The sequence below is a fragment of the Oreochromis niloticus genome, linkage group LG23 (assembly GCF_001858045.2).
Source record: "Oreochromis niloticus isolate F11D_XX linkage group LG23, O_niloticus_UMD_NMBU, whole genome shotgun sequence".
Classification (NCBI taxonomy): Eukaryota; Metazoa; Chordata; class Actinopteri; order Cichliformes; family Cichlidae; genus Oreochromis; species Oreochromis niloticus.
Window position 1 is genome coordinate 17866260 of NC_031986.2, and position 70436 is coordinate 17936695.

A 70436-nucleotide genomic window follows, 5' to 3' on the forward strand; every position below is an offset into this window, starting at 1 on the left:
TGACAGTCAGACCACATCTGCTCTCTAGCCACAACTGGTAGCCATAATGGGTAGCTTCCATGTGTTTGATTTGGGAGATTTCCACCAGATGTCCAGCCTAATGCAACACCAAAGGGGGGTATTGGACCAGTTCACTTTCACTCATGAAGCAAAGTGAAGTGCTGTGTTATTATCTGACCCGTTTCTCTCCCTAGATTACCATCTTTATGTTCCACCTGAAAAAGGACATGCTTGATCTGCAGTACGGATTTTAAGAAAACTGGAAGTACAAACAATTCCCCATCACATATCCAGTTCCAATCAGTGTAAATTGCTGCTTTTATATAGTCTAAAGGGTGCAATAACAGATATCAGACCAAATATTGAAAATGTATGTTAGTCTGTATTTGAATAGCACCAGTAATGAAGCTGGAACTCTCTAAATCTAGAATCAGGGTTTTTAATGTTATTTTTAGCTAGTCACAGTGTAAGTTTTTCTATTCCTTCTATGCCTTTCTTCGGGCTCTGTGTTGCATGTCTTTTCAGTTACTTCCTGTTGTTGTTTGCTTCCTTGGTTTTCCCCTTAATTGTTTGTCTCATGTCCACAGTGGCCTTACTCATGTCTTTCCCACTTTCTTTTGTTGAATCATCCATATGTTTTCGAGATTTCTAGCATTCATCCCCAATGCCTATATGTCTCCAGAGCCCAGTACTATGAAGCAAGGTCAACACACCCTGGGGATCTCCAAAAGTTGAATCTGTTCATCTGGACGTAGCGTTTTGTGGGAGAAATGTTTCGTCACTCATCCAAGTGACTTCTTCAGTCTCAGCTGACTGCAGGTTTCCCCAATCTTATAAACAGTACATTTGCATAATGACTGAAACCAGCCCACTGAAGGAACAATGGGCTGGGAGGTCAGTTCCTTAATCATAATTATGCAAATTCTCATGACCATTGATCATTGATCATGATGTCCACTGGCCTGTAGGTGTAAATAGACTGCAGAGTCCTGGCCTGACGAGGTGGCTGTTCTGTGTTGTGCCATCCGCTTTGCTAGAGGTTGTTTGGTTTCCCCGTTGTATAAATCCTGTCAATCCTCCTGGCACTTAACAGCGTACACTATGTTACTCTGTATGTGTCGGGGCGACCCGATCCTTGGGGTGGACCAGTTTTTGGTGCAGTGTATTTTGGGGTTTAAAAGCCACAGAGACCCGGTGTTTAGAAAAAATGCATCTCAGGCCCGCTTGGGCGGGGATTGGCCTTCTCTCCTGGATCGGCTGGAGCTTTGTTTAGATGCCTTTCCAGCTTTGACAAAGGTCCAGCTGGGATAACCACATTTACTCAGGGCCTTCTTGATGTGATGTTCTTCTGCCTCCCTGGACGCTGTGTCTGTGGGGACGGTGTTCGCTCTGTGTTGTAGCGTCCTGATGACACCCAGTTTGTGCTCCAGTGGATGATGAGAGTCAAACCTTAGATACTGATCCGTATGTCTAGGTTTACGGTACACGTCAGCTTTTAGATTTCCCCCATTACTGATAGAAATTTCACAGTCTAAGAAGGCTAACCTGCCACTTTTCATATCCTCCCTGGTCAAATCACAACATAGAACATGGAGATTTACTTTCCTGGATGATTGAGAATGCATCAAGACACCCTGGGGATCTTTCCATTAGCTGGATTCACTTAATGTGAAAATGGGCAATCGGGAAAAGTGGTCACCAAAGCTGGTTGTCAACCTAATAAGTTAACACAGGGTTTTACCTGCACATTCACATTGAAAGGGGGGTGTTGACAAAAGGGACATTGATTGAACCTAAAAAATTAGGGGCTTAGTCCATCCTTGAATTCTTTTGGATTTTCATTTGAAAATCAAAAATATTTTTTCACTATATTTTATTAAGTACTTTGTATAAAATTTGTAAATAATAACTAATGTCATTTAGTAAATCAATAATTAAAACAAATATAAAATAAAACACTGATCAAAAAAAAAAAGCAGTCATACACAAGATTGCATACCGACATAATGAAATTGGTTTTATAGCTTCTGCTTCTGTTGTTCCACAATGGCGCCTTTTAAAATTGTGTCATCTCTGTCTGGTCTTTTAAATGCTCAGTTCTTCTTCACCATTCCTGTTCTTTTGGTGTCTCATCTGCTACATTTTAATTAGCTCCACTCTTCACTACTCTGATTGTAAAATTAATCCAACTAGATTCTGTGCATTTTCCATCAAATGGTATCTGTCTTCACAGCCACATCACTTCTTCATTTTTTAACTTCATTTTTCATTTCAATGTTGCACTAAGTGCTTTAATAATAACTTTTTTTACACATCTGGACATACAGTATTTTTGTCATTGCACAGAATTTGACTGTCTCTAGTTTATTTCACATAAACTGCTATGTGTACTGTATTCAAATGTCTATTAGATTTTGTTAATTAAAAATGAACTACAAATATAACACAGTAGATTAAGACCTAAAATTGTCTTCTTTAAAGCTTAATCTGAATGCACAAACACCCCACCTCTGTGGGGAGAGCAGGGTGGTCTAAAGCAGGGATACTCAACTTGATTTGCCTAATGGCCACATTAGGAAAATGAGGAGAGGCTGGAGGCCAGTTAATAAACTACATTTGTAAAGTTTGAAAAAGTTGGAATATTGTCCTCGTACAGACTCCGTGCCGCTGTTGAATCCAAAAACTAAACTTGCACACTTTCACGAGCTGAGCATCCATAAATGGTTCAGGAGTTTTAGCAACATCCCAGGTTACACGCAAGCGAAGCAGTGGTGGATTTTTCTGCAGCAGATTTGTCACCACATCAAGGTTGTAGTTGTGGTAGAATAAGACGACTTTGAACCCGCAATCTTGTCTTTTTGCGCAGTGCTACCAACTGGGAAACCTGCACTGAAGCTTGAACCTTTTGTCTCAAAATGGCGCTGAATATGAACAATTTTGCATATAGCAACTGTCATTTGGTAAATGAAACACACCGGCTTTGTGTTGACATCAGGTGGCAAAATGACCCCTGACATAAAGGCAGGGACTTTTGCAGTGCAGATTCTCAACCTGAACAAACGACCTAAAAGGAATTACTGAGTATTTACCACATCACCAAAGGAAAAACCTGTGTGAATATTTTAATTTTGAGCAATTTTTGGAATGACCGCGGGCAGTCAGCAGCCAAACACCGGGCGCATTTGGCCCACGGGCCGTTACACGAATATGACTGGTCTATAGTCTTCGTGTTTCCTCGTCATGAGGATCAGTAATAAATATAGATTATTTGAAACAACTGTATGCCTTGATTTTTTCTTCCCATCGGCAGCAAGATATTTTATTGTTCTATAATCATTAATATGTGATCCTAGAATAGGACCTACACTGTATCTGCTGACCTCATGTCTGTGCATACGCTGAGCCTTTCTTTGAATTCTTCCTTTCTTTTATATCTTAACTTTTTTAAAACTTCAATCGTTACTGTCAAACCATAAACAGCAGAGAGTCTGCAGCTGAGAGAATAAAAATTAAAACTGTCAGAAGCAGTTTCACATTCAGATCAGCTGGAAAGCCAGAGTTTACACTGTTAGATTGATCCAGTTTAAGGTTTCAGAGCATAGAGCTAAAATAAGCTGGAATTAAAATGTTTGTTGTTGTTGTTGTTGTTGTTGTTCCCGCAAGTTACTCTGATAGAAAAAAAACAACAGCAACGATGACAGTCTGGTTGCAGCCAAAAGACACAATTTAAAACATTTCTTTTGCAAATGTGTCTGTTACGTGCAGACACAACACTGATTCGTCAGTTGAGTTAGGAGCCTTTTTTATGCTTGATTCATAGGTCAGATTTAAGTGGCTTAACAAGCAAAGCAAAACAAACTATCACTGTGAAAATGGTCAGCTATAAGGACTGGATGGGAAATTAGTGGAAAAATCAGGCAATATATAAAGAAAAATGTTGTAAAACTAAAAATATAAAGAAATGAGCGGTGACTGAAGACTTTTGCACAGTACTGTACACATCAATTTTACATATCAACAAGAATTACTAAAACTAAACCTATAAAAAAATATTATTACCATTATTACCATTCCTCCCACGGACATTATGAAAACCTTTAAGAATAACTGTAATATCATCAAAAACAATTATGTGCGTGTGTGTGTGTGTGTGTGTGTGTGTTAATTTGATTATATCTGTCACATCTTCGTTCTTTCATTTAAACCATTACTTTCAGTTTTGACATCTCTAATTAATAAGCTGGAAAATTCAAATTAAAGACAAAACAGTCAAAATTTTAAAAACTTTATTAATCTTTATTTTCCAAAAACACCTGAATCAGAGAGAATGAGACATCATTTTAGAGTCTTGTGTAGTAATCTGCTTGCGGAAATTGCTGAAACATTCACAGGGGGTAGCAGGAAGTGACAAATTGTTCTCAAACATTTTTTGTAATACTTTGAAATCTAATAAAAAAATGTGACCGACTTCTGTGATCAAGGTTCAAAGGAGGGATTTTGGCTGTAAAGAGTTCCAATGTTTTACATTTCTTTACTTTACTGACATTTTTTTTTTTTTTTACCAATGTTTAATCATTTGTTCTTTCTTAGTTGTTTTACATTTTGTATTTTTTGTATTAACGACACAGTCTGATTGTTTTAAAGGTTTCACATTTTTTTTTAACAAATGAATATTGAGCTGAGGTCCAGAGTCTTGTGCAGTAAAAAACAAAAGCCAGCTAAATGTCTGGATTTTGTTTTTTAATGTTAAAATATAACTATTAAGACTTTAACAACCTGAAACTGATCACAGTAATGAGAGCTCTGCTGTCGCTGCTGAGGGTGTGGTATTTCTGGTTTATTGCTGAAAGATAAAATGGCTATGATTGACACAATAAAATAAAATATGCCTTAGGGTTATAAGTTTAAGATGTTTTAGGACCAAGATTAAAGTTTCACGTTAAACACGTTAAATAGTTTCACGTTGAAGCAAAACACTGAGCTGAGAGATTAAAATATTAATTACAACACAAAGTTTTACATAATATTTTTACTTCAGAGGTTTTTTGCTGAGCACGATTCACAGCCTGTTTTTCTTCATCATCATGTGCGACAGAGCAAAAAGGACTCGGATTACAGATTTTGTCACCAATAGTAACCGTAAACTTCTTACATCTACTTCACTAATTTGGAAATCACTTACCAGCTGAAACGTCGCAGCTTCCTTCAATATGGCAAAGTGAAAGTAACGGTTCATAACAAAGAAGCAGGAAGAAGAAAGGGTGTGGCAGATTATTATTAAAATAACGTCTTTGTTAAAAAAGAAAACCTAAAACTTGTTTAAAATAATTATAACTAAGTTTTTTTTATTTTTAACAAAATAAATAAACTTAAATAACTCGCAAAATTTTGATAAGACATCTTTTCATTGTCGCCTTTGCAAATAGCTCTTTACATTTATAAATAGACACGGTAATTGTCAGGTCTTCCGCCTCCTTATGCAGCAAAGTGCAGTTCCAATACGTTCTCACTCCTAACTCTTCAAACGTGCGACGCATGGTCCGGTGTTCCAGATTAACTGGCGTCGCAGATTAACTGGCGTTGGTCGAACGGATGTGTGGTAGACTTGCTTTTCAGGAGCTGCTACCGACAAACCAGCAAAAAAAAAACAAAAACAAAAAAACGCCAAATGTGTCATCTGTGACACTTGTGAGGTTACCTCAAACACACTCCGTCAGTCCGTCAGATGCTGTTGAACAACTAAATGTTTAAAAATGTCGTGAGTTTACCTGGTGATATTCTCATGCAGGAGGCGATCGTGAAAACGGCAAACAACTAACACCACGCCGGTGCGGTTCACAGGACAGCAAGAGTAAACGATTGGGAGAACCTTCATCGTTATCGTCCCCCTCGTACGTGTTATTACTCCGATTTCATTTTTTTTGCTTCACAATTAAAGCGTGCAGTTTACTTTGATCTGTTTGATCTGATTTTGAGTGCGGGGGAGAGCAAGAAATGTTTACTTTTAATGCTAAGTAAAGAATATTCAGGATTTATTTCCAAAACTTGCATATGATCTGCAATTCGTAGCAGATCTACTATCACATAGCAGCTGGAGCAGTCTCAAATGAAGGTCAGTCCACTACTGCCACCTGTGGCCAAATGCCATAGCTTACTACTAGACTAACTTGTGACACATCTGCAGTAGAGGCTGAGTGGCTGCACTTACATCTGAATCATTCAAATCGACCCACAAACATGTTAAAAGATGCAATGCCAGCAATGTGGATTGTCAGAACTAAAACCAATCATTAAGCAAAGACAACGGACATCATTCTTTTCTGTTTGTTACACAGACAGATTAACTTGAGACACACACATCTGCAGCTGACTCTATCCCCTATTTTGGATTTGTTTCATGAACAATACAATTGTAACTTTCAGTGCTTTCCGTTTGTGTTGATAGGAGTTATGTGGGTTAGTTCAGCTTCACCACTAGGGGGCTGTCTAAACCAAATTGTGATTTATACTGTGTCGTAGAAGCAGCGGCAGGTTATGTTTACTTGCATGGATGTGAGCTACGTTGAAATAAAGAAGCTTGCTCACTACTACTGATGTTTTATTAAAAACACGACATGGTACCAGGAGTGAACCAGTAAAGCAGGTCATCATGGACAGTGTTAAGCAGCCAGATGCCGTCAACTGGAACGGAAATGTGGACTGTGAGTGGCGAACTTTTAAACAGCGGTTTATGCTATACCTGCAAGCTGTCGGCCTAGATAGTAAGCCTGATACACGGAAGATTGCATTGCTTCTTACCGTAGCAGGTCCACAAGCGGTGGAAGTATGTAACACGTTTGTGTTCGCAACTGCAGAAGACAAAGAAAAGTTTGACGAAGTAGTGAGAAAGTTTGATGAACACTGTTCGCCCAAAAAGAATGAAACGTTTGAGAGGTACGTCTTTCGGTCACATATACAACAACCTTCAGAGAGTTTTGATACGTTTCTGACCGACCTCAAGTTAAAGGCAAGAACATGCAATTTTGGACAGCTGCAAGAATCTATGATAAGAGATCAGATCGTATTTGGAATAAAAGATACAAAGATAAGAGAGAGGCTTCTGAGAGAGGCGGCTCTGACTCTAGCAAGTGCTGTGAAAGTATGTCATGCCAGCGAGCTCGCAATACAACATGCAAAAACCTTCAGCGGGTCGCCGAGGGAAACAGACACGGAAAGCACGGCTGTAGCTGCAGTTAATACATGGCAGGCAGGGCGCACGTACAAAAAAGAACAGAAAGAATCAAAAGACACGTTCTTGTGCATAAGATGTTGCACAAAACATGGAAGGAAACAATGCCCAGCTTTTGGTAAAATATGCAAAAAATGCAATGGACAAAACCATTTTGCCAAGCAAAGTTTTTCAAAGAATAAGCAAAAAGAAAGAGTACACACAGTAGAAGAAACTGCTCTCAGTGACACGTTTTTTGTGGGAATGGTAATGCAGCACGATACACCCATCGACCAACCTGCAGTACAGTGAAGCAGGACAAATGGACAGAGACGTTACCAGTGAATGGAGCCCTGGTAACTTTCAAAATGGACACAGGAGCCAAGGCTAATCTAGTGAATGAGCTGGATGTGAAAGCAATGAAAACGAAACCACACATATTCCAAAATAACAGTTTACTCCAAGCATATAATGGAGAACCAATCAAAACCAAAGGTAAATGCAGGCTCAGGGTACAAGTAAAAGGAAAATATCACAGTCTGATGTTTATCATTGTGCCGGAGGGACATGAATCTCTGTCGGGAGATAAAGCATGTGAGAGACTCGGCCTAGTCAGACGGGTATACAGCATAAACAGCTCTGATCCCAAAAGTGTGAAAGAAATAGTGGATCTGTACCCAGACATATTCAAGGGGTTTGGAGTCTTACCCTTCACCTACAAGATAAAGCTGAAAGAAGGAGCTCAGCCTGTGGTTCATGCACCTCGACGTGTTCCAGCTTCTCTTAAAGACAAGCTTAAAGAGGAACTAGAGCGGATGGAGGCTCTGGAAGTTATAAGAAAAGTTGAAGAACCTACTGAATGGGTTAATTCCATGGTGTGCATTAAAAAACCAACCGGCGCTCTTAGAGTTTGCATGGATCCGAAAGACTTAAATGCCAACATACAAAGAGAGCATTACCAGATACCTACAAGAGAAGAAATAACAAGTGAAATGGCTGGTGCAAATTTTTTTTAGCAAACTAGATGCGTCTCAAGGATTTTGGCAACTCAAGCTTCATGAGGACAGTACAAAATAATGCACGTTCAACACGCCATTTGGGCGTTACTGCTTCCTGAGAATGCCTTTTGGAATTTCTTCAGCTCCTGAGATATTCCACAGGACCATGGAGCATATGATCGAAGGAATCGAGGGAGTCAGAGTTTATATGGACGACATCATTTTGTGGGGATCCGCACTACAGCAGCACAATGAGAGACTAGCAAAGGTTTTGGAAAGAGTGAAACGTTATGGACTTAAACTGAAAAGAGCAAAATGTCAGTTTGGTGTGGGTGACATTACCTTTCTTGGTGACAAGCTGACAGCTGAAGGCATCGAGCCGGACAAGGAAAAACTACGAGCTATACTGCAAATGCCACGTCCTGAGGATAAAAAAAGGTGTGTTGAGAATCCTAGGAATGGTTAACTTTATTGGAAAATTCATCCCAAGCCTGGCGGCCAAAACAGTGCACCTGAGACAGCTTCTACACAATAGCTGCGAGTTCAGATGGAATAGAGAACTGGAAAACGAGTGGCAACAACTGAAAAAGACACTTACAACAGAGCCAGTTTTGGCGTATTTTGATCCAAAAAGAAAAACAAAAGTGTCAACAGATGCATCGAAGGCCGGGATCGGCGCGGTGTTGTTGCAGGCTTATGGAGACCACTGGAGGCCAGTGGCATATGCCTCAAGAGCAATGACAGAGACAGAATCTCGCTACGCCCAGATAGAAAAAGAGACATTGGGGCTTGTTTTTGGATTCGAAAAGTTCCACACCTATGTCTATGGTTTGCCAACATTTGTGGCAGAGATTGACCACAAGCCGTTGATAGCCATAATCAAGAAAAACGTAAGTGAAATGTCTCCACGCATTCAAAGATTGATGATGAAGCTACAGCGCTATGATTTCAACTTGATCTACACACCAGGTAAACACATTGTGTTAGCAGATGCGCTCTCTAGGGCCACAACCCCAAACAAAAAGCAAAGCTCCACAGAGATGGATGTAAATATACATGTAAACCTGGTAGCAGAGTCACTTCCTATGTCAGACAGAAAATCACATCAGATCAAGGCTGAAACACAAAAGGACTCTAGTCTGCAAAGAGTTATAACACTGTTGAATGGGAAATGGCCAAGAGGTCAATGCAAAACATACTACAACATAAGAGCAGAACTAAGTGTTGTGAATGGACTTCTGCTAACAGAGTAGTAATTCCACACTCACTTAGAGGAGACATCCTGAAAAGACTGCATGAGGGACATCTGGGCATAGAGAAATGCAAACGGAGAGCCAGAACAGCAGTCTATTGGCCAGGTATAAATGCAGACATTGAGAAAATGGTTTCAACTTGTGATACGTATATCAAACACCAGGCCAAACAACCAAAAGAGCCTCTGACCATAACAGACATATCGGGGGAACCATGGCAGAAAGTCGGAACAGACATTTTCCAGCTTGGAGGAAAAAACTACCTGCTGGTTATTGATTACTTGTCAAACTATCCAGAGATGGCATTATTGTCCAGCATGTCAGCTACTTGTGTCATAACGCACATGAAATCAATATTTGCTAGACATGGGATACCACAGATTGTTCATAGTGACAATGGACCTTGCTATAGTTGTAGAGAATTCCAACTATTTGCTCAGGAATATGACTTTAAACATGTGACCTCAAGCCCCCTGCATCCACAGTCCAATGGGAAAGCAGAGAAAGGTGTGCACATTGTGAAACAATTACTAAAGAAAGCACAAGATAGTAATGCAGATCCTTATTTGGCACTACTGAGCTACAGAGCATCACCACTGGAGCATGGCAAGTCACCAGCAGAAATATTAATGGGAAGAAAACTACAGACCACTCTTCCTTACACAACAACCAGGAAACACAAACAAGTGAGAGACAAAATGAAACAGTTGCAGAAGAGACAAAAGGTCAACTTTGACAAGTCCTCAAAAAGTCTAAAACCACTCGCACCCAATGAAGCAGTCAGAGTGGAAGATGCAACCACCTGGACAAAGAGAGCAACTGTACTGGAGGAGGTAAACCCAAGATCATACAATGTGAAAACTGAAGATGGACTGATATTAAGGAGAAATCGGAGGAGTTTACTGTACACTCAAAAGACAATGGGACCATCGGAAGGACAGTGTGATGACAACAACACACCATCGGAAGGACAGTGTGATGACAACAACACACCACCTGAACCAACAACACCTGTGAAGGACAGTGTGGAGCAAAGAGACCAGTCAACCATTGTCAGAAGATCAGCACGCTCTATCAAGCCACCTGATAGACTAAACCTTTAGGTATATATATAAACATATATAAAAAAAAGGAACTTTATTGTGTGTTCAGTAGTTTACACTGTCACAAATGTTTGTGATGTAATTCAAGCTATGCAATGTTAGGTATGCTTCCACAGTGTTGTTCAGTAGTTAACATCTAAAGAAAAGGGGATGTGTTGATAGGAGTTATGTGGGTTAGTTCAGCTTCACCACTAGGGGGCTGTCTAAACCAAATTGTGATTTATACTGTGTCGTAGAAGCAGCGGCAGGTTATGTTTACTTGCATGGATGTGAGCTACGTGGAAATAAAGAAGCTTGCTCACTACTACTGATGTGTTATTAAAAACACGACACCGTTCTTTCAACAAAGCAAACCCATTCAACTACATGAAATGCAGTTGTGTATTTTTTTTACTTTATCATACACTTGAAGTTTTAGAAATCACCACTCCTTTTGTTTATATCATTTGACAGCAAAAAAATATCTATTTCATAAATATATGACACATTTATATTTGGTCAGTGTTGTCACAACACATTCTGTCAGCATAGTCAGCATTTATATGTATATCCTCATTGTGGCATATGTTGTCAAAGACCTTTCCCAGCTATGCCATGCCTGTGGTGAGAGAAGTTCAGGTGCAGAAACTGATGAGTGTGTAACATAACCAAATCAGTACCAGAGTCTGAAGCACTCTGAATGGGTTACTTCAATATCACTGGGTGACATATCAGTGTGATGCACCAATAGAACAATTATAGTTTAGGTTTTGCACAGAAATCTGCAGTATCTGCACATTTAAACATGTTTAGTCGCTTCACTCAACAGCCTGACTTTAGATGAATGACTGGGACAATCTAATTTTTCTTGCAGATTGAATGCACCTTCTGCAGAAGGTGGTACCACACAGTGTGTGTGTGGACTTCCCCTGTACAGAAGGCGACTACAAATGTTGTTCATGCTAAATAAACAGAAACAAATGATGTCCGTTGTCTTTGCTTAATGATTGGTTTTAGTTCTGACAATCCACATTGCTGGCATTGCATCTTTCAACATGTTTGTGGGTCGATTTGAATGATTCAGATGTAAGTGCAGCCACTCAGCCTCTACTGCAGATGTGTCACAAGTTAGTCTAGTAGTAAGCTATGGCATTTGGCCACAGGTGGCAGTAGTGGACTGACCTTCATTTGAGAATGCTCCAGCTGCTATGTGATAGTAGATCTGCTACAAATTGCAGATCATATGCAAGTTTTGGAAATAAATCCTGAATATTCTTTACTTAGCAATAAAAGTAAACATTTCTTGCTCTCCCCCGCACTCAAAATCAGATCAAACAGATCAAAGTAAACTGCACGCTTTAATTGTGAAGCAAAAGAATGAAATCGGAGTAATAACACGTACGAGGGGGACGATAACGATGAAGGTTCTCCCAATCGTTTACTCTTGCTGTCCTGTGAACCGCACCGGCGTGGTGTTAGTTGTTTGCCGTTTTCACGATCGCCTCCTGCATGAGAATATCACCAGGTAAACTCACGACATTTTTAAACATTTAGTTGTTCAACAGCATCTGACGGACTGACGGAGTGTGTTTGAGGTAACCTCACAAGTGTCACAGATGACACATTTGGCGTTTTTTTGTTTTGTTTTTTTTTGCTGGTTTGTCGGTAGCAGCTCCTGAAAAGCAAGTCTACCACACATCCGTTCGACCAACGCCAGTTAATCTGCGACGCCAGTTAATCTGGAACACCGGACCATGCGTCGCACGTTTGAAGAGTTAGGAGTGAGAACGTATTGGAACTGCACTTTGCTGCATAAGGAGGCGGAAGACCTGACAATTACCGTGTCTATTTATAAATGTAAAGAGCTATTTGCAAAGGCGACAATGAAAAGATGTCTTATCAAAATTTTGCGAGTTATTTAAGTTTATTTATTTTGTTAAAAATAAAAAAAACTTAGTTATAATTATTTTAAACAAGTTTTAGGTTTTCTTTTTTAACAAAGACGTTATTTTAATAATAATCTGCCACACCCTTTCTTCTTCCTGCTTCTTTGTTACTTTCACTTTGCCATATTGAAGGAAGCTGCGACGTTTCAGCTGGTAAGTGATTTCCAAATTAGTGAAGTAGATGTAAGAAGTTTACGGTTACTATTGGTGACAAAATCTGTAATCCGAGTCCTTTTTGCTCTGTCGCACATGATGATGAAGAAAAACAGGCTGTGAATCGTGCTCAGCAAAAAACCTCTGAAGTAAAAATATTATGTAAAACTTTGTGTTGAAATTAATATTTTAATCTCTCAGCTCAGTGTTTTGCTTCAACGTGAAACTATTTAACGTGTTTAACGTGAAACTTTAATCTTGGTCCTAAAACATCTTAAACTTATAACCCTAAGGCATATTTTATTTTATTGTGTCAATCATAGCCATTTTATCTTTCAGCAATAAACCAGAAATACCACACCCTCAGCAGCGACAGCAGAGCTCTCATTACTGTGATCAGTTTCAGGTTGTTAAAGTCTTAATAGTTATATTTTAACATTAAAAAACAAAATCCGGACGTTTAGCTGGCTTTTGTTTTTTACTGCACAAGACTCTGGACCTCAGCTCAATATTCATTTGTTAAAAAAAAAAGTGAAACCTTTAAAACAATCAGCCTGTGTTTCCAGTCGTTAATACAAAAAATACAAAATGTTAAACAACTAAGAAAGAACAAATGATTAAACATTGGTAAAAAAAAAAAAAAAAAATGTCAGTAAAGTAAAGAAATGTAAAACATTGGAACTCTTTACAGCCAAAATCCCTCCTTTGAACCTTGATCACAGAAGTCGGTCACATTTTTTTATTAGATTTCAAAGTATTACAAAAAATGTTTGAGAACAATTTGTCACTTCCTGCTACCCCCTGTGAATGTTTCAGCATTTTCCGCAAGCAGATTACTACACAAGACTCTAAAATGATGTCTCATTCTCTCTGATTCAGGTGTTTTTGGAAAATAAAGATTAATAAAGTTTTTAAAAATTTTGACTGTTTTGTCTTTAATTTGAATTTTCCAGCTTATTAATTAGAGATGTCAAAACTGAAAGTAATGGTTTAAATGAAAGAACGAAGATGTGACAGATATAATCAAATTAACACACACACACACACACACACACATAATTGTTTTTGATGATATTACAGTTATTCTTAAAGGTTTTCATAATGTCCGTGGGAGGAATGGTAATAATGGTAATAATATTTTTTTGATAGGTTTAGTTTTAGTAATTCTTGTTGATATGTAAAATTGATGTGTACAGTACTGTGCAAAAGTCTTCAGTCACCGCTCATTTCTTTATATTTTTAGTTTTACAACATTTTTCTTTATATATTGCCTGATTTTTCCACTAATTTCCCATCCAGTCCTTATAGCTGACCATTTTCACAGTGATAGTTTGTTTTGGTTTGCTTGTTAAGCCACTTAAATCTGACCTATGAATCAAGCATAAAAAAGGCTCCTAACTCAACTGACGAATCAGTGTTGTGTCTGCACGTAACAGACACATTTGCAAAAGAAATGTTTTAAATTGTGTCTTTTGGCTGCAACCAGACTGTCATCATTGCTGTTGTTTTTTTTCTATCAGAGTAACTTGCGGGAACAACAACAACAACAACAACAAAAAACATTTTAATTCCAGCTTATTTTAGCTCTATGCTCTGAAACCTTAAACTGGATCAATCTAACAGTGTAAACTCTGGCTTTCCAGCTGATCTGAATGTGAAACTGCTTCTGACAGTTTTAATTTTTATTCTCTCAGCTGCAGACTCTCTGCTGTTTATGGTTTGACAGTAACGATTGAAGTTTTAAAAAAGTTAAGATATAAAAGAAAGGAAGAATTCAAAGAAAGGCTCAGCGTATGCACAGACATGAGGTCAGCAGATACAGTGTAGGTCCTATTCTAGGATCACATATTAATGATTATAGAACAATAAAATATCTTGCTGCCGATGGGAAGAAAAAATCAAGGCATACAGTTGTTTCAAATAATCTATATTTATTACTGATCCTCATGACGAGGAAACACGAAGACTATAGACCAGTCATACTCGTGTAACGGCCCGTGGGCCAAATGCGCCCGGTGTTTGGCTGCTGACTGCCCGCGGTCATTCCAAAAATTGCTCAAAATTAAAATATTCACACAGGTTTTTCCCTTGGTGATGTGGTAAATACTCAGTAATTCCTTTTAGGTCGTTTGTTCAGGTTGAGAATCTGCACTGCAAAAGTCCCTGCCTTTATGTCAGGGGTCATTTTGCCACCTGATGTCAACACAAAGCCGGTGTGTTTCATTTACCAAATGACAGTTGCTATATGCAAAATTGTTCATATTCAGCGCCATTTTTGAGACAAAAGGTTCAAGCTTCAGTGCAGGTTTCCCAGTTGGTAGCACTGCGCAAAAAGACAAGATTGCGGGTTCAAAGTCGTCTTATTCTACCACAACTACAACCTTGATGTGGTGACAAATCTGCTGCAGAAAAATCCACCACTGCTTCGCTTGCGTGTAACCTGGGATGTTGCTAAAACTCCTGAACCATTTATGGATGCTCAGCTCGTGAAAGTGTGCAAGTCTAGTTTTTGGATTCAACAGCGGCACGGAGTCTGTACGAGGACAATATTCCAACTTTTTCAAACTTTACAAATGTAGTTTATTAACTGGCCTCCAGCCTCTCCTCATTTTCCTAATGTGGCCATTAGGCAAATCAAGTTGAGTATCCCTGCTTTAGACCACCCTGCTCTCCCCACAGAGGTGGGGTGTTTGTGCATTCAGATTAAGCTTTAAAGAAGACAATTTTAGGTCTTAATCTACTGTGTTATATTTGTAGTTCATTTTTAATTAACAAAATCTAATAGACATTTGAATACAGTACACATAGCAGTTTATGTGAAATAAACTAGAGACAGTCAAATTCTGTGCAATGACAAAAATACTGTATGTCCAGATGTGTAAAAAAAGTTATTATTAAAGCACTTAGTGCAACATTGAAATGAAAAATGAAGTTAAAAAATGAAGAAGTGATGTGGCTGTGAAGACAGATACTATTTGATGGAAAATGCACAGAATCTAGTTGGATTAATTTTACAATCAGAGTAGTGAAGAGTGGAGCTAATTAAAATGTAGCAGATGAGACACCAAAAGAACAGGAATGGTGAAGAAGAACTGAGCATTTAAAAGACCAGACAGAGATGACACAATTTTAAAAGGCGCCATTGTGGAACAACAGAAGCAGAAGCTATAAAACCAATTTCATTATGTCGGTATGCAATCTTGTGTATGACTGCTTTTTTTTTTGATCAGTGTTTTATTTTATATTTGTTTTAATTATTGATTTACTAAATGACATTAGTTATTATTTACAAATTTTATACAAAGTACTTAATAAAATATAGTGAAAAATATTTTTGATTTTCAAATGAAAATCCAAAAGAATTCAAGGATGGACTAAGCCCCTAATTTTTTAGGTTCAATCAATGTCCCTTTTGTCAACACCCCCTTTCAATGTGAATGTGCAGGTAAAACCCTGTGTTAACTTATTAGGTTGACAACCAGCTTTGGTGACCACTTTTCCCGATTGCCCATTTTCACATTAAGTGAATCCAGCTAATGGAAAGATCCCCAGGGTGTCTTGATGCATTCTCAATCATCCAGGAAAGTAAATCTCCATGTTCTATGTTGTGATTTGACCAGGGAGGATATGAAAAGTGGCAGGTTAGCCTTCTTAGACTGTGAAATTTCTATCAGTAATGGGGAAAATCTAAAAGCTGACGTGTACCGTAAACCTAGACATACGGATCAGTATCTAAGGTTTGACTCTCATCATCCACTGGAGCACAAACTGGGTGTCATCAGGACGCTACAACACAGAGCGAACACCATCCCCACAGACACAGCGTCCAGGGAGGCAGAAGAACAGCACATGAAGAAGGCCCTGAGTAAATGTGGTTATCCCAGCTGGATCTTTGTCAAAGCTGGAAAGGCATCTAAACAAAGCTCCAGCCGATCCAGGAGAGAAGGCCAATCCCCGCCCAAGCGAAAACCTGTAGTGATCCCATATGTGTCAGGACTATCGGAACAGTTGAGATGCATATTTTTCTAAACACCGGGTCTCTGTTGCTTTTAAACCCCAAAATACACTGCGCCAAAAACTGGTCCACCCCAAGGATCGGGTCCCCCCGACACAAACAGAGTAACATAGTGTACGCTGTTAAGTGCCAGGAGGATTGACAGGATTTATACATCGGGGAAACCAAACAACCTCTAGCAAAGCGGATGGCACAACACAGAACAGCCACCTCGTCAGGCCAGGACTCTGCAGTCTATTTACACCTACAGGCCAGTGGACATCATGATCAATGATCAATGGTCATGAGAATTTGCATAATTATGATTAAGGAACTGACCTCACAGCCCATTGTTCCTTCAGTGGGCTGGTTTCAGTCATTATGCAAATGTACTGTTTATAAGATTGGGGAAACCTGCAGTCAGCTGAGACTGAAGAAGTCACTTGGATGAGTGACGAAACATTTCTCCCACAAAACGCTACGTCCAGATGAACAGATTCAACTTTTGGAGATCCCCAGGGTGTGTTGACCTTGCTTCATAGTACTGGGCTCTGGAGACATATAGGCATTGGGGATGAATGCTAGAAATCTCGAAAACATATGGATGATTCAACAAAAGAAAGTGGGAAAGACATGAGTAAGGCCACTGTGGACATGAGACAAACAATTAAGGGGAAAACCAAGGAAGCAAACAACAACAGGAAGTAACTGAAAAGACATGCAACACAGAGCCCGAAGAAAGGCATAGAAGGAATAGAAAAACTTACACTGTGACTAGCTAAAAATAACATTAAAAACCCTGATTCTAGATTTAGAGAGTTCCAGCTTCATTACTGGTGCTATTCAAATACAGACTAACATACATTTTCAATATTTGGTCTGATATCTGTTATTGCACCCTTTAGACTATATAAAAGCAGCAATTTACACTGATTGGAACTGGATATGTGATGGGGAATTGTTTGTACTTCCAGTTTTCTTAAAATCCGTACTGCAGATCAAGCATGTCCTTTTTCAGGTGGAACATAAAGATGGTAATCTAGGGAGAGAAACGGGTCAGATAATAACACAGCACTTCACTTTGCTTCATGAGTGAAAGTGAACTGGTCCAATACCCCCCTTTGGTGTTGCATTAGGCTGGACATCTGGTGGAAATCTCCCAAATCAAACACATGGAAGCTACCCATTATGGCTACCAGTTGTGGCTAGAGAGCAGATGTGGTCTGACTGTCATGCTATCTCTGATTTGATAGTTTTTGCAGGAGCCAGACTCACTTTAACTCAGCAACATCAGTAAGTCACATTTGTGTCAAACATTTATTTAAAAAAAAAAACCAAAACCTCTGCTTTAAAAGTCTGGTTTTCTTGATGCAATAATAATGCTCACTTGAGACAATTATCTGTATTTATCACCTATAAAGAATGCTGTCAGGTGTTAAAGAGTGGAGTAAACAGCATCTAATAATTATCTCCTTCATATTCTTGTACCTGCAGAACAGTTGATGTTCCAGCAGAGAGACATCATGGCAACTGCAGCATCTGGTGAGTTCACTTATATTTTCTTAGTAATATAAATAACAGTCTCCTTTCTCACCATTGCAAATACTATTTACTGTTGATACCACTTTATGTTAATTCTATGTTGTAATATACACAATGGGCAGCAACAGCCATCTATTCAAAACTTACCACTGCTGATGCCATAACTAATAAGCAGGTCATACTCAAAGACATGACTCAATATGCAGATTCAGTGACTTTATTTACAGTGCATGTCAGAATGGCAACTATTTACACAAATTGATATAGAGAGATAGAGATACAGAGACAGAAAGAAATGGCAGAGATGCACAGGAGTACTGGAGGACTATGACAGCCTCAAAGCCGACAACATCGTTGAAGGCGGGGCTGGATGGAGGGAACAGATCCTTCACCTTCGACAGATGGAAACAGAGGTGGCTGATAAGGACAAATTGAAGAAAGAGAGGGTGGTGGCAGAGGAGGTCAGAGAATTGTGTTTACTCAGCCCAGCCCAGTGAGTGCTCCAGGTGGATGGGTTGGAGGTAACAGCACACTGGAGAGCACACCGGATTAGTCCTCTCAGCTTGACCATTTTTCTGAAGGTTGAAACCAGATGAGAGACTAACCTGAGCTCCAAGAGAAGTACAGAATTCTTACTTGTGAGGTGAACTGGGCTCTGTGATTGGAAACATAGTCCATGGAAATTCAGTGAAGTGGAAACACATAAGCCATGATGAGCTGGGCAGTCTCCAAGCAGGAAGGAAGTTTAGGCAGGGCAGGTGCTTCCAGGTTGTTCATTCGGGCCAAACTAATACCACTTGGATCTTTACTGGCATCTGCCCTGATCTGTTCCTTTGGTAGGGGGAACAGATCCTGAGAAAGAGAACTTGAATTTTTCACCTTTGATGAAGAGTGTGTTTTAAAGCAGGCCCTGCATAACCAGGGGATGCAGGATTCATGCTCTGAGAGAGATTTATAAAGATCAAAATGTCATCCAGGAATTCAGAAGCCATCTAATGCTGACATTTGAAGAAGCTCGGGTAACTGTTTGAGAGTCATGCTGAGATCAAAAGCCAGTGTTTTATCCACAAAGTTCTGTTTTGCATTCAGACTCAACAAGAGCCTGCAGGGAGTGTGAGAGAGTCCAAATACACAATTAAGCAGAACTAGCAGTTTGGTAGGGAGGAACTGTTTTCAGTCTTGCTCACCAGTATCCCCACCAGTATTGCCAGGCTCTTTTGGGCTGACAGGGGGGAAGGAATCAGTAAAGTATCCTTTTTTGCCACAGTAGAGGTACTGACTTTCCTGGAGTAATTTTCCAGTTAACCCTCTCGGGTCAACGGACCCGCCACCATGTCAAAATCACATAACCCATTTAAGACGACACATCAACAAGATACAACAACACAGTCTCCATTTCAACTTGTGTCGAAAGCCCGGACTTCAAACTATATACCAATTTTTAAATCATGTTGGTGGTCACGTAAAACCAGAGTAATAATCAAAAATACACGCAATGTTTTATTCTGAATAAAACAGTGGAGTTTACTGAGGGAAGAAACAATAAAAACTGCGTTTTCTAAGGACTGCGCTAGCAAACATTCTCTGCTTGTGAGCAAAAAAGAAAAATACAACACTTCCCTTTTGTTTTGTGTGTCAGTTATACTGATGAATGTCACAGTTGCTCCAAAAACCATCAAAGACAGACTGAAATGTAAACGCACCTTCTGTTCAGACCTGCAGAGTTTAGGCCTGTGGTGTTCTCCTCTGTCTTATAGTGGAAAGAAACTTTTTTTGGAGTTGCATAAATGTTTGGCATCTTATTTCATGCAGAACACCTAATTGTTCTGTAAATAGTTTTAAATGGTTATATTAAAAAAAGCCTGAGGCCTTGGCGGCATTTTTAAGTAAATAGTACCATTTTACTGTTTTTTGCACAACTTGTGCATAATCTTAAAAATAATTGTTAAAAATGTACAATTTCTATTTGTATTTGAAGTTTTAAAAGTGATTTGTTAAACATGTTTGTGGTTTTTACAGTAGAAAATATTTTATAATATAAAACTTTTTTCTACTCTTATTTTATGTTTTTTGCCTGAATTTAGATCAATTGTGCTAATACAGTATGTCAAAATGAAAATCTAACTCCAAATTCAGATATGTGAGGTTATGCTGAAAAGAATGATACCAAACAAGGCAAGATAAACCGTTTTTAAAGGTAAAATGTGGAGGGAAAATCAAAAGTAGTTAAAAATGGCCAATTATACCCTGGACCCCAGAGAGTTAAACATTTTTTTTAAAGTAACGCAATAGTTACTTTTCAAGTAATTAATTACTTTTAGAATATTGTAACTCAGTTACTAACTCAGTTACTTTTTTGAAGAGGTAACTAGTAACTATATTTGAATTACTTTTTCAAAGTAACTTGCCGAACACTGAAAGTGGGTGTCATTAGGACGCTACAACATAGAGCGACCACCATCCCCACAGACACAGCGGTCAGGGAAGCAGAACAACATCACATCAAGAAGGCCCTGAGTAAATGTGGTTATCCCAGCTGGACATTTGTCAAAGCTGGGAAGGCGACAAAAGAAAGCTCCAGCCGATCCAGGAGAGAAGGACAACCGCTGCCTAAGTGAAAACCTGTAGTAATCCCGTATGTGTCAGGAGTATCCGAACAGTTCAGACGCATTTTTTTCTAAATACCGCGTCTCGGGGGCTTTTAAACCCCAAAACAAAAAATTGGTCCACCCCAAGGATCAGGTCACACAAACAGAGTGACATAGTGTACGCTGTTAACTCCCTGGAAAGGGAGGAACGGTGGTTTGCGCGCAGAGTCAAGGAGGCCATTTACGTAAAAAAGGCAAAGACCATCTCTGAATCGAGGAGGGGCCCTAAGGGTACATCTTTCACCATCTTACAATGCTGTGATTGCAGCCATTCCCCAACTCTCTGTGAATGGTACTCATGGCCATTGATCAGTGGGCTTTGATCAGTGGGTTTTGATCAATGGTAATGAGAATCTGCATAATTATGATGAAGGAACTGACCTCCCAGCCCTTTGTTCCTTCAGTGGGCTAGTTTCAGTCATCATGCACATGGTAAATTGCCTGTATTTGTATAGCGCTATTGGATAACAAGAAGACACCCTTAAATCTGCTTATTTATTTTATTAAGAATAATCAAGACAGGATCGAAGTGGCAAATGAATTTAAATCCTTTTTTGTAAATGTTGGACCTACTTTAGCGAACTTAATTGGAAAAAACTATGATGCAGAATATAAGGAAGTCTGGAAAAGAGAAAGTATGGTTAGAAAGAAAAAGAATGGAAAGAAGGAAAGGAAAGAATGGTTAATTCTATATTCTTGGCTGATATTACTATAAAAGAAATAGTAGCAATTGTAGAAAACTTCAAAAATAAGACATCTATTGACTGTGATGGTGTAGACACGGTCATAATTAAAAAGACATTTGATTGTATAATTATTCCTATTCGCTATATTTTTAATCTCTCGTTACATTCAGGAGTATTTCCCGATCAAATGAAAGTGGCAAAAGTGATACCCTTATATAAATTAGGAGATAAGCATAGTTTTAACAACTATAGGCCAGTGTTTCTTCTGTCACAGTTCTCAAAAGTGCTTTAAAACTTTTTTGCGCAAAGACTCGATAGTTTAATTGAAATAAATTTAACGTGGAAATCTCATATTGAGTATATTAGAAAGAAGATGGTCAAAAACTTTTTGACATTTTAGAGATTTATTAGACTACATATCAATGCGTATCTTATACTTTTCATTGTTTTTCTCATATCTTAGTTATTGTGTGGAAGTTTGGGGGGATACATATGTGAATACTATAAACCCTCTAAACTTATTACAGAAGAAAGTGATACGAATGATTCATAATGTTAAATATATAGAACATACAAATAAATTGTTTATAAAATCGAAACTATTGAAATTAGAAGATTTAGTGAAACTACGGACACTATTATGTTTAAGGCTAAAATAATATATTGCCTTTCATGTTACAAAGTTTATTTTCAATGTATTCGGGGGGTGAGGACAGCAGAAGGAAATATCATTTTAAGCATCAGCTAGCTAGGACTACACAAAGATTAATGAGTCCAACGGTTAGGGGTATACGACTGTAGAACTCTCTTCATTATAATCTAAAGAGTTGTACAAATTTACATTATTTTAAAAAGTGTTACATGTTTAAAACAATAAATCAATATGAAAGAAATTGGAGTTAATTGAAGAAGGGAATTTTTTTCTCCCTCTTTCACTCTCCTTATTTTATTCTATTTACTTATTTTTTTCTCCTTGTTATTACGTATATTATGGTATATTGCTGACTGTAATTTTGTTGTTTGGTTTGCATTAGGATCAGGAGATAGATGCTAGTGTGTTCCTTGGTTTATGGTGCCCATTTGTAATATTAGTTGGATCACAGATAGGGGGCAGGGTTTAATAAGAATATTTTCTTCTTCCTGCTCCTTTTCACGCACGGTTGCAGTGTTATATCAATGAAAAGCAGGGTTTGTGTTTATGAAAGGATGAAACTGTTGGAACTGTTGAACCAAGTGTGAAATAAATAAATAAATGAAAATGAATAAAATAAATGTACATGAACAAATTAGAGTCTATTAGATAGATGTGATTCAAACCACTGCAGCACAGTACCTGTTAAATCTACAGCGTGCTCTAATCGCTCCAGCAGAATATTATGGTCGACAGTATTGAACGTTGCACTGAAGTCTAGCAGGACAAGCACAGAGAGGAGTCCACTGTCAGAGGCCATAAGAAGATCATTTGTAACCTTCACTAAAGCTGTTTCTGTGCTGTGATGAGCTCTGAAACCTGACTGAAACTCTTCAAATAAGCCATTCCTCTGCAGATGATCTGTTAGCTGTTTGACAACTACTCTTTCAAGGATTTTTGATATGAAAGGAAGGTTGGAGATTGGCCTGTAATTAGCTAAGACAGCTGGGTCTAGAGATGGCTTTTTAAGTAAAGGTTTAACTACAGCCAGCTTGAAGGCCTGTGGTACATACAGTGTTGGGGAGTAATGGAATACATGTACCGGCGTTACTCTTATTTTGTATTTTAAATATGTAACTGTATTCCATTACAGTTACCGTTTTAAAAGGTGGTATTCCAAATACAGTTGCTTTGTTGAAATGAAGGGATTACACGGCGGTCTTTTCCCGTTTCATATGTTAGGCTATGCCCTCTCTATTTTTGGTAATTCCACAGAATTCCCATGCCACCACTACTTACCACCACTACTCTCTTTTTTTAATTATTGTTCAAAAAATTATGTAATATGAAGGCTATAGGCAGAGTGTTAGAGGCATAGCCCTAAAGAATGTAGCCTCATGGCAGTGTAGTCCAGTTGTTAGTAAGCTGCTAAGACTCGACAATAAGTTTTTGGTTACGAGCCCAACACGGTACCCGACGTATTACCAAGATGTCCCTTTACTACGGTTTGGAGCCACGGACCTGTTTTATATATGCACGGAATCGTTTTCTATACGAGATCGCTGCAAAAAGTGACCTAATGTCCACCCTACTGTTACTCATGTTATATTAAGATTTAAATATCTAGTTGGTATTGGCCTTCAGTAATAGTATTAATTCACATAGCAATAGTACATTCATGTAGTTGTAAAAAGCTTGATAATATATTAAGTAATCCAAAGTATTCAGAATACATTACATTCATTGAGTAACGTAATGGAATACGTTACAAAATACATTTTGTGGCATGTATTTTGTAATCTGTAGTGGAATACATTTTAAAAGTCACCTTCCAAACACTGGGTACATAGCAGATTATTAGAGATAGGTTGAACATATTTAAGATTGAAGCATTAATTAATGGCAGGACTTCTTTGAGCAGTTTTGTAGGAATGGGGTCTAAAAGACACGTTGATGGTTTGCAGGAAGTAATTACTGAAGTTAACTCAGAAAGATCAATTGGAGAAAAAGAGTCTAACTTAACATCAATGGTACTAAAGGTAGCTGTAGATAATATTACATCTGTGAGATGATTATGAGTAATTTTTTCTCTAATGGTTAAAATTTTATTTGTAAAGAAGTTCAAGAAGTCATTACTAGTTAACGTTAAAGGAATGGTTGGCTCAACAGTGCTATGACTTTTTGTCAGCCTGGCTACAGTGCTGAAGAGAAATCTAGGGTTGTTCTTATTTTCTTCAGTCAGTGACGAATAATAAGATGTTCTGGCTTTGCAGAGGGCTTTCTTATAAAACAGCAAACTATTTCTCCAGGCTAAATGATGATCCTCTAAATTTGTGACACGCCATTTCCTCTCCAGCTTACAAGTAATCTGCTTTAGGCTACGTGTTTGAGAATTGTACCACGGAGTCAAATACTTCTGATTTTAGGCCTTATTTTTCACAGGAGCTACAGTATCCAGAGTCGTATGTAGTGAGGAGATAAAATTATTAACAAGATGATCGACCTCTGTTGGAGTAGCGTTCAGGTAGCTGCTCTGCTCTGTGTTGGTACAGGGCATTGAAGATGATAACAGTGGGTGGATTATATTCTTAAACTTAATTGCAGCACTTTCAGAAAAACATCTACTGTGATAAAGTCTACTCCCCACTGCTGTGTAATCAATTATTGTAAATGTAAATGTTAAATAATCAGACAGGAGAGGGTTTTCTTTTTTGCCTGTCCCGTTTGGTTCTTTTGCCATCAGAATTATTGTCTAAAGGCCAAGAAAGATGCCCAACAAATGTACTTCACCAAATAGACCATCCGTATTGGTCCATTTGATTGACCTTTGTTTTTATTGTTTATTTTATTTTATTTTCACTTGCTACACACGGGACAGACATGACTGGGGAAAAGAAAAGGGAGAAAGAAAGAGAGGTAGGGAAAGTAAAACAGCGGGGAAGAGGAACGGTGCTGAGTGACCCCTCATCTGGGACTCTCCTCAGCTCTTTCTGGGATAGTGGCGCGGCTGCCCCTCTGTTGGTCTTCCTTGGTCTCTTGTGTTCTGGGGGCCTCTGGATGCCTGGAGTTTTGATCTCCTCCATACCTGCTTCATGCCCTGGAGGACGGGGCAGTGGCCCCCCACACCCTCTAGCAGATCATTACATGAAGGAACCTTTTAAAAAACAAGCGCGTCCATGCTCACAGGTGTACACATGGGTGATCACACACACAAACTACACCCTTTTTGGCTCCTACCTCAAAGCACACTGTGCGCTGTCGATCTTACGTGCTGCACAATAATGTTTAATATTTAGTATTTACTGTCATATTCCCATAGATCATTGTGATGTTGTTTATTCTATTACTCTCATTTTCTTCTGCTTGTTTTCTTTTTTCTTTCTCAACAGGTGATCCAGGTGATCAATATACTGTATGTATTTTTTGTCTGCTTATTCTGTTCTGTTTTTGTTTCTTGCCCTTTTTCCCCGTCCCTCTTCTCAGCTGTTTTTCTTTCCCTCTTTCTTTCTCCCCTTTCTTTCCCCCAGTCAAGTCTGTCCCGTAACCTGAAGGTTGCCGGTTCGATCCCCGGTCGTTGTGTCCTTGGGCAAGACACTTCACCTACCACCTACTGGTGTTGGCCAGAGGGGCCGATGGCGCGATATGGCAGCCTCGCTTCTGTCAGTCTGCCCCAGGGCAGCTGTGGCTACAACTGTAGCTGCCTCCACCAGTGTGTAAATGTGAGAATGAATAGTGGAATTGTAAAGTGCTTTGGGTGCCTTGAAAAGCGCTATATAAAATTGAATCCATTATTATTAAAAAAATTACCAAAATTACCAAAGATTACCAAAATAATCCAAATATCAATGTAAAATTTGTCACACATACAAATGCATTTTTAATGTCTCTTAATCTTTTCCTGAATTATAAGACTCTTCCAGGGTAATGTGGATGGCATGTGGGACTTGAAAATAAGAATTTTGTTCTGTTTGGATTAGACTGTCTGCTGATCCGAATGTATCATATGTCCTCAGTCCAGCATTAAAGATAAAAGATGAATGAAAATGTGTTAAAAGTAAGTAATTTTAAATCACTGATTACACTCATAATTGTGTTTTTGCTTCCTGCCAAAAATGATCATGTTTCGTTTTCCTAAAACCAATAAAAATGTTAATATTGGAAAAAAAAAAAGAAAAAAAAGGGAAGAGGAACGGTGATAAGGGGCCAAAAACAAAAACAAACAAAAAAACAGACAAAAATTACTTATATCAATCACCTGGATCACCTGTTGAGAAAGAAAAAGGAGAAAACAAGTGTCCCGATTCGAAATACTGAGATCCAAAACAAAATACCAAAGGCCCAGAAGGATGCAATCAAACGGAAGAGTTTATTGAATACACATGCGGGGAGGTACGAACTGCCAAACATCAGTTGTAGAACTCCGCCCAAAAAGACACTTCAGATTGCTTTTGATTCATCAGGGTTGACGCCCCCTCATGCGTTTACAAAGATTGTGATATATCAGATACAGTAAATATTCATTTTCATAAGCTAAAATAGACATAGAAGTTCCTGTCTCTATCACATTTTCCATATAAGGCCACTCGCTGCATCCTCCAGATGGTCCTTGGGGATGGCAGTCATCTGGCCACCTCTTCTGTCACCTGTATCTGGGCAAACTCAACTGCAACAAGAAGCTGAATACATTCAGGCCTTCACTCCAGCCTGTTTCTTGATTAAATGTATTATATGTGTTTTGTAGGTGTGTATGCATTGAACCTTCCATAGCTCCAAGCCACTTACTCCATGTTTCGCCGGGACATTCACACCCAACGGAGCTTTCAACCTTCTGATTAAGTGACTGAGCCACAACTCTTTAATAAGCACCAAATTGCAATGTGTATAGCATGATTACAGTTGCGCCTGCAATGAGAGATTATTATGTGATTATGATAACACCTGTAATACAGACTTTAATGTAATGTCAGCAGCTTCAATAACTGCTTCAATGAAGTGATTATTATATGGTTTAATGCAATGATCATGACTTTAATGCAAAGTTAATTAATGCAATGATAATGATAAGAAGCATAACTAGCAGTAAGATATTTCCCTTATTCCACACTCCCCCTTTTGACCCTGTTCACAAACAGGGTCACCCCACTGCGTTGAGTCACTCCTCCTCCCAGTCGGTCACCCCCACATCCATCAGTGGCATCATGGCCACCCAAGTCACCGATTCAGCGTTTACAGCCCTCGTTATTACCTTCTCCAGCAGTCCTCTGGCACAGGGAATGAAACAACAACCTCAGGTGTTCGAGGTGGTCGACCAGAACACACTTCGTAATAAGCACTCTGTGTACACAATTATTATAGTTGTCCCGTTCAGTGCTTTCCTCAGTATGCAGAATGCTTCGTAAGGTCCAGCGTGTTTAACATGTATGGTTAGATGTACTGATGTGCTTATGTCATGTGCGTTAGATGTGAGTTGTCATGTGTCCATCTCTCTGCTCGGCTCGTGTAGTGTGTTCTGCCGTCTTCCATTGCGGATAGCATGATGAGCAGAGCCGTTGCCAGTAGTAAGTTGCCAGCTTCCACCTGAGAACACTCCATGCTTGGGGTTGGTCACACCCAAATGTATCAGTACATTACAATATACTACTATACTACTAATATACAATAGTCCATTATAATATTTTATTCATATTTCATTTTGTATCCATCAAGGGCTTCGGGTGATCTGCAGTTTCACCCTTTCCCAAGCTGGAGACATTTTCCTTTACACATACATCACTCCCTTGTCATCGAACTTCCCTGAGCTATCCCTCAACTTCAAGCTTTAAATGTATTTTATTAAACATTCACACCATTCTATCACTCATACAAGTAGCAAGCTGATCTTCATTGCATATGCTTGTGTTCTTAGCCAGGTTTAATCAATGTCTATGCATTACTCCTCATGAGCTTGTCTTTGTAAGGTTAATGCATTCTCTATTTGTATGTGTGGTTTTGCATATGTTTCTTTGCAGTATTTCAGACTCCTTGACAATTCTCCACTTAAGCAGTCAGTTTTTCTCTTTCCCCGAATTACTAACCCAAACTTTGATTTCCCACTTTAAATGACCACCCTCCTGGTCTTCAGCCAGGTGTTAGGGCTTGCTTTTCAGGTTCATGGACACATCATGCTGTGAACAATTCAACCAGAAACTTGCCTTAACTTATCCATTGATGTTAACCTACAATTTCCTTCCGACTGCGGCATCTGGAGAACTGGTCCGGGTCTGCTTTACTCCTGAAAATAACAAACTAAGACATTTTCATTATTATCACGAGTGTTTAAACGACCCACTTTTCTCTCTTTCCTGCCACAAATACCAGTTATGTCATGTTTATGTCATGCACCCGTGTTTTCACCTGTGAGCATGAGCACACTTGTATTTCAAAAATTCCTTTATGTAATGATCTGCTAGAGGGTGTGGAGAGAGGGTTTTCAAGAAACACTGTTAAATGTTCAGTTTCTATGCCATATGTTAAAACAAGATCTAGAGTGTGATTAAAGTGGTGGGTGGGTTCTTTTACATTTTGAGAGAAGCCAATTGAGTCTAATAACAGATTAAATGCAATGTTGAGGCTGTCATTTTTAGCATCTACATGAATGTTAAAATCACCCACAATAATTATTTTATCTGAGCTGAGCACTAAATCAGATAAAAAGTCTGAGAAATCAGACAGAAACTCTGTGTAAGGCCCAGGTGGACAATAGATGATAACAAGTAAGACTGGTTTCTGAGTTTTACAGCTGGGGTGGACGAAGTTAAGCATCAGGCTTATAAATGAAGTAAAAGTCTGTCTTGGTCTTTCGTTGATTAATAGACTGGTGTGAAAAATTGCTGCCACACCGCCCCCTCGGCCTGTGCTTCGAGATTTCTGGTAGTTAGAATGACTCGGGGGTGTTGATTCATTTAAACTAACATAATCATCCTGCTGCAACCAGGTTTCTGTAAGGCAGAGTAAATCGATTTGTTGATCAATTATTAAGTCATGTACTAACAGAGACTTGGAAGAGAGAGACCTAATATTTAATAATCCACATTTCACTGTTTTACTCTTTGGTTCAGATGTGGATACTGTGTTGTTCTTTCTTTGTGATTTTTATGTATAAGTTGTTTTTTGCTGGTTTTTAGTTTGTTTTTTGTCTGTTTGGGAGCTGACACAGTCTCAATGGAGATGGGGTTTTGGGGGATAACAGGAGGTCTCTCCTAGCACAACCAGGTTTCCTCCAGAAAGTTTCCCAATTATCTATGAAGCCGACATCGTGTTTTGGACACCACTCAGACAGCCAGCAATTTAAGGAGAACATGCGGCTAAACATGTCACTCCTGATCTGATTGGGGAGGGCACCAGAGAAAACTATGTACATTTACCACTGTCCTGGTTCTGTTATTTTTCAATACCTGGTTGGTTTACATTTATATAAATAAATCAGTATCAGAAATTGTTTGTAGTGTATTTATTGCAACAAAAAAATGAAATAAAACAACAGCAACAAACAAAACAAGATACTGTGTTCCGATGATCCAGACTCTTGAGTCTCTAAGTTGAGTAACAGTTTACCAGCAACCAGAGTACTATACTCTAAATAAATATGCTGTTATTCAGTCCCTTGGTAATAATTCTATTAGATGTAGTGTATAGATCACTCCAAACATTACCAAGAAGTTCATCAGCAGTTCTTGGGTGACCTCCAAGAAGTCACACTGGATGACTTTCACAGGCTGGCAATGAACTCGTTCGTTCACATGGATTACTTTAACCAGGGCTGCTGTGTCATCTCAGATCTGGCTCACCAGACTGTATGATTGAGAAAGTGATCACAAACTAATCCACTAATTCACAGGATGATTTTATAACAAATAATTTCTCCAGTTCATCATCACAATAATCTTCATCAGAAAGATGGTTTACATTAGTTGTGATCCAGAGGATTCTGCAAATCATCATAATATTTTTGTCTTTAAGTGGCACCCAGCAATTTTTAATGTGTAGGACTTATGTTTGAAAGCTATGCATTATTTTAGTTTCGACTGTGGGGTTTGGGTTTTTTTTTTTTTTTGGTTGTTGTGAGTACAAACTACATACAGTTTGGTAAAAACAGATGATTTTTGTTCTAGACAGTAATCATTTCTGAGGCTACCGAACCAAGTGACAAACAGAGAGGCAATGCTGAGATGGTTTAGATATGTGCACAGGAGGAATAGTCGATTTAGTGGACAAAGGCTGTTGAAGATTGAGCTCTAAGGCACAAGAAAAGAAAGAAAGAAGAAAAAAATGAAAACAAAATGGCCTAATGCTAGAATTCAAAATTTTAGTTTGAGGTTCATGTTAAATGTCATTCCCTTGTTAAAGTTGTAAATGTCAACCAAAACTTTTGCAATCTTACCTGTATTGGGACCCTTCTTTTTTAATAATGCTATTGGCTAAATAAGGCGACTGTCAGGTTTGTCGTGAAACAGGCATGCTCTATTTTAAAGTTGGAACTCTGAGTACACCTGCACTGGGGGTGGGAAGAAAACAAAGGGTGGAATACAGCTAAACTACTTAATCATTTCATCAATAGTGATAGTTATGACTGTTCTCCATACAGTGATATTTGTTCTTCCATACAAATGTACGCCAAGTTATGACCTGCCAGCATCTTTGCTATTGTGAGAACAAAGTGAGTGAAGTGACTCAGTCAGCTAATGTAATCAAATGGCTGTGTTAGCTTATTAGCTGTTAGCTAATGGTAACACTGAATTAGTCTTGCTTTACTCGCACTTCACTAAAATGGCTTGGAAAAAAGAGACAGATAAAAAAAAATTAGAATACTTACTGTGATGCAAGGAATGCTGTTAACAGTCAACAGTGTTTCGATGCATGCTCAATCGTCCAGGTAAGTAAATCCCAAAAAGTTGATTCTGTTCATTTGGATGTAGCATTTTCAGTGGGAGTCAGCAGTGGATGTCAACAGCGATTAATGCAGAGCCACCTTATAGCCGGTGTCTCTGGCCTTTCAACAATTCTCAACCCCACCTGCTCAAACAGGCGGGATTTCACAATCAAACAACTGCAGAGAAATGGGCAGAACTCCATATATAATAAAAAAAATTACTTTGCTAGTCTTTGTAAGAAGATAATATTTTTTTAATTTTTAAAAATTAACAACCCAGATAAAAAAGTCAGTTGACTGTTTTTAAAGCTTGTAGTTAATGCAGTTTTTTTTCAAATGCCCCAATAAACTCATTGCAGTAAATTAATTATTTTAAGCCAAACTGTCTTTAAAATGCTTATGTAATGTTTAAAAATAGGAAAAAAATACAACAAAAAAGGAAAAAAATGGGAACAAACAAAAACAACAACAACAACAACAACAACAATTTCTTAAATGTTGTGCATAATGTTAATGCAAGAACCGGTAAGCAACTGATAACAACAGGGACATTTTACTTTTACTCTATTGTCTTTTCTCAGAATCTGAATCAATACAGCTATTATTGTTAGGATGCCTGGGTCGTTGACCCAGGGTTTTGAGTTTATTATATTATTTATCATTTCTAGTCTTTGGTTTCTTTGTTAGAGTTCTGTCTTATGGTTTATGTCTCTGTGTTCTCTAGTTGCTCTGTCTCCCCTGTCAGCTGTATCCCCTTGTCAAGTTCACGTCTCTGTGTTATGTTTCCTGTTTTACTTTAAAAGTCTGTGTCTCATGTAAATGCGTCTGGTTTTGCTTCCTTTGTCTCATTAGGCCTGATTTGCCCCAGCTGTGTTTCCCTTCTGTTACCCATTCCCTGATTGCTCCCTCTGTGTTTCCGTGTCGAGTCTACCCTCATCTTGCTGTGTGTTCTGTCTGTTTGCTAGTTGAGGTTATTGTGTGGATGCTTTAAGCATCCACACTATTGAGTTCCTCTTGGGACTTCCGTACACTTTTCGCCGTGGATCTACTTCCACAATTTTCAGCCGATTTTCACCGTTCAAATTTTAAACTATTCTGCTATTTCTGCTAATGATGGCTATGTCTTTTGGTATTTTATACTATTATACTTTTTAAAATATTAAGCTTAAATTGTCCCATTGAAATGAATGGGAAACTTCTACAATTCTGCTAAAATTTGCTTGTTTTTGAAACTTAACTACTTTTTCCTACTTTCACGTAGAACAACCATTCAAATTTTAAAATGTTCACAAATTATTGGGCTATTCAGGAATAAATCAGCTTTTTCAAATCTTTTACCATTTTACTTTTATGCCTCTTAAAGTTTTCAGTTGCAAAATTGTGATTTTTCACAAAATACATGCGTTGTTATGGTTGCTATGCACTTGGCTTCCAGTGTGCCACTGAAGGTTTTGCAGTCTTCTCTTCATGTCCGAACAACTTCTTGCTACTTGCTCAATTGTCACTCAACTTCCACAAATTATACATCAAAACGTAGGTATTTTTGCTGGCTTTCCGAAAATGTCACTATCATTGTTGTGGGATTTATAGAATTTTGGCAAATCTCCTCAGACCAACACAAAGTCTGAAAACTCTCCATAGAAAGTCAATGGAGAGTTTGTTCAAAATCACCGCTGGATTTCTGTAATGAGAGGCATTTTCGAATCGCCATATCTCCTTAACGAAGCAAAGTTAAGACATATGGCTTGTCCCAGTATATCTTCAGACACTCCTGACGCTCACAATTCAAGAATTTCTTTCTCACCTATTACCGTTCTGAAATGAGTTAGACTTGTTTGAGGGTAGGAAATTCGTCCTTCGCTCAGATTTCTTCAGATTTCAAACTCTGGAAATGAACCACTTCTTTCTCTCGTCATATCTTTTTGATAGATTTCCACAAAGACCTGAAAATTTCCATGACTGTTCCCCAAAGCCTGCTGTCTCTTACGGTGAAAGAATTATATCGATACTCCAAATAGATTTAGAGTTAGAAAGCGTTGTTTGAGGGCAGGTCAAGGCAGTTTTTGCTTCGCCTCTACTCAGTTATGGTGCATTACAAGTCAAATATCTTTAATAATTCATATTTTAATGATAAATTGTTAACTCCTGAAGATTCCCCCATCGCTTCTGAACAAAACGGTGTAAGAATGACCGTTCTAGCCCCTACGGTTAGGAAATTATGGCCATTTGTTTGAGAGGAATCCTCACTATGAGAAATACACTGCAGAAATCCTGTGTCTCTCTGTGCTGCGTGCACCTGTTTTGGCGGGAAAAAGTGCACAGGCTCTCTGATTGGTGGATTCAAATTCAGCAGCTCCCAGGCTGCTTGACTGAGCTAGAAACTTACTTCTCTCTCCCTGTGTGTGTGTGTGTGTGTGTGTGTGTGTGTGTGTGTGTGTGTGTGACAGAGAGAGGGAGAGAGAGAGAGAGAGAGAGAGAGAGAGAGAGAAAGCCTTTTTATGGGATGATCTCATTGTAAGATTCAAAATCAATATATTTAGACTGGTTGACTGAATTAGATCTTGTGTGTGTGTGTGTGTGTGTGTGTGTGTGTTTTAAATTCAATATATTTAGACTGGTTGACTGAATTGGATCTTGTGTGTGTGTGTGTGTGTGTGTGTGTGTGTGTGTTTTAAATTCAATATATTTAGACTGGTTGACTGAATTGGATCTTGTGTGTGTGTGTGTGTGTGTGTGTGTGTGTTTTAAATTCAATATATTTAGACTGGTTGACTGAATTTGATCCTGTGTGTGTCTGTCTGTGCATGTGTGTTACCATATGTGTACATATTTGTGGTTGTGTGACTGTTATACTTTTTTTTGCTGTTTTTTTTTTTTCATTTAACAATTACATTTGAGGGACCCTTAGCATGTTCGGGATTTTTTCAGCTGTCCATTTTTCTTTTCCAATTTTTCTATTTAGGTTATTACTATTGTGCTAAGTCATAGCATTTCTGCTGCTTTCCAGTATTTCTGCTAAATACAGCATTTCTGCTAAATCATACTATTTCTTCTATTTCATCAGATTTGTGCTAAATATAGTGTTTCTGCTACAAAATAGTATTTCTGCCAAATATAGTATTTTTGATTAATTATAGTTTTTCTACCAAATCATAGTACAGTTTTACTGCTTTTTATATGGCTTCTAAGACAACCAATCATATCCGAGGGCTTGCACATTCAAATTTGCATATTGTTGCCTTCATGGCTTCCCAGCCAGCCAATCATATCTTAGGCCTTGCACATTCAAATTTGCATATTGGGGCAATCATGGCTTCTAAGACAACCAATCATCTATGTCATATATCTATGATATTTCATATTTTTATTTTAAATGGTCAACATTTCAAGATTCTCCCATGTCTTCTGAACACAACGGTCTAAGAATGACTGTTTTAGCCCCTACGGTTAGGAATTTATGGCTGTTTGTTTGAGGGGAGTCCTCACTATGAGAAATAGACTGCAAAAATCCTGTCTCTCTCTGTGCTGTAAAAGCCTGCACTTGGTGCACCAGTTTTGGCAGGAAAAAGCACACAGCCCCTCTGATTGGTGGATTCAAATTGAGAATCTCACAGCTGTTTGACTGACCTAGAAACATGCTGTTAACAGCCCCTGTTCACTTGCTGATGCTATGTGTGTGTGTGCGGGCGCGTGTGTGTGTGAGCCTGAGTGTGGGTGTGAGTGTTTGAGTGTGTGTGTGTGTGTGTGTGTGTGTGTGTGAGAGAGAGAGAGAGAGAGAGAGAGAGAGAGAAAGAAAGACACACAAAGCCCTTTTTAGGGCAGCATCTCATTGTTGGATAAAAATATAATATATTCAGACTGGTTGACTGGCATAGACCCTGTGTGTGTGTCTCTCTCTGTACATTTGTGTATCCATATTTGATTTTGTGTGTATTTGTTGATTTGTGTATCCATATTTAATTTTGTGTGTATCTGTTGGCTGTTCTTATTTGTATTTCTAAATGTATTTTTATTTTATTTTTTCACAGGTGAACAAAAATTAGTTTTGAGCAAACTTAACCATGTTCCTTTTTATTCAGCTTGTCATTTTACCTTTCCAATATTTTCACTTAAGTTATTACTATTCTGCTCAATCATAGTATCTGTTCTAAATCATTGTTATTGAGCTATATTGTAGGATTTCTGCTAAATCATAGTATTTCTACTATATTATATTTTTCTTTCTAAATATATCATTTCTGCTATAGAGTAGTATTTCTGTAATGTTTAAGAATGTTTGGCTAAATATATTCTTTCTGTTATCTTATACTATTTCTCCGAAATTCTTGTATTTTTGGGAAGTTATCGTGTTTCTGGTAAGTTACAATATTTCTGCTAAGTTCTGCTATGCTATTGTATTTCTGCCAAGTATTATGTTTCCTCTAAGATATTGCAGTTCTGCTAAGTTACTACATTTTAGCAACGTTCCTTTGCTTCTGCAAAGTTTTTACAATTTCTGCAACTTTTCAGCTTTTTCAGCTAGTTTCAGCTGACAGCTTCAGCGTTCCAGCATCCACACTGCATTTTCGCAGGAAATGCAAATTTTTCTAGTTGTTGTTTTAAGTTTAGTATTTGTATTCCCGGTTATGTTTGGGGTTAAATTGATCGAAGGAATCAAAACCTTCTAAATAAATAAATTAGTAAAATTAAATTGTGTTTTTTAATTAGCAGGTACTTAATGTGCAAAAAAGCTCAATAAATTTTAATCATCAGCTAAGTAAAATGGGAAAAAAATTTTTAGATGAACTATTTGACCTAGGAATGTATAAAATAAATTAAGTTTACATTATCCATCCATCCATTCGCTTCCGCTTATCCTTTTCAGGGTCGCGGGGAGCGCTGGAGCCTATCCCAGCTGTCATAGGGCGAGAGGCGGGGTACACCCTGGACAGGTCGCCAGTCTGTCGCAGGGCCAACACACAGGGACAGACAAGGACAGGACCTTCTTGCTGTGCGGCAACAGTGGTAACCACCGTGCCACCGTGCTGCCCTAAGTTTACATTACTTAAACGTATTTAAGTACTCTGAGCGTTTGGGTGTACAGTGTAGGAAAGGTTGGCGTACAGGTTTAACACCACGCGGGCCCAATTTAATGTGCAGTAGATAGGGTTGCCAACCGTCCCTTAAAAACGGAATCGTCGCGTATTTAGAAACAAAAGTACACGTCCCGTATTGAGCTAATAAGGGACGCACTTTGTCCCGTAATACAGTGAGAATCAAAAGTAGTCTATAAATGTTAATGGAATTATCGCTTTGTTTGAAAACATAATTCCCAGCCCCTCTCCTGCTTTGTGATCAATGAGCTGACAGCACACTTATGACAATTCAAGTATGACCGTTCAGATTACCGCTCATTTCACTGGTCAAGGAAAGGTCGCTTGCGGAGAAAATACCGGAAGACAACAGATGACCACAACAAGAAGCATGGCCAACAGGGAAAAAAATGCCGACACTGCGGTCCAGTACACCTAAAGCTGGGCATACACTGTGCGATTTTTTTTCAGTCACGTTATTCAGCTCTTGCTCGATTAATAATGGATTGGATTTATATAGCGCTTTTCAAGGCACCCAAAGCGCTTTACAATTCCATTATATCCGTGTTCATGTGTTGGGCCAGATACAGACTGGACCAGATTAAGAGAGTCAAAAAGGCTTAAAGAATCCTTTACCAGAGGTTTGTCAGCAGACAGCAGATACAAATCTCCCACAATAAGAACATGCTCATAGTTGGGCACAATCCTAGCTAGAAATTCTGAAAAGTAATTTATGAAGTTCTAATTGTATTTAGGGGGAGAATAAATAACAGCAAAGAGCATGGAGTTACAGACACTGATTTCAAAAAGCTGGAAGATGAAGGCTGTACACATTTAAAATCCTTTTTAAAGACAACTGCTGTAACTCCTCCTCTCCCTGATGTCCTTGGTGTGTTAAAATAGGAACAACCCGCTGGTAAAAGTTGGGATAAAATACTGGACTCACCAGTGTTAAGCCAAGTCTCAGTGACACCCATGAAGTCCAGGTTCCAGGAGGTGAATAACTCCTTCAGAATAAAAGATTTGTTTAGCAGCCATCTGGTGTTCACCAGGCCAATCCTGACAGGAGCTGGGGCAGGGCAATGAGCCTCATCAGCAGTCAGGTTTCAGAGGTCATCACAGCACAGAAACAGCTTTAGTGAAGGTACCAAATGATCTTCTTCTGGCCTCTGACAGTGGACTCGTCTCTGTGCTTGTTCTGGTAGACCTCAGTGCAGCATTCGATATTGTTGACCATAATATTACAGGTACTGCGCTGCAGTGGTTTGTATCATATCTGTCTAATAGACTCCAATTTGTTCATGTAAATGGAGAGTCCTCCTCACATGCTAAGGTTAATTATGGTGTTCCACAGGGTTCAGTGCTAGGACCAATTCTGTTTACACTATACATGCTTCCCTTAGGCAGTATCATTAGGAAACATAGTATACATTTTCACTGCTATGCAGATGACACCCAACTCTATCTGTCCACGAAGCCAGATAACACACACCAATTAGTTAAACTGCAGGAATTTATTAAAGACATAAAGACCTGGATGACCTTTTAATTATCTGCTTCTAAATTGAGGCAATACTGAGGTTATTGTACTCTGCCCTGAAGGTGTTTTCGGAATGTGTTGAGGGCTTTCTCCTGAAGCCCACTGTCATCTCTACAATCTTAACTCCTCCTCTACAGGAGATAAGACTGTAGAGACTGTCATCTCTACAGTCTTAACTCCTGTAGAGACTGTGTTCAACTCCAGATTGTGCTGACTGCATCAGAGTACCAGCCGCTCAACTTCCTGTTGATATGCAGACTCATCACCGTCCTGAATGAGGCTAATTACGGTGTCATCTGCAAACTTCAGGAGTTTAACAGCCGTGTTCTTGGAGATGCAGTTATTGGTGTAGAGGGAGAACAATAGTAGTGAGAGGACACATCTTTGAGGGGCACATATACTGAAGGACCGAGTTTCAGAGGTGATCTACCCCAGCCTCACTTGATGCTTCCTGTCTGTCAGGAAGCTGGTGATCCACTGACAGGCAGCCTGTGATACGCTGAGCTGTGAGAGTTTGGAGGAGAATGGTATTAAAAGCCGAACTAAAGTCCACAAACCAGACCCTGGCATAAGTTCCCGAGATGTTGCAGGATCTAATGCAGTCCCATGTTCACTGCATCATCCACCGACATGTTTGTCCGGTAGTCATAGTACCATATCACCCCATTTGAGCACTTGGCTCTCACAGGCTTACTTGTTGTTCGTAGAGTATTTAAAAGTATAATGGGAGGGAGAGACTTCAGGTTTCAGGCCACTCTTCTATGGAACCAGCTTCCAGTTTGGATTTGGAAGACATAATCCAATTCCTTCCCACTGTCGCCAAAGTACTTGCTCATAGGGCGGTCATATGATTGTTGGGTTTTTCTCTGTATGTATTATTGTAGGGTCTACCTTACAATATAAATCACCTTGAGGTGACTGTTGTTGTGATTTGGCGCTATATAAATAAAACTGAACTTAATAGAGTTAAGCGTAAGAGCATAGTAACTTTCCATTTTCCAAAAATTCAACACAGGAACAGAATCTTCTCCACAGCTGTCTCTCACACACACAAATCACTCTTGCAGGGAAATGCTGGGGCTTCTGTACAAAGGAGATGACAAGTTAGTAATTTTTGAGGTGACAACGGGAAAGCAGACTTACAGATTGGCAATGGTTTCAATAACACAGCCTGCACATCACTCAGGCAAAGACTCAAGTTTTATTCCCAACTCAAGTAGTAGCTAGCTGATCAGCAGATGACAAATAGGTGATTGTTTCAGGTGTGCCCATGAAAAGGGCGGAGGTCCTGAAAGGATCCCACCCCTGCAAGGTAAGGTGTGGTTAACAGAAACACACACAGAAACACTACACTTTCATACAGAGAGAGGGAATGAGAGAGAGTAACCAAAGTAAAGAGAGGCAGAGAGAAATGGCAGAGATGCACAGGTAGACCGGAGGACCATGATTGCTGCGCCACTGGTCCTCAGTTTGAATCCAGACTGGCACTTTTCTGTGTGGTGTTTGGATGTGCTGTCTGTGCTTCCTTTTATCTTTGGTTATCGTTGGGGTACTCCAGTCTACTTTCGTGATTCATTGACATGGATGCAGTTATAAAATTGGCCATAGGTATGAATGTGAGAATTTATGGTTGTCTGTTTCTCTGTGCTGATGGACTGATGAATTGTAAATTCGTCCTCTTAACCTGGTGGAAGAGGGTGGATATTCTCTGTTGTACCAAAAGGTCTTTTTGTTACTTAGTCAAAATTTTCTGATATAAATAGGCAGGAAAATATCAGTACGCTCAAAACCAAAACTTACCATGAACAAGAACAAAGCATAACAGTTACAACCTTTGCAGGAGGATTCATTGGAAGGCTTTTGATTTATGATTTAACTAGGTAAATCTGATACATTAGAAAATTGCAGATTTCATGTGAGTTAATGAATGTTAAATTTCACCAATATTATATTCAACTAGAAAATGCATTTTCTGAAGAAACTGCAGTGTGAATGCTGATAGCTGAATGTTCTGAGCTGAAATGAAATAATTGTTGAATGTTAAGTTAAAAATGTTGAATGAGCTGAAATAGGCCAATCATTCACCTGAAGGCTAAATTGTAGAGCTGTTGAAATCACACAGTTCGTACAGAAAAGGTTGGAAAGTAGCTGGACATCCTTAAAATGTACAAAAGCTGAGTAATGACAAAAGAAAATTTAGATTTACAAAACATCTGAATGAATATTAAAAGTTTATATTCTTTTAATTACCAAATCACTAAAATGTGAGAGAATTCATTACAGACAGGTAAATGCTGTAAGTTTTAATCATCCAGTCAGAAAAGATGATTCTAAAAGTCATTAACTTACTCCAAATGCCCAGATCTGAACCATCTGTGCACAAAAGAGAAAACCACCAATGGAACGGATGCCTGAATTTCATCGGCCAATCAGAATGCTCGATCCAGTTGGCCTGCACAAACTACTGACATACTATTACTCAGGGGCAAAACCATGTCAAATCTGCCTTGATGCACCTGTTAAAAAAACTGCTTCTAAATCCAAGACCCTAACTCCTATCGAAATCATGTTCAAACCTTGATTATTCCGAGGACTTGTTCTGCACAACAGTGTGTTCTTTGTGTTCCTGCTGTCAAAAATGGGCCCACAGGAGCAATTTAAAAAGTGGGGACATACCTGCTGAGACAAACTCCTGACTAATAATACAAAGTGTCTCTATGGGTCAGTTAGAAGCTGCTCCCTTCACTTGGATCTAGACAGTTCCAAAAGTTTACTTACTCTGAGCTTTGAAAGACACTCTGTTGGAAAGGAACAATGATGATGGCTATGTTTTGAGGGTAAAATGATGGCTGTGGAGCAGAAACTGTGCACATAGCAGCAGTTGAAACATAATTTTTTAAGATTAATCTTGGCAGAGTGACAGACAGAGCTCAATAAGCAGGAAGGTGTGAGCCTGATTGCTATAGCAACTCCAACCAGTGCAACACACACACACACACACACACACACACACACACACACACAGATATGCGCCTTTCTTCTGCCGCTTTAAATAAAGAGAAAAGTGACCTTGAAACAAATGCTTGCCAAGAAAAAACTACATGTTGTATTGACAAAAGTATTTCACTGTGACCACCAGCAATGTCTACAGTATTCACAGTTTTCATGCCTGTGGAGTTTATTATATGGACGTGGTGACAGCGTAAAGACAGCCTGTACTTTTAGGAGCCATTTTAACACTGGACTCTATGGAAGAGTTGCAGGGAGGAGACTGTGCATTGGTGGCATTTATGAAAGAACCATAACATCTATTACAATACTAATAACATTAGATGAAAGAGGACAGTGATGGCTACGTTGTGAGTGTAAAATGATGGCTGTAGACCAAACGCTGTGGACACAGCAGCAGTTTAAAGAGAAGATTTTAAGGGACATTTTCCCCCTCCTACCACTTTGGCAGTTGAGCTGTCTCACTCTAACTAGAGATGGCACGATACCACTTTTTACTCTTACTGGTGCAAAGTGGGTCAAAAACAAACAAGAGAGATGGACTCGCGACAGAAAAGCCGATCAGCTGATCATTAAGCAGTTTCATGATTGAAGTAGCAGCAGGAGAGGGAGGGAGAGAGAATGAGAGGCACTCGCTCCATATATCGGTTGTTAAGCTTAACGCTGGAATGCTTTACAAACATTCAGAGATGAACTTACACACTTGCTTTTCTTCTCTCTGGGATAACTTCCTCGGAGATGAAATGCTGTTTTTTTTGTAGCGAGGCTACAAATACACATAGCCGCTCTATCACGTGACGCATACTGCTCCGACGTGCTACGGTTATGAGCCGAGTTACGCCGTGTCGCAAGTTTTGTGAAGTGCTTTTTTGATATTTAAAGGATCGGATTACATTTTTTATTTCTCTCCGATATCCGATTCAGTAATTCATGTCAGTATCGGACCGACACCGATAGGTAATATCGGATCGGTCCATCTCTAACTCTAACCTCCAACATTCTGTCCCATACACACATATTATAAACTTTGAAACGGGTGGAAAAAAGCATGAAACTTAAACTGGAGCTGATGAAAAAGTAGAAATGATATTAAAAAGATCAATATCAGCCGAATAGTTTTGGCTTTATTTTAAAGTTTAAATGGTGGCTCTACGTCAACATATGTGGAAGTAGATAGAGTTGAAAGATGAGTAAATTGAATGGGAATTTGAAGATTCTCCCATTGAAATACATGGTATATTTTTGTTGAATAAAGTTGAATAATTTAAAAAGTATAAAATTTAAAAATAAGAAAAATACAAGCACACATGTCCAAAAGAAGGGGAATCTAACGGTGGTTGAATGGTTTTTCTAAGTTGAACGGTGTTGAAGGAGATAGATGCCGAAAAACGTACGGAATATGAAAAGTAGAAGAACAATAGAAGAACAATACTGTGGATGTTTAATCAGCATCCACACTAATGAAAGGTGATCAGTCTCCAACATAGCAGTTTTGCTTTCTTGCCAAAAAACAGCGAGTTAAACTGATCTTTTTCATTCTGCTCTTTAAAATATGTACGTTTACAGGATTTAGTTGGTGTAAGAAACTAAAACCTAATTTAAACAGCACTGAATCTAAAACTCAGTCAATGCAGGTGTATATACAATTACTTACTTCTAAATATGTTTTCCACAGTGTCTGAGCTGAGGGTTGTTCTGCTGGGGAGCAGATGGACTGAGAAAAAGCAAGTGGGAAATTTCCTAGAGCTGACTGAGCTGAACAGTCAACCTAAACATGTTGTGAAAAATAGTAGGACACTGAAGAACAAAGAATTAGTTGTCATCTACACCCCCTTTCTGCCTCCTCTTAACACCTCCCAGCATGATCTGACAGAGTTTATAAAAGACTGTGCAAAACTCTCTTCTCCTGGACCTCATGTGTTCCTACTGCTTGTGCAGCCTGGAAACTTTACAGAAGAACACAAACTGAGACTCTGCAGAGTCCTTCAAGGTTACAGTGATCGATCATTTGATCATTCGCTGATACTGATCTCAGCACCAAGAGAGGAGAACTCTGGTTCTGTGGAAGATTTCATGAAAAGTCCAGCATTAAATGAGATGATCAAAACATGTAAATTCAGATACTTGAAGATGAACAACATTGAACTTCCAGAGCTGTTAACACATTTGGGAGAAATTATGAAGGACAACAATGGAGAGCATGTGAGCTATAAAGCTTTAGAGGAAACAACACAAACATTAGTAGAAGATCAAAAAACAAAACAAAAGGAGACAAAAACTCAAATCACTGATGCTGTTAAAGCTACAGGTAAGAGGAGAAATCAGGTCTGTCAAGATTAATATGCATACAATATACATAAAACAGTAATTTACATAGTAATTTTATATTTTTAATAGGCTCACTCAAATCTCACCGTCTCAAAAAATCCTTGTCCAAAAGTATGTCAGAGAAAGTCCTTTAGTTGAAGATTTCAAAGACATTTATCTTCCTTAGTTCTAACCTTAAACATTCCACAATTCTTCAGAACCAAACAATTTCAGCAAATTTAAATTCAAATTCAATTGATTAAAACTTTTAATCTAGATTTCAATATACAATGCCACAATTACTTGAAAAAATCTGAATTTGTTCATTAAAAATAATTACAGTAATTTGCACACTCTTTGAATGGAGAAAACACTATTTCCATATAAAGTTGTACATGAATACATTTTACTGACTGGGTAGGTAACTGGATTTTAATCTTAATCTGAGTTGGAAAGATACTTTTGACCAAATGACCAGATGAATAGCATTACAAATTGTCTGAGTGCCCAGATGAGTTCTCCTCAAAATGTGTTGTGATTTCAGCCTGTTTTATGTTTCTGTTATTGAATCCTCTCTCTGTTCTATCATAGTGTCTGCATTCAGGATTGTGCTGTTGGGCAAAAGTGAGGATAAGAAGACAAAGCTTGGTAACTTTATCATTGGGCACCAAGGCTTTTACTTCCAGAAACAATCACCCATAATGCACTCTGTAGCGTCCTGTGGAGAGTGGAGAGAAAATCAATTAACAGTAGTGAAAACTCCAAACTTGTTCAGTCTGTCTGAGGATGACATGAGAAGAGAAGTGAAGAGGTGTGTAAATCTCTGTCATCCTGGACCAAATACGCTGCTGTTCTTGGTGAAACCCTCAAAATGCACTGAGCAGAACAGAAAAACTCTGAAGTTCATCTTGAGTTTGTTTGGTCGCAATGCCTTTAAACACACAATCGTCATCATCACCCGTCAGGATCAAATTAGAGTGTCTCTGAAAGAACTCGTCAGAGAATGTGGGGAAAGGTACTACAACATGTCTGAAGATAATTATGAATCATTAATGGAGAAGATTCAGAAAACTGCAGATGAATACAATGCCCACCCCCACTCACATGAGCCTGAAAAAATCAAACCATCTGTAAACCTGGTTCTGTGTGGGAGGAGAGCAGCAGAGAAGACTTCAGCAGCCAAGGTCATTTTAGGTCAGACCGAGCTTTATTCCGTCTCCAACTCATCAGAGTGTGTTAAACATCAGGGGGAGGTGTGTGGACGTTTGGTTTCCCTGGTGGAGCTGCCTGCCTTGTATGGAAAACCTCAGGAGGCAGTGATGGAGGAATCACTCAGGTGTATCTCCCTCTGTGATCCTGAGGGTGTCCATGCCTTCATCCTGGTCCTACCTGTGGCCCCCCTCACTGATGAAGACAAGAGAGAGTTAGAGACCATCCAGAACACATACAGCTCTCGATTCAATGACTTCACCATGATTCTGTTCACTGTGGACTCAGATCCTACAGATCCAGCTGTTGGTAACTTTGTTAAGGAAGACAAGAACATCCAGGAGCTCTGTGAGAGCTGTGGAGGAAGATCTGTTGTTCTCAACATCAAGGACAAACAGCAGATCCCAGAGATGTTGGACACTGTGGAAAAAATCAAATTCTCCAGTGACAACCCATTCTCCTATACAACTAAAACATTCTTACATGCTCAAATTGAAAGGGTCATACAGAAAGAGAAAGTGATCAACGTTCAAAGGGATGAACTTGAAAAGCTGAAAAAGAGCAAAAACAGTAGTAAGTAATTTCTTATCTTTTTTTTTTTTTACAAAGCATGTTCTAGACTGTAATCTTCACATTATACTAGAAACAAGTGATGTTGTATTTCATACAATGTCTTCTACAGAAACTGATACAGTAAATGGTTGATAAAAGTCCTTTTTCATGACCAACTAACTAATACATATGATTAATTTTAATGCAAATTTCAATTCAAAGGTAAATTTTAAAAGTGTGTCTTAACTCTGTTACAGCTGTAAATGATGAAGAACAGGAGAGCCCAGAGTGTCTCAGGATTTTCCTGATAGGAAAAACTGGCAGTGGAAAGAGCTCTACAGGAAACACCATTCTAGGAAAAAAACTGTTTAAAGCCATGTCAAGTCAACACTCAGTCACCAAACATTGTCAGAAAGAAGAGAGTGAAGTGGACGGTCGTCCTGTTGCTGTGGTTGATGGTCCTGGTCTGTTTGACACAACTCTGTCAAATGAAGAAGTTCATGAGGAGATGGTGAAATGTGTCAGTCTCCTGGCTCCAGGACCACATGTCTTTCTGTTGGTGTTCAGGATTGGCAGATTCACAGATGAAGAGAAGACAACATTAAAACTCATCAAGGAAGGATTTGGAGAGAACTCTGAAAAATTCACCATCATTCTTCTAACTAGAGGAGATGAACTAGAACGTGATGAGCGCTCCATCGAAGAATATATTGAACAGGACTGTGATGATTTATTCAAGAAGTTACTTTCTGACTGTGGAGGAAGATACCATGTGTTCAATAATGTAGATAAAGAGAACCACCAACAAGTCAGTGAGCTGATAGCAAAGATTGACACCATGGTGAAAGAAAATGGAGGAAAATACTTCACCAATGAGATGCTACAAGAAGCTGAAGCAGCGATAAAGAAGGAGATGGAGAGAATCCTGAAGGAGAAGGAAGAAGAGATGAAGAGAGAGAGAGAGGAGCTGGGAAGAAAACATGAGGAAGAAAAGAAGGCCATCAAAACAAGAATGGAAGAAGAGAAGGAAAAATTAAAGCAGGAAAGAGACCTGAAACTGAAAGAGATGGAGGAAAATATCAAAAAGGAGCGTGAGGAGAGAAAGAAAGAACTGAAAATTAGAGAAAAAGAGAACAGGAAACGGGAAGAGGAGGAAGAAAGACGTAGGCAGGATTTTAAAATGCAACTTGAAATGTTGGACAAACAAATTCAGTCAGAAAAAGAGGAAAAGAAAAGGATTGACCAAAAACTGGAAGAGAGCAGAGAAGAAACAAGAAGAAAACAAGAAGCCTGGGAGAAAGAACGAAGAGAAGCCTCAGAGAAACAAAAACAAAAAGATGCACAGCGGCGAAAGGAGGAGGAAGAAAGACTGAACAAAGTGAAAGAAAAAATGCAGCAGGAGGAAGAACTGAAAATCAGAGAGATGAAAGAAAAAATGGAAATGGAGCGTGAAGAGAGAAAGAAAGAACAGGAAATTAGAGAAAAAGAGAACAGGAAACGGGAAGAGGAGGAAGAAAGACGTAGGCAGGATTTTATTTTTTTATTTTATTTTTTATTATTATTATTTTTTATTTATTTTTTTTTCATTAAAGCTTTATTAACAGCACATAAATGTGTTTGGCAGTGTGCCTCCAACACCAGTATTAGTATTTGTTTCCATGGTATCTGTGAAAATATTTACAGCTTTGCAGGCTTCTTTACTGCGTATGTTTAAAAAAGAAAAAGAAAAAAAAAAGCCTGTATTATATAGTATGAATCAGCAGTGAGTCAGTGGCAGAACCTGAATTGTGTTTGCACATAATACTACTGCAGTTCATAAAGGGAAAGGAAAAGCCTGTGATTCACAATTAAAATGTGTAAATGTCTGGTAGTTATTTACAGGCAATGCTCCAAATGATCCACACAGCGGAGCTGTTGGGTTAAGCATCTTCAACCCTGCTACTTTCACAAGCTGTAACACTCCTGAAGGAAGCTTGTGCTTGTTAACAGATGTCAATGAAGACTTGATACCAGCAGAGAGAGATTTAGTGCTGGTAGCTGAACTGTCACGTCTCTCTTTTTTTTTTCTTTTAAAGTTTTGTAATTATGACAGTCATCCACATGGAAAAAAAAAAACAAAAACAGCAAAAAAAAACCAACAACACCCAAACAAAAAAACAAAAAAACCCCAACCAAACAAACAAACATGATACGCACTCACAATAACATTATAGCACAGTGAAACCCTCAGATCTGCCCAGTCTGGGGGAGTTCCCCTCCACCTCTTTACAGGTCCCATATCGTCATGTTTTTGCTACTGTCCACGCAGCACCTTACAGTCCATCCCTGATGATATTCGGAAGGGTATTTCCGTCTCTTTTATGAGCTGCCTTCTAAAAAACAGTGACCACGTCCTTAGCAGGCCTTCCTTCTTCCAGTATTGCGTGAAAATACTTAGTTAAGCTCTCGTTATATAACCCACCACCCATCATCCCACATTACCACCTTCAACAAATCTGTCCCACTTCCTCCAGTTTTTTACGAAATTGGTCCATTTTGAGGTTAAAATAAAAAGTAAGTTTTTCCATTCTATATATTTCCTCCATTATTCCTATCCAATCTTTCTTTGTTGGGGGCTCTTTCTCCAGCCACCTCCTGGTAAGCGCTTTTTTGCCCGCTCCCAACAGGATGTTTATCAAATATTTGTCCCTTAAGAAGGCTGATGATGGGATATCGCCCAAATACACAGTACAGAAATCCAAATTTAATTTGAGACCAGTCACCAAGTAAACTGATTCGACCACTTCACTCCAGTATGGTTGGATTATTGGGCATTTCCAAAATATATGAAAATGATCTGCCATGTTTTCCCCACAGTTTCTCCAGCAGTATCCATCTGACAGTTGACCTTTTTGTTTGTATTTTATTTTGGGTGTTAAACTAGTAGTTTCCATCTGTGTTCTACATATATTTAACCAACTGTCCTCTGATATGTTGATTTTAGCCTCCGTCTCCCATTTAATTTTAATATAATTGGTTGATTGATCCTTAAGTGATTGTAAGTTCCGATAAACTTTAGCAATGAATTTATTTTTAATCTGACCTTTATAAGCTTCTTTTATAACGGGGACTAGGCCTTCACTATGTTCTTCTGTAGTTTTTATATTGCTATTGAAATAGGACCTGACTTGGAGATATCTGAAAAAATCTTGGTTTTCCAAACCATAGGTGTCTCTTAATTTTTCAAAACTTTGTAATCCTTCTTTTCCTAACAATGAGCAAAATGGTCCGATCCACTTTGTTAACTAAATTATATAACGTCTATCTATTTGTGCAGGGATAAATTCCTTATCATGTGTGACCCATCTGAGTTGTTTAATTCCAGCTCCTGATTTAAGACTTTCACATTCATCAAACCATATCTTTACAGGAGTTTTAGTCCATTAGTTTAAATTATTTTTCTGTTCTAAATATAATTTTTTATCTCCTAGTATTGTTTATAGTGGTAATTTTAATTGTGCCACATCTAAATATTTCCATTTTGCTTCGTACGACGGATCACACCAATAAATTAAGTATCTTAATTGTGCTGCTTTAAAATAGCTTTCTAAGTTTGGGAGGGAAAGTCCACCCCATTCCTTAGGTAGTTGCAATGTTATATATCTAACTCTTGGTTTACGGCCCTTCCATATAAATCCCGAAATCATTCTGTTCCATAACGCAAATTGTTTGGCTGGTATGTGTACCGGTATAGATTGAAAAAGGGAAAGCAGTAGCGGAAGTATATTCATTTTGATCAGGTCAATCCTATTATACAGATCAAGTGGGAGTAGGCTCCACCTTTGAATGTTTTCTTTCAATTCCCTTGTAATTGGTGAGTAGTTTATTTCATAGATTTCTGTCAGTGTTTTGGGAATCTTAATACCTAAATATGTAATTATTTTATTATTCCAATTGAATTTAGACATACTTTTGATCTTTGTTGTGGGTACATAATTGTATGTGATCACCTGTGTTTTTGAATGTTTATTTTATATCCGGAAAGTTCTCCAAACATTTCCATCTTTGACCATAACTTAGGTAAGCTTTTTTCTGGGTCTGTGAGGGTCAGCAAAATATCATCTGCATATAAACCCGTTTTATATTCCATATTCCGTATCCATATCCCTTTAATTTGTTCATCCTCCCTAATAGCTTGCGCCACTGGTTCAATAAATAAAGCAAACAAGGCTGGGCTAAGCGGACATCCCTGCCGACATCCTCTCTGCAAGTCCACTGCTCCAGTTAAGCTCCCATTTATTTTTATTCTTGCTGAAGGTAAATAATATAAATTTTTTATCAGTTGAATAAAAGGGTCTCCGAAACCAAACCGCTCCATAACCAAAAATAAGCAGTGTTGGGTAAGTTACTTTAAATTAGTAACTTAGTTACATTACTAGTTACTTCTCTAAAAAAGTAACTCAGTTACTTCAAGTTACTCGTTACTTTCAGAGTAACTAGTTACTAGGGAAAGTAACTTTGGTTTTACTCAGAATTCTCTTGTTAATGTGTTGCTTCCGTAACTGGATACCCAGCAAGATTGCCAGTCTTCTAGCTCGCTTACTTGCCACAAGTGCACTGTGCCACCTACCAACAGAAAGGAAAAAATAATGTGCACATTTCCACGAGAGAAATCCCACGCCTGGACCGTCGTTGACCGCCGCCATGATTCTAGCCTGCTTTTTACATCCAACACAAAAACTGCAGTCGTGGTGCTTTTGATTGTACTCGGAACTTGGAAATTCTGCCTTCTGAATAGGAAGATGTAGGTAACACCAGACTGCAGATGAGCTGCATACAGGGCTGGACTGGGACAAAAAAATCATCCCGGGCATTTTGACTAGAGACCGGCCCACCATTATAGGAAAAATCATAAAGCCTTTGAATGAAAACAAACACTGTTGTGACAGTGATGTACACTGTTCTGATGGTATATATGTATCAATCTATCAATTGTTTGTTGTAAGACTCAGATAATTATTTTTTTTAAAAGCAAGACATTTTAAATGAGAATAATAAAGAAAAGTATTTCCTTGTGCCCCCCTTTCCCTGTTAATGCCCTTCCTGGCCCCCTGGCAACACTTTGCTAGACCCGCCCCTGCACAGTTACCAGCTGTCAGCTATGTAGAAAAGGATGCTGGTGTTATTTGTCTCTCAGAAACAGTTCATAACTTCCCTTCAACTCATTCATGTCACCTAACAGGTAAACCTGTTTCTACATCACCTGTTCAGCTCTGATGATTCAGTAAGGACATCTCCTGGTTTCATCTGCATCTTTCCCTCTCACCAGATAACCAAATCGATATCATGACCAGCAGCTTTACAGCTGTGGCTCTAGCAAACATCAGCTGATACTAGAAATTAATATTAAATAAATTCTAACAACAGCTGATCAAGCTTAAACGTGCTGCTGTTGTTTAACGCGACCTCCGCTGGTTTCCTCTTTCTGGCGCAAAGTGGGCGATAAATAAACAAGAGAGAAAAGCCGATCAGCTGATCATTGATCAGTTTCGTGATTGAAGTAGAAACGGGAGAGAATGAGAGAAGAAGAGGCAGCTGTGCAGCTTCAGCTTTGTGTCTTTTTCATTGTAGCTGAAGTCCGGGACAAACTGTGTTCCTTTTCACCTCAGTACGAAACGCGTAATATTTTCTCTGAATACGAGACGATTCTGTTTTTTACAGGACGGTTGGCAACTCTAATAATTAACCGTATGAACAAAATAAAGTTCAACATCAGTAACATAGCACCCACACAGCTGTATAGAAACTCCGTCATGCTAGCTAGCACGCAGTACGAAAATGTCAGCATACCGAAAATAAACTCCACCTAAACTTGGTTTATATCTGACCCAGATAGACTGCAGGTCATAACTTCTTACCTGAAGTTCAGTTCACCTGACACGCGGACCGGCGGCCGCTTCGGGTCTCTCCTCTTGCCTCCCTTTTCCTTCATCCACCTGCTGGCTTCCACCACTTGCTAATGTTATTGAATCTGTGGAAGCTCCGCGATATCCACCACACGAAGTAACGAGTAACGAGCCTATCTAAATCCCAGTAACGAGTAACGCGTTCCTGGTTTTGGCATAATAACTAGTTACTGTGCTCGTTACCACAATAATAACGTAGTTACTGTAACGCGTTACTTAATAACGCGTTAGTCCCAACACTGAAAATAAGTAATCCCACCGGACGGAGTCAAACGCCTTTTCTGCATCAAGGCTTAATGCAATTGATTCCCTTTGGGATTTATTCATATAATCCATTAAATGTAAGGCATGTCTTATACTGTCTTGTATCTGTCTGCTTTTGAGAAATCCTGTCTGATCTTCATCAATAATTTCTGGTATTGTATTTTTAAGCCTTTCTGCTATTATTGAGGTGAATAATCTATAATCCATATTCAGAATTGAAATTGGTCGATATGAACTGCATTCCCTTTTGTCCTTGCCCACCTTTGGAATTACTGAAATAATTGCCTGTCTCCAAGATGTTGGTGACTCCCCTCCCTCCAACACATAGTTAAAACATTTTAATAATAGCGGTGATAATAACTCTCTAAAGGTTTTATAATATTCTGATGTAAATCCGTCCATACCCGGCATCTTATTTGTTTTTGTTTTTCCAATGGCTTTATCCAGTTCTTGTTTAGTAATTTGTTGCATTAGTCTTTTGTTTTGTTCCTGTCCAATATAGGTAAATCCAGAGAATGCAAAAATTTCTGAATGTTTAGAGGGTCAGCCCCTTGTGTCTCTGAATATAATTTTTTATAATAGTTTTCAAATGAGTTTTGTATTTCTTTAGCAGTGTAACACATTTTTTGAGTCTCTTCATCTTTTATACTGTAAATTCCTCTTTCTTCTTGCTGTTTTTTAATTCTCCAGGCCAATAGTTTCTTTGCCCTAGGGTCGTAATCATAATACTTTTGCTTAACAAATCTAGCTTTTAGTTCTTCTTGTCTATCATATATATCATTTAATTTCCGTTTTGTTAAATTTATCTCATCCAGTGTCTGAGAGTCTTTAACAGTGGCGTGGTTAGTCTCTAAATTCTTTAATGTAAGTAGTAACTCATTAATTTGCATTTGTTTCTCTTTCTTTTTGTACGAGGACCACATGATCAATTTTCCTCTCATTACCGCTTTAGATGCATCCCATATAACACTTGGGGACACCTCTTGATTAGCATTTAGTTCACAGTAGTTTTTATCCTCATTTCTTACGAATTGTATACACTTGGTATCATTTAACAAGCTCATATTCAGCTTCTAGCTAGTCTGCTTTATTTCAGTCTCCAAATGTATAGTGTAGAAATGTTTAGCTTATTTTAGAGTTTAGACATGTAGGAATGTTTAGTTTGCTTTAGAGTTTAGAAATGTGTTAAGATAGAATGTAGAATTATGGTAGAGACACTGACACTGCCCTGGATATAAATAAAGGCCTGACTGTGTCATGAACTTAGGAGTAGATCTTAGGAGACCCTCCCCAGTTGAACTGTGAAAGTAACACAAAGAGGAGTTAATGCTGAGTGGAAATTCCCCAGAGGATACCTGTGTGGGGGTCTCAACATTGTAACTTGATAACTGTGGTCTGGAAGGGAGATGGTTTTTATGGCCCCTAGGAAGAGACACACACCCACAGTGTTTTAACTGTTACTCACACATCCACATACACACAGTCACTCACGAGCACTCACATAGACACGTGGGTACACGCACACACAGGCACTCACGTGCTCGTGCATACACACACAGACATACAGAGTTTCCAGCACACTGTGGGGGATTTATGATGGGGTCGCTCCTATAAAGCTGGGTGTAACTAACAAAGAGGTGAAGATTGTTTCAGAGGGACACCGGCCTTGTCTTCCCTTCTAGAAGTGCATGCTTAAATGAAGATGAAATAAAGATGAATAAAGATTTTGTAAAAATGACTACTGGGTCCGGTGCCATCTCTGAAGGCCCGAGGAATAATAAAGAACCGGGGTAAAACTGATTTCCCAACAATAGACAAGTAAACACCTGCATGGTCTGACACATCTTTTACTCCTAGGTTACATCTGAGAATTCTATGTCTATCAGTGTTAAACATAAAAAAAATAATCTAACCTGGAGTGTACTTTATGGGGGTTTGAGAAAAACATGTAGGCTCTTTCTTTGGCATGTAGCTCCCTCCAAACATCTATCATATTTCCTTCTACAAGCTTTTTAACTGTTTTTGTCTCCCGAGTCGTCCTTTTAGTTTTGTTGTTGGAATCTAAGTGGGGCTGTAGTTGTATATTCCAGTCCCCACCACAGATAAGGGTTCCTTTTGTGTGTTCCGTGATCAGATTAAATAATTTCTTAATAAATTCCTGATCATTGCCTGGCGGCCTGTAAACATTTAACGGAGTCACTAGTTTATGATCAATTTGACCCACTGCCATAACGTATCGTCCTTTTCTATCCCTTATTTGTTGAATTAATTGAAAATTTATTTTATTAGCAATCAGTATTGTAACCCCCCTTGCACACTTTTGTCTATATGATGAGTAGTATACATGTTTGAACCCCAAGTGTTTTAACTGCTCATGTTCCATATTGTTTAAATGGGTCTCCTGCCAAAATACTATATCATGCCTTTCCCTTCTCATTTTAGTTCCTATCTTTTTCCTCTTAATGGGGTTTTGAAGACCATTAACATTCAATGATATTATCCTATATTCCTGGAATCACATGGTTTTCTCCTAAGATACCATCTATGAGATAAACTCTCCCCACCCCAAGCGATCAGTCCTGAAAAAAACAACAATTAGACTTGCAAACTAAATATGACTTCCAAATAAGAAGTAAAAAGCTAACTTCTAAATCAGCGAGGGGGATTCTCCGTGTGGAGGGCCCCTCATGGAAGTATGGTGTCCGTTCCGGTTCCATCACAAGTCCCAATAGGTGGCAACAGCGCGCTTCACTCATCTCAGTTCGGTGGTCCTTTGCTAAAATTCTATCAAACCACAGCTGTCTACTGATAAATTAACAGGATAACTATCCTAATGTACTTGTTGAACTATAATAATAATAATAACATCTGTCTTTAATTATTCAAAAAGTTTTTCCTTGACTCTATTTAACAACCATTAACGGAGTGTTTACTCACAAGAAGCCTCTCAACTAGTTTAGTCTTTCAGAAGAGATGAATGAGAAAATCTCTTGAGTTTTTCCCGCGCCCATTTAACATCCACAGCTCTTCTCTGTCCTTCATCCCGTCCACTGACCTTCCACGAGTTGTCCTCTATCCTTGCTTGAGCCCCGTTGATCCCTTGAGCTGGATGCCGGCTGAGGGATTCCTCCGATCCACCATCTTCTCCTCTGTTCAGCAATCCTTTCTTCTGAAAATCTAGCTTTGCTGATAACGCGCTCTCGTAGGTAATCAGACCATCTTTGTAGAAGACCCAGAGCCTTGCTGGAGCCTGTGTCTGAAATCGGATATCCTTTTCCTTTAACATTTTCCGCAGCGGGGCGTATTCCTTTCGTTTCTGGATGATTTCTGCCAGGTAGTCAAGATCCAGATAAATCCGATGTCCGTCTATGCGTATATCCTTCTTCATCCATGCTTTTTTCAACACTTGCTCTTTGATACTATATTCGAGGAAGCAGACAATCATGGATCTGGGAGGCGCCTGTGAGGGAGGCCTGTGACCGAGTGATCTATGGCAGAGTTGTATCCCCAACTCCCGGTCCTGCAAATCTAGTTCAGTTTTGAAGAGCTTCTCCACATATTTTGTCGGGTTATCAGATTCCTGGCCCTCCGGTATTCCAAATATACGAAGGTTGTTCCTCCGAGACTGAGCTTCTAGGTCAGTTAGTTTAGCCAGCATGCGTTGTTGTTCCTCTACGGTCTGAAGGAGCACCTCCCTAGCACTCGTGCTCCACTCCTCCACCTTCCCCACTCTTTGCTCTATTTCTTCTACTCTTGTCTCCATGTTTTTCAAGTTGGCCCCTACCTCATCCAATTTCTTATTCATCTCCTCTTTAAAGATCCCAAGTTCTTGCTTCATGTCGCCCCTCACCGTCTCCCAAGCTTCGCTGAAGTGTTTTTTCATATCCGTGTGACTTGTCATAATTTCCTCTCGGATAGCCTCCATGCTAGCTTGGAGGGCGGCCATCGTGGTCTGGGTGACTTCATTCCCATCTCCTGTCACCATTTCCTCGCTGTCTTCGTCAGTTTTCCTTTCTGTGGTTTTTATCTTTTTAGTTTTATATTTCCCCATAAATATTTATCAGGACTTAGGGTTTTGTTTTGTGCCTGCCTGCTCCCACTTCTCTGTGTTCCCTCTGTCTGTCTATGGTGTCACTGTGTCTGCTTGTGAGTCTGTCTGTTCAGTTCAGTGTCTTGTCTGGTTCTCTGTGTCTGTTAGTTTCCTGTTTTATTCTGAAGGTCCTTGTCTTATGTGAGTGTGTTCAGTTTACTTTTCCCCTGCCTCGTCAGTTGTGATTTCACCCAGGTGTGCTTCCCTCCTGTCTCCCATCCCCTGAATACTGCTGTGTGTATTTAAGCCCTGTGTGTTCTCCTGCCTGTTGCTGGTTCGTCTGTGTGATTTGGTGTTTTCTTGTCTGTGAATCTCCCTCCGTCATCCTGTGAATTCTCCCTGCAAGTTGCTTTCTCTCGTGTTCAGGTTTGTTGTTTAGGTTTTAGTTTTCCCAGTTTAGTTTATTGCTATGTCCACACGTACACGGGTATTTTTGAAAACGAAGATTTTCCGTTTTCGTTTTTTAAAAAAATCCTGTCCACACGTGCAGTTTTAAAAAATATTTCTGTCCACACGTAAACGCCAAAAACGAAGGCAAACGCTGTTATGAACATGCCAAAGCAACAGGCGGCGATATAATCCGAACCGTGTAGAAATGTTGGCCAATCAGAATTCTAGAAGCCAGGGCGGGAAAGTGTACAGAGTACAGAGTACAAGATGGCGAATAGAAGTAGGACTGAATCGTACGTGTGGACAGACCATGAGGTGGAATTATTCCTCAACCTAACACTGGAATATAAAACGGCAAAAACACAAGAAAACGTGGACTGGGAGACTTGTCAGGGGAAATACGCTGACATTCACGCTCTTTTTTTAGAGCAGTACCCCTCTGAAAAGTCACAAGAATTTCCTCATCGCAAGGAGGATATAACCAGGGCCATCATCACCACCAAGATGAAGGCAATAAGGGGGAAGTATAGGCAAGCGGTAGACTCCGGTCGAAAAAGTGGTCATGGTAGAGTGGTCCTACTATACTTTGAGCTGTGTGAACAGATATGGGGTGGCTCGCCAGCGACTACTGCCATTCCGTCAGGTATAGAAACAGCAGATGTTGACACAGCTTCTCACCGTTCGGAATCTGCATCTACCTCGTCTGCACCTGACATCTCGACTGTTGAACTGTCAGATGTGTCTGATCAAGCACAGTCTGGGGATAGCGATTTGCCCACTTCTGTGGTAAAGGAACGAAGAGATCTGCTTAATGTAAGTATGGCGTAAATATCGCTTTTTGAAATTGATTATGATAATAAGGTTAGCCTACCGTACATGTATAAATTAATGCCTTACTATATTTCGGTAGCCCAATTATAGATGCCTTTAGCACCTTTCAAGCTTGACCTAGTAAAGACGCAGCTTAGCTTAATTTCATGTTGGTGTTGAATCCCTACTTCAAAAATGTTGTGGCGTTGAAAGTAGAGGGAAAGAAAACGCCTAACTTAAAATATTTAAGTACAGCACTTAAGTAAATATTAATTTGTTGTTCCACCACTGATCTATTGTGGTTAATTTGTTTTTCATTATTTTATTCTACCTTTTGTCAAGGCAAAACTCAAGGGCCACAGACAGGACAGACTTAAAAGAAGACTTTCAACTGAGACACAGCTGCTGAATGTTGCCGAGGTGGACATACAGATGAAGAAAAGAATTCTGGATATGATGGAGACATCTGAGAGGCGAGCTTCTGAACATTACAGTACATTGTCAGTCACTCTTGAGAGACTTACAAGTTCAATTGCAGATGGATTTTCACTGCTAAGACAAGCCATGCATCCACCACCACCACTACCTTTCAACATGCCACCATACCATGGTGGGCACATCTATCCATGTGCACCATCACCACACACCGTATCTGGCACATTTCCACCCAACACTACCATAAATGAGCAGCCAAGCACCGCAACTAGCTCACCCTTACCTTTGCAGGGAACAGGGGAGTTTTCCTTCACACGAGCACTTATGGAGGATGATATTTGAAATAATCTGCATCATTACTTTTGCTGGGCAGTAAATGTAAAAAAGTAAAAGTAAAGTGGGATGCTGTTTGGGCTGCATCTGTACATTTTATTTCATTATTTTAATTTATTTTCATTATGCTTTATGTTAAAACGTTGAAAATATGTTTAGGTTTTTTTTTTGCATTTTAAGAATGCTCAACTGTTTACATGTTATGTGTTCCATTAGCTGTTCTGCAGCTCCAATGTTTTATGTTTAAAACAGCTGTTAAATGTAAGAGGTCTTCCTTGTGTTCTCAAAAAACATTTATCTTACTGCTGAGAAGTTTGTGGGTTTGTTTTTTGAAAGGCAGCTTCTTTTGTATAAGTTTTCAAGTGTCTTCTTGATTAAAAATGTCAATAACTTAAGACAGTATTATGGATTTTGTCTCAATGGCTGTTGCAAGAGTTTATTTCAGTAAAGCACTAAACTGAAAATATTACAGGGGTCACAAAACGTGTACAAGATGTTTTAAAAAAAGGGTCTTATTCCCTGTAAATAACATTTAACTGAAGCAAGGTCCCACTTATTGAACATGGTCAGGATCACACTGGCTGCCTCACTGGCTCTCTTGGCCAGAGTTTATTCAATAAAGAAATAAACTGAAACTTTTACATGGGTGAGAAAATGCATACAATGTAACAAGAAAAAGTCTTATTCCCTGTAAAAACAAAAAAAACAACAAAATTTTAACTGAAGGCAAGGTGCCACTTTCTTATTGAACATGGTCAGGATCACAGTGCACAGATTGAAGTGTCACATACCCTGACTTACAATGTCTGTAGATATGGCGGTGTCCTACAATAGAACAAATCGTTTTTTATGGATCGATGAATTCAGTAAGGACTCTCCTGACTCTCTTCCCTTCTGATGTCATGCAGTCAGCTCTGTGGTAAGTCTGTGTGGCTGGCTGGTTGTCCTTGTCCTGCTGAATTACTTCAGTGACTGTATTCTCATCCATCATGTCTTTGTTGGCCTCACAGTAGTTATGGAGCACAAAACAAGCATAAATGACAAGTGGAAGTTCATTTAGATTAATGTCCATTGGCCTTCGCAATGCTCCAAACCGTGCTTTCAGTCTGCCGAAAGCACATTCAATGACCATTCGAGCTCGACATAGGCATAGTCCAAAATACTGTTCCTGAGCAGTGCTTCCCCCGTTGGCGTACTCTTTCATTAGGTAAGGAAGCAATGGATATGCTGGATCCCCAATAAGAAAAACTGGAATTGCCTCCTCATGTTCCACAATTTGTTTTTTTGAAGACGGAATCCTGCCAGTCTTCAAATGTGTGTTCAGCGTGGAATTTGCAAAAATGCGGGCGTCGTGTACACTGCCTGGCCATTTCACCACAACATCAATAAATGAATAACTATAGTCACAGGTGGCTTGTATGTTCAGAGAAAACCTCCCCTTCCTGTTAACATAGTCCATAGAATTCGTGGATGGTTGCTTTATTTCCACATGGGTCCCATCCACAGCACCAATACACTGAGGAATTCCATAGGCTCGGTAAAAACATGCTACAAGTTCCTCTACTTTGGACTCTGTGAGTGGTAACTGTATAAACACAGGCCCCAAGTGAACAGTAATTGCTGTGCAAACTTGTCTTATTATTTTCGACACCACTTGCCTTGATAGCCCGAAAGCGTTTGCAGTCTTTCGTAACCTCCCCTCATCAGCCAAATAATACAGTGTGCATGCCACCTTTTTCACAACGCTAACAGGCAACCTCATTTCGGTTTTTTGGCCTTCGATGTGCGGACGAAGTAGCTCACAAAGAGCCAAAAATGAAGTCCTCGACATGCGAAAATTCTCTCGCCATTCTTCTGGAAGAACCGCCTCGCTTTCAAAGTTGTCCCACCAAGCAGTGGTCCGACCCGGTCGAGTCCAAAACCGACGAAGACGTTGGCGTCGGGGTTGTGGGAGTGTTTGTGCAGAAAGAAGCCACGTCCGGAGTTCACTGTGGCGCCGCTGTCTTTCGAAATGGAGGGACAGTAACTGTGTGTGTATATGTATGCCTGTTAAAGCTGCAGAGAGTAAAATTAACAATAAAAGTATTTTGCCTAAGTCCGCCATTGTACAAAGTCATCTCACCAAAACAAAGTGGCGCACACTGTGACGTCAAAAAAGGCGCACACCTTTGACGCTGCGTTTTCTCCGTTTTTCTCGTACACACGTAAATGCAAAAACGGAGTTTTAGAAAATATCCACCCTGGCCGGAGTTTTTAGAAATCTTCGTTTTCAGTGACCGAAAACGCCGTTTACGTGTGGACGAAAGGTGCAAACGCATAGAAAAATCTGCGTTTTCAAAAATACTCGTGTACGTGTGGACATAGCCTATGTCTAAGTTCGGTTTTTCGCCACACTCTCCTTTTGTTTGTTATCACTCGGGTTCTGTGTCAATAAAGCCCTCTCACTTCACTGCATATCCGCATCTTGGGTCCTTTGTTAAATTCACACGGCTTGCCCCGGCAACCCGTGACACTTGAAATATTGGACAAACAAATTCAGTCAGAAAAAGAGGAAAAGAAAAGGATTGACCAAAAACTGGAAGAGAGCAGAGAAGAAACAAGAAGAAAACAAGAAGCCTGGGAGAAAGAACGAAGAGAAGCCTCAGAGAAACAAAAACAAGAAGATGCACAGCGGCGACAGGAGGAGGAAGAAAGACTGAACAAAGTGAAAGAAAAAATGCAGCAGGAGGAAGAACTGAAAATCAAAGAGATGGCAGAAAAAATGGAAAAGGAGCATGAGGAGAGAAAGAAAGAACAGGAAATTAGAGAAAAGGAGAACAGGAAACAGGAAGAGGAGGAAGAAAGACGTAGGAAGCATTTTAAAATGCAACTTGAAATGTTGGACAAACAAATTCAGTCAGAAAAAGAGGAAAAGAAAAGTGTGAACAAAGAGCTAGAAAAGAGCAGAGAAGAGATAAGAAGGAAAAGGGAGGAGTGGGAAAAAGAACGAAGAGAAGCCTCGGAGAAACAAAATCAAGAAGATGAACAGAGACGACAGGAGGAGGAAAAACGACTGAAAGAAGAGAAAGAAAAAATATAGCAAGATAAAGACCAGAAACTCATGGAGATAAATGAATACCTAAGTAAGGAGCGTGAAGCAAGAAAGAAGGAACAGGAAATGAGAGAAAATGAGAACAGGAAACGGAAAGAGGAGGAAGAAAGACGTAGGAAGCATTTTAAAATGCAACTTGAAACAAATTCAGTCAGTAAAAGAGGAAAAGAAAAAGACTGACAAAAAACTGGAAGAGAGCAGAGACGAGATTCAAAGAAAACAAGAAGCCTGGGAGAAAGAACAAAGAGAACAAAGAGAAAAACAAAAACAAGAGGATGAACAGAAAATACAAGAAGAGAAAGAAAGAATGAAAAAACTTGAAGAAAAGTACACACAGGAAAAAGAAAGTTATGAAAAGAAAAGTAGAAGATCAGATCAGGAGAGAAAAGGAGGAGAAAGAACGAAAAGAGCTGGAGGAAAACTATAAAACAAAAATGGGAAATCTGGAGAAAACATGTGAAGAAGAAGCCAGAAAACAAGCTGAAGAGTTCAATGAATTTAAGGAAAAATACAAAACAGAAATTTCAACTATGGAGCAAAATCATGGGAAAGAAATGAAAGACAAAGATGAGCAGTACAACATGTTGAAGGCAATGACTGCTCACAATGAACAACAACTAAAGAAAATACACCAAGGAGAAATCAGTGATGTTGTGAAGAAAATGTCCAAAAGCAGCAACAAACTGAGAAAAATCAGCAAATTACTGCATAAACAGGAAAAAGAATTGAAGAATGTAAAATATGAAAAGGAAAAGAAAACTCTGCAGGAAACACATGAAAAACAACTAAGTGGCCTGATAGAGGAACTTCTGAATGAAGTTGAACCAGAAAACAGAAAAAGCTTTTGGAGTGCAATTAATTTTTTTTTTTTTCTTTTAAGTATAAGGGCTGTCAGGAGATTTCAAAAATCACCCCACAGTTCTTCAGCTGAGACACCTGAGTTAGAAAACACAAACACTGCAGTTGTTTTTCACTCGCGAGGGCAGTCATGGAGCGCTCGTATTCAAGACTTGCGCCCCATCACTGTCTGCGTTCTTTATTTATACAAGCTTGTTTATGTGTGTGTGTGTGTGTGTGTGTGTGTGTGTGTGTGTGTGTGTGTGTGCGTACAAAGATAACAATGTCACTCAGAGCAGTGGGTTTTTCTCTTTTCTACATCTGTATGTTCTCGTAAAAAAGCTGAGGTTCCTCTTCTCTACATCTGAATGTTCTCTGAAAACAGGAATAACACTTGGTATGGGCCCTCTCAGCGAGGCGAGCTCCAATTTCTCCTCTGGAGCACCCGTAATAGGATCCAATCGCCTGGTTTCAACCTGCAAGAGACTGGAGAAGAGTTGTACGGCAGTTTATTGTTCAAAACAATATCTTTATTTTCTAGTAGTTTTGCCATCCATTCTGCCAGAGTTGTTTCTCTGACAGATTTGTCTAAGGGTTCACTTGTCACTGGTAGTGGAAAAGGCCTACCACGAACAACCTCAAATGGTGTAAGTTTTTGAGAGCCTTGTGTTAATCTCATCCACATTTTTACTAGGCCTATGCATTCCAGCCACGGTCTTCCTGTTTCTTCCATGAATTTTCTGAGTCTCTGTTTTATGGTGCCATTAGTTCTCTCCACTAACCCTGCACTTTGTGGGTGATAAGCACAATGGTTTCTTATGCTGAATCCTAGTGCTTCAGAGACTGTACTAGATTAGATTAGATTAGATGAAACTTTATTAATCCCTCGGGTGGGTTCCTCTGGGAAATTCAGTTTCCAGTAGCAAAGCACCGAAAGAAGTTGCATGTTACAGATACATTAAGGGGAATGAGAGTAAGGATATAAGCATAAATACACCATATATACACATATATAGATACAGAATATACAATATGGATAACTAGGATTGCTCATTTGAGTGAGTATATTGCACAGTCGAATATAAGAAAAAAAGACAAAACAAAAAACAAATATTGCAAATATTGCACAGTGTAAAAAAGCACCTACAGCTCAGTTGTTCCCGCCCTCCCTTGTCCCCCTGTTTCTCCTCCCTCTCCCCTCCAGTGAGGAGTTAAACAGTTTGATGGCGTGTGGGACAAAGGAGTTTTTAAGTCTGTTGGTTTTTGACTTTGGGAGAAGCAGCCTGTCGCTGAATAGGCTCCTCTGATTGTTTACGACCGTGTGCAGAGGATGCCCGGCATTGTTCATAATGTCCATCAGTTTCTTTAATGTCCTCTTCTCTGCCACTGTCACCAGAGTGTCCAGCTTCATGCCAACCACAGAGCCAGCCTTCCTGATTATTTTCTCCAGCCTGGATGAGTCCTTCTTTGTTGTGCTGTTCCCCCAGCACACCACGCCATAGAAAAGTACTCCTGCAACCACCGACTGGTAAAACATCCTCAGGAGCTTCCTGCAGATGTTGAAAGACCTCAGCCTCCTGAGGAAGTACAGTCGGCTTTGGCCTTTTTTATACAGGTGCTGCGTGTTGCATGTCCAGTCCAGTTTGTTGTCCACCCACAGCCCGAGGTACTTGTATGTGTTGACCACCTCCACCTCCTCTCCCTCTGAACTGGCAGTGGACCTGGTCTGGACCTCCCGAAATCCACAACCAGTTCCTTGGTCTTTGAAGTGTTGAGTTGCAGGTGGTTTGTGTGACTCCATGTGACAAAGTTCCTCACCAGGCTCCTGTACTCCTCTTCCTGGTCATCCCAGATACACCCCATGATGGCCGTGTTGTCTGCAAATTTCTGAATATGGCATAATTCAGAGTTATAGCAGAAGTCAGAGGTGTACAGGGTGAAGAGAAGAGGGGACAGCACAGTTCCCTGTGGTGCTCCTGTGCTGCTGACCACAGTGTCCGACGTGATGTCCTTCAGCCTGACGTACTGTGGTCTGTCAGTGAGGTAGTCGGAGATCCAAGCGACCAGGCAGGGGTCCACCTGCATCCTGTTTAGTTTCTCCTGGAGCAGACAGGGCCGGATTGTATTGAAGGCACTGGAAAAGTCAAGAAACAGGATCCTGACCGTGCCTTTTCCCTTGTCCAGGTGTGAGTGGGCTCTGTGTAGGAGGTACAGGATGGCATCCTCCACTCCGACATCTGCCTTGTAGGCGAACTGTAGTGGGTCCTGGGCATGTTGTACCTGTGGTCGGAGGAGGTTGAGGAAAAGCTGCTCTAGAGTCTTCATAAGATGTGACGTCAGTGCCACTGGTCGGAAGTCATTCAGCTCATTGGGCCGGTTCTTTTTGGGGACCGGGACGATGCAAGATATCTTCCATAGGGTGGGCACTCTTCCCAGTCGCAGGCTGAGATTGAAGACTCGTTGTAGCGGCTCCCCAAGTTCAGCAGCACACGCCTTTAGCATCCTAGGACACACCTTGCCTGGGCCTGCTGACTTCCTACTAATCACATCATTGACAAAATGTGTCCCATTATCTGATCTTATCAGAGTAGGGATGCCATATGTTGGGATGAAATGATTACATAAACATTTTGCAACTGAGATGGCATCTGCTTTTTTCACTGGATAAATCTCTGGCCATTTTGAGAATACGTCTATAATCACTAAAGCGTATTTTGAGCCTTGACTTTCACTTAATTCAATAAAGTCCATGTGAATGGTGTGAAATGGATGAGGTGGTGTGGGGAAATGTCCTCTTTTTGTCCTCAGATTGCCTTGTGAATTGTGTTTTTGACAGATCATGCATGTCCTCACAAATTCCTTTGCTGAAGTTTCAAGATTTAGAGTGTAAAAGTGTGTATTAATGACCTGGATCATCCCTCCTGATGACACATGGGTCACCCCATGGGTCACTAATGCTGCTGTTCTGTGTAGGGATTTAGGAAGTATTGTTTTTCCCTCACAAGTCATTAGATCATCTTCTAGTTGTGCTCCACACTTTAACCATTTCTTCTGTTCTGTGGTTGGTGCTACTTTTTGTTCATCTTTACGTACGTCAAGTGGTATTTGCATAGTGGATGCAGACATTAATGTGTCTACAGTTTGTTGTGCGGCTAACTTTGCTGCTTGATCTACAAAGTTATTGCCTTTAGTTATTTCTGATTTATCTTTCTGATGTGCAGCACATTTACATAATGCTAACTGTTTGGCAATATTATTACTTCTAATAGTGTCTTCAGAAGATTTCTATGTTGTACTGGGTGTCCAGGAAATGTAATCATTCCTCTGTTCTGCCAAATTTTTGCAAAGTGATACACTGCTGAAAAAACATACTGACTGTCTGTGTATATATTTATATCTTGGCCTGCGTGCAATTCACATGCACTTATTACTAGTGTTGGGACTAACGCGTTATTAAGTAACGCGTTACAGTAACTACGTTATTATTGTGGTAACGAGCACGGTAACTAGTTATTATGCCAAAACCAGGAACGCGTTACTCGTTACTGGGATTTAGATAGGCTCGTTACTCGTTACTTCGTGTGGTGGATATCGCGGAGCTTCCACAGATTCAATAACATTAGCAAGTGGTGGAAGCCAGCAGGTGGATGAAGGAGAAGGGAGGCAAGAGGAGAGACCCGAAGCGGCCGCCGGTCCGCGTGTCAGGTGAACTGAACTTCAGGTAAGAAGTTATGACCTGCAGTCTATCTGAGTCAGATATAAACCAAGTTTAGGTGGAGTTTATTTTCGGTATGCTGACATTTTCATACTACGTGCTAGCTAGCATGACGGAGTTTCTATACAGCTGGGTGGGTGCTATGTTACTGATGTTGAACTTTATTTTGTTCATACGGTTAATTATTAGAGTTGCCAACCGTCCCGTAAAAAACAGAATCGTCTGGTATTCAGAGAAAATATTACGCGTTTCGTACTGAGGTGAAAAGGAACACAGTTTGTCCCGGACTTCAGCTACAATGAAAAAGACACAAAGCTGAAGCTGCACAGCTGCCTCTTCTTCTCTCATTCTCTCCTCTCCTGTTTCTACTTCAATCACGAAACTGATCAATGATCAGCTGATCGGCTTTTCTCTCTTGTTTATTTATCGCCCACTTTGCGCCAGAAAGAGGAAACCAGCGGATGTCTCATTAAACAACAGCAGCACGTTTAAGCTTGATCAGCTGTTGTTAGAATTTATTTAATATTAATTTCTAGTATCAGCTGATGTTTGCTGGAGCCACAGCTGTAAAGCTGCTGGTCATGATATCCGTTTGGTTATCTGGTGAGACGGAAACATGAAGATGAAACCAGGAGATGTCCTTACTGAATCATCAGAGCTGAACAGGTGATGGAGAAACAGGTTTACCTTTTAGGTGACATGAATGAGTTGAAGGGAAGTTATGAACTGTTTCTGAGAGACAAATAACACCAGGATCCTTTTCTAAATAGCTGATAGCTGGTAACTGTGCAGTGGCGGATCGAGCAAAGTGTTGCCAGGGGGCCAGGTAGGGCATTAACAGGGAAAGGGGGGCACAAGGAAATACTTTTCTTTATTATTCTCATTTAAAATGTCTCGCTTTTAAAAAAATAATTATCTGAGTCTTACAACAAACAATTGATAGATTGATACATATATACCATCAGAACAGTGTACATCACTGTCACAACAGTGTTTATTTTCATTCAAAGGCTTTATGATTTTTCCTATAATGGTGGGCCGGTCTGTAGTCAAAATGCCCGGGACGATTTTTTTGTCCCAGTTCAGCCCTGGATGCAGCTCATCTGCAGTCTGGTGTTACCTACATCTTCCTATTCAGAAGGCAGAATTTCCAAGTTCTGAGTACAATCAAAAGCACCACGACTGCAGTTTTTGTGTTGGATGTAAAAAGCAGGCTAGAATCATGGCGGCGGTCAACAACGGTCCAGGCGTGGGATTTCTCTCGTGGAAATGTGCACATTATTTTTTCCTTTCTATTGGTAGGTGGCACAGTGCACTTGTGGCAAGTAAGCAAGCTAGAAGACTGGCAATCTTGCTGGGTATCCAGTTACGGAAGCAACACATTAACAAGAGAATTCTGAGTAAAACCAAAGTTACTTTCCCTAGTAACTAGTTACTCTGAAAGTAACGAGTAACTTGAAGTAACTGAGTTACTTTTTTAGAGAAGTAACTAGTAATGTAACTAAGTTACTAATTTAAAGTAACTTACCCAACACTGCTTATTACTGCTTTGAGTTCTGCACTCTGAGCTGAGTGTGATGATGTTAGCGGTTTTGCTACTATGACTCTGTCTGCTGTAGTTACTGCATAACCTACACAGTTTCGTCCTAAGCTATTTTTAGACGCTGAGCCGTCTACAAAAACGTCAGTGAAACCAGTTTGTGGTGTGCTGTGAATGTCAGCACGTGGCTTTGTCTCCTCATCTAATTTTTTCATACAGCAGTGTGGATGACCTTCTTCGGGTGAAGCCAAAAGTGTGCTCGGGTTCAACTGACCACACTTCTCGATTCTAATGTGTGATTGTGACAATAAGATTCCAACATACCACAGTTGTCTCGCATGTGTGAGGTAGGACAAATTGGCTTGGAGTAAAATTGAAGTCACTGCGTGTGGTACTCTGATGATCAAAGTGTGCCCTAAAACAATGTCAGCTGATATTTTCACTGCCTCTGCTGCGGCTGCACAGGCTTGCACACATGTAGGCAGGCCTGATGCAACAGTGTCTAATTTGCACAAGTAAAATGCAAGCGGGCGTTGTTTTTCTCCAAATGCCTGTGTTAAAACTGCTTTCATGTAACCTGCTCCTCCATCTACATGTAAGTAGTAGTGGTGGGCGGATCGATCCAAATATCGATAGTATCGATCCCAAGTCGGCATTGGTATCGGATCGATACTAGCCTGGTGAGATCGATTCTTTACTTTGAGTTCTGCTTCTTTGCTATGCTGTGCTTTCGGCAAAAATGAAACAACCAGATCGCTGGACTCGCCGCTCCTGTGTCAGCGGAGAGCAGGCACACTTTGCTCCCTCTCCCCCATTGTTATGTTTTGGTGTTGCACTGACACGTCACGTGACTTAGACACTTTGGGGGTTGTTAAGTTGTTTACATATTAATTATATATTTTGTTTTTGTTTTTGAGAATTTTAATTGTAACTTTTGTATTATAGTTTATCAACAGTATTTGTTTTAATTTGTTTACTGGTTTGCGTGCACTTAAGATTTAAAAAAAAAGCATTTTCATGCTTCGCAGCATCATTTATTCTTACAATATTCACACGGTTGCTGTAACAGTACATTCAACGGCTTCAGCTCTCCCGCTGGCAGCCATACACATCACCACCACCAAACCTGCAGCGGCATCGCAAAACACGCCCTGCCACATAACCCCCTCGCCCGCTCCACCCCACCCCGCGAGCAGACAAGGGAATCGGCCCGGACCATCGGTGCCCAATGCCCCAGCCCAGCGACGGGGATGTGTCCACTCTGGTGGTTGCCTGTGCCTGATAGCCACCCATATGGCAAGCAGCGGTGGCGCAGCAGGCGTGGAAATGAGCTGGGGTTCACAGGCAGACGGCAGGACCATGCAACCTGTGTGCCGAAGCGGACAGTATGCTGCCCTCAGGCGTGGCAGGACCCCCGCGCACCTCGACCTCCGTCTCCAGCTTGGCAGGTCCCGCTGGCGCGCCAGCCTCTGGCTCACCCCAAGCCGCGTGCTGTCCACCCTTACAGTGATCACACGGTGTCTGTAACAGAAGCCTACGTTCAACGGCTGCAGCCCTCCTGCTGCCAGCTGTACACATCAACACCAAAAACAACAACAACAGCACCAGCAGCGCACACGTTTTAAGCCGGCGAGGCATCATTGTAGATGCAGTGAAGGTGAGTCCATCTCACCTGCAGCGGCATCGCAGACCACGACCCGCCACAATTATAAAACATTTTTTATTTAATTATAAATAAATTATTTCTCCTAATTATGTCCTGGGTTTTAACTAATTAATAATACCAAAGGAAACATCACAAAAAACACTTAAGGTCATGAAAATTAATTGCGATTTAGTAATTCACTGAGGCATCCACCCTATTTATTGAAAAGTATCGTATCGGTATTGGTATCGGCGATACTGGCCCGAATTTACTTGGTATCGGATCGATACCAAAATATGCAGTATCGCACACCACTAGTAAGTAGAAAGGCTTATCATAGTCAGGCAAAGCTAAAACTGTATTTGTCTGTAATGCTAGTTTCAAGTTACTGAATGCTTCTTCTGCTGCTGGAGTCCATTATAGTTTGTCTTTCAGACCTAAATTCCTGCCATAGATTATATTTTGCAGGGGTTGGACTGTTGACGCGTATTTAGTGTTTTTCATTATTCTTTATTCATTCTATAATTATCAGGACTATGACGTTTCCTCTAGACTGCATGTCAAAGTGACTTGTGGCAACATACTGAAATCCCCAAACTGTCATAAATCTAATACTGGTACACGTTAAAACACTGTGTGTACACTGAAAATTGTTGGAAGAGTGGGCCAGTGGGTTAATGTGGTGTAAATAATTTGATAACGGTGCGCAATAAGAAAAGCACCATATATCATTATTTGATCAAAAATTAAAAATGTCATGAAAATCTGTAATGGCCCCTTATCAATAACAAAACAGTTGAGGTAGCTTGCTATTTATATATGTTTATCATTATTATGGCTGCCATATCATTGGTAGCCATATATATAATTTTCATGTGGCGCTTATTGAAAAATACATTGAAGATCTTTGCAATCCATTGGATCAGTTCTCTGGCAGTTCATTGCGTATTCAATAAAACCCTAAAATGGCAGTGGACCAAGTATTTAGCCCTGTGGAACCCCGCAGTGTAAACTTTAGTAATAATGGGGGCCTTTTTTGGGACTTTGCATGTTTATTACTAATTTTAGTAATTAAAAAAAATACTTTATAACTTATAATTTACACTGTTTTTCTACCAATTTCTGCACTTTATTTGTGAATTATTAGATTCATTTTGTGTAACAAGAGAACCATGTTGAAAATGATCTTGAAGTGGCAACATGCCAGAAAACAGTTTTCCAGTGAAATAGATTGAAAAATGCTCTTTTTGATAAAGAACGACAATCTGGTGTGTTTCATTTTTCCTCACAGACTGTATCAGGACATCTCAGAGGTTCATAGCGGTTCATCTGTAGTGGACCATCAAACAGACATAGACTCAATATTTGAGGTAAATTTGTCTCAATGTGCACTTAGCAAAGTCACAGCAGTCTTTGTTGTTGTTGTTGTTGTTTTGTCTTTTTACTCAAAGTGTATGTTTCATCTTTTTATATCATTTTTCAGCTGCTTGAGGAGAGTATTTTCACTTTTGAGAAAAACGAGTTGAAGCAAATGCAAAGGCTTTTAAAATCAAAGTGTTCAGATGAAGAAATGGACACCGATATGAATGAGGGCATGAGGAGCTGCAGAGAGGCATTTCAAAAAATCCCACTGCACTTCCTGAGAAGAATAAACCATGAGAACTTGGCTGATTCTCTGCAGAGCAGTAAGAACATTTTTACAGCTGCATTTTAATGGATAGTATGTAAGGAAGGAAGACAATGAGAAAAAGGAAAGAAATATACATTATAAAGATGCTCTTCTTATATTTTGTTTTAAATCTTCTTTCCCCAGGGTGACAGTGGTGACCTCGGTCTTCCAGGACCAGCTGGAGAAAAGGTGAGCTTAATTTTAAGTTTCAGACTTTAAATCTCTCATCATTGAAAGCAGAAAGATGTTCCCCACTAAGCTGATATGAAAACGTTGTACTTGGTGGCCCATCCATGTACTCTTCACATTCTTTGTTGCTTTCCTTTAGCAAGACACGCAAGGCTCCAGCTTTTTCACCGGCTTGTTCTCTTACTTTACTCCATCCTCTACGGTGTGTAATGGGTTGGTGGTGCTGAGGCACGTCTCTGCTGTGATGATTTATTTTCTTTCCTCAAGTTTTTGGCATTATTTACTCTTTTTTATTATTATTATTTTCTGTTTTCACAGAATCTTTCGAGACATTGTAGCTGTGAAAGATTCTGTTTCCATAAAAGACCTTTCTTCACTCATTTAAGGACCTACTATGCGTTTCCTTAGTTTCTGTCAAGTATATACCAAGTAAGGTGTTCATATTAAACATGAGTTTTAATAAATCAGGCTTCACACTGCTCTGAATTTTAGATACTTTCACCGAAAATGGTTTCTTTAAATAGTTACTTGGTACAGGGACCTATGAAGAACAGACCGTACAGCTCACAAGCACTGGGTACTGCCCCTCAGCAAGCTTCCAGAAGCTGGCTAATCATATGACAGTGTCCTGTTAGAAAGAGACATGCACTAACACGACTTGCTTCAGACATACATTAGGGCGATGATAAAGAGGCATTTTTTGTCCATTGTTGAATTATACAATCAGCTCTATTACAATCCAAAAC

General features: G+C 39.5%; 3 protein-coding genes across 4 annotated transcripts in view; 2 read left to right on the forward strand and 1 right to left on the reverse strand.

The window, feature by feature from the left end:
- LOC100711929 (GTPase IMAP family member 8) overlaps positions 1–5826 on the reverse strand; it is a gene marked incomplete at its 3' end in the record, with an annotated part of 15028 nt that extends 9202 nt beyond the window's left edge. Inside the window, exon 1 of the mRNA XM_003446594.5 lies at positions 5769–5826. Coding sequence (XP_003446642.3) covers positions 5769–5784 — 16 coding nt within the window. The remainder of the gene's footprint in view (positions 1–5768) is intronic.
- A 6772-nt stretch (positions 5827–12598) lies between these two features.
- LOC100711658 (GTPase IMAP family member 8) lies at positions 12599–60361 on the forward strand. 2 transcript variants are annotated; one of them, XM_025903199.1, is made up of 7 exons: positions 12599–12639; positions 18128–18175; positions 42345–42977; positions 43568–44758; positions 44995–45944; positions 59538–59687; positions 59838–60361. In XM_025903199.1, the coding sequence occupies exons 2-7, from the start codon at positions 18136–18138 to the stop codon at positions 60081–60083; spliced, it is 3210 nt and encodes a 1069-aa protein (XP_025758984.1). In that variant the 5' UTR covers positions 12599–12639; positions 18128–18135; the 3' UTR covers positions 60084–60361. The 2 variants fall into 2 exon arrangements, with proteins under 2 accessions (XP_025758984.1, XP_025758983.1); XM_025903198.1 differs by having other exon boundaries at positions 59538–60361.
- On the forward strand, positions 55679–57283 carry LOC102081299 (uncharacterized). Its single transcript, XM_005452338.4, has 2 exons — positions 55679–56239; positions 56579–57283. Exons 1-2 carry the CDS (start codon positions 55694–55696, stop codon positions 57011–57013), a joined length of 981 nt encoding a protein of 326 aa, XP_005452395.2. The 5' UTR covers positions 55679–55693; the 3' UTR covers positions 57014–57283.
- Positions 60362–70436: the final 10075 nt, after the last annotated feature.

Excerpts from the sequence above, each read along its gene's own strand:
- LOC100711658 (XM_025903198.1), top strand. The coding sequence starts at position 18,136 with ATGTTCCAGCAGAGAGACATCATGGCAACTGCAGCATCTG. Across the intron at positions 42,978-43,567 it reads TGATGCTGTTAAAGCTACAG|TGTCTGCATTCAGGATTGTG; the intron begins GTAAGAGGAGAA and ends GTTCTATCATAG. Across the intron at positions 44,759-44,994 it reads GAAAAAGAGCAAAAACAGTA|CTGTAAATGATGAAGAACAG; the intron begins GTAAGTAATTTC and ends ACTCTGTTACAG.
- LOC102081299 (XM_005452338.4), top strand. The coding sequence starts at position 55,694 with ATGGCGAATAGAAGTAGGACTGAATCGTACGTGTGGACAGACCATGAG. Across the intron at positions 56,240-56,578 it reads AACGAAGAGATCTGCTTAAT|GCAAAACTCAAGGGCCACAG; the intron begins GTAAGTATGGCG and ends CCTTTTGTCAAG.